At 36.5% G+C, this 72089-nt stretch overlaps 1 long non-coding RNA gene across 2 annotated transcripts; it reads left to right on the forward strand.

Annotated features, from left to right (window-relative positions):
• Positions 1-5894: 5894 nt before the first annotated feature.
• LOC131067624 (uncharacterized) lies at positions 5895-59968 on the forward strand. 2 transcript variants are annotated; one of them, XR_009111856.2, is made up of 4 exons: positions 5895-6334; positions 58746-58817; positions 58921-59010; positions 59136-59968. It is a non-coding gene; the product is annotated as an uncharacterized LOC131067624 (long non-coding RNA). The 2 variants fall into 2 exon arrangements; XR_009111855.2 differs by lacking the exon at positions 58746-58817 and having other exon boundaries at positions 5899-6334.
• Positions 59969-72089: the final 12121 nt, after the last annotated feature.

Below are 72089 nucleotides of genomic sequence, written 5' to 3' on the forward strand. Positions count from 1 at the left end.
TGTAAGATCTCATTTGTGACATTATGTAGGGATAGTGAAAAGGGATTGTAATAAGGTATATGTGAATATAAGCAGAGCTATACACACAAACATCATTTTAAGATTCAAGGAAGGTATGAGGAAGACAATCAAAGCTTAACTGGTACTGAATCCAGCATATGAAGATGCTATTTTGAGCAGTATATTATCATTGGATTTAACCATCCAATTGTAGTTAGTGTGACTCCAATTTTGTGATTGAGCAGTGAGCTCTAGGTAGTTGGTCTTTCTGCATGTGCAGACCCCATTTGTACACACATACTATCTGCATTAGTATCATCTGATTGTGGGTAAGGTTTCCCACCGTGGTTTTCCCCTTATAGGGTTTCCACATACAAATACCTATGTTATGTGGTGTGTATGTTATTTGTCTTTTTGTTTCATGCATTAAACTTTACCGGTATTGTTATTAACTATTAAACTATCTACCGGCATTAAGTTTGGTTTACCAGTATTATGCATTAAGTTTGGCTAAATTATATTTGGGTTGAAATTAATAGACTACTGATTCACCCTGCCACCCTCTCAGTTCCCTCTGGGTCCTAATAGATGATTGGGTAGGAAAAGGGACACTTAAAGGAGGAATAATGTTGTTGAAGGAATTTCCCCCTTATGTCACACTGATTGGTTGAGGAATAGTAGGAATACTCATGGAATACATAGGTAATGATGGAGGATTAAATGAAGAAGAGGGATATCCCCCATGACCTATGGTTGTAGGAATGACATTTTGAGTTGAAGTAGCCATGATGTTGGATGTGAAATTAGGAATACTAGTCATAGGTTGGTCAAAGGAATAGAGGAATTGGCTTGTATTGAAGGTTGTAAGTAACATAGGGTTTCAACACAACTCTTGATAGGCATGACATTAGAATCAACAATATGTGCAATGCCACACAATATATCAATTCCATTCTTATCAGTTTGAAGCATGCATTTAAGACCTTCAATTAATGGAAGAGCTTCACTATTAGGGTATTCTTGGGACATCCATTGTTGAAAGCTATCAAATCGATTGTCCAATGTAGAAAGTTGATCTAAAGAAACCCTAGTTAAATCTTCTTCTTCATCATGAGATCCGTCAATAGACACATGATTAGGATGGGAAGAATTAGCATGATCCTCATTAAAGAAGTCACACAAATTAGGCTCCATCTCCTCGATGATTAAACCTTAGGAAACCTTAATTATAATGCTTTGTCTAACAGGGATAAGATAGGTAGGATTGATAGTTGTAAAACTCATGCACTAGAGGAAAATTTTGAATTTTGAATTATGGAATAAAGCTTGCAAAAATTGAGTAATGCAAAATTTAAAAAAATAATGATTACACAATTTGAACTTTGTTGGAGGAAGGGAATGACATAGTTTCCAAAAATGAAAGGAAATTGGAATTTTAAAAATAAGGCAAAGGGAAGACCACTTAATTTTAAAATCAGAATTTTTAAAATCAGGGCAGACAATAATTAACCTCTTAATTTTAAAAAAAATCTTGAAAGTTGAAATGTTGAATTTTGAAGGTATTTCCGATTCTAGACGGTTCAAAAATCGATAAAATTAGTCAATCTTCCGGATTTAGGCTATTAAATACAGTCATAACAGTTTCCTGAAATTTCAGAAAAAAAGTCGAGGACTGTGGCAGGAACACACATAGTCTGACCAATTTTTTTTGAAATTTTTCAGGGATGGATATTACGATGATTTTAAAGCTAATCCCAAAAAATTTGTCAATTTTATGATCTCTAGATGGGCAAAATGAAGACATAAATGTGAAAATAGGACCCTATTAGGGTTTTGAAGAAAAAGAGGAATGGAAGTGCAATTTTGAAAAGGGTCAAACCTAATGGATAGAGACACCTTGGAAAATGTTTAAGAATCTGAATGTAAATGAAATTGATTTGAAATTCACACAAAATCCAATTAATTTTAAAAATTAGGGTTTGATGACCTAACCACTTAATTTTGAATTTTGAATTTTGGAAAAAAGGGGGGAAATTGAAAATTTGAATTGTAGAACTGAAAACAAATCTGAGAACAATCAGAAATCTAAAAATTAAATGGAAATCTTTTTTTTTTTTCACAAGTTCAAGATGATTTTTGAAAATTAGGGTTTGAACAAGTAACCTCTTAATTTTGTAAATTTTAATTGCAAATTGAACAAGACAATGAGGAAATTGAATTTAAAAATCAAAACAATTTTCAGATCTAAGACAACCACAAGAAATTTTTACAAATCACAAGTTCAATTTTAATTTTAAAAATTAGGGTTTTTTATGATTTAACTACTAAGTTTGCAGAAAATTTAAACTTGCAAATGAAAAATATGCCAATTTGTTCAAAGGAAAGCATGCAAGATGTCGGGTTCACCAAAATGTAATGGTGGGAAAATGATGAGTGATAGATCAGGAGGAAAACTAACCCTTTCCCTCAAAGAGAGATGAGATTTTCACTATTGATTATCCTTCAAGCACTTTTCGTCGTTACATTAGGAAGATAAGGGATGATTCACTAGATTCAATATTCACACAAAGATGATAGATTGAATTCTGAATGAATTAAGAATGTTAAGATGATCCCTTCTTCCTTTGTTTGATTTGGAAAGGAAATCGATTGAATTATGTAGTGCAAAAGTGACAAAGAATTGATTATAACTTGAGACCGGAATATGGGATGAAGCTATGCACATGGATTTGGTAGTAAAAATGTTGAGACGAAGTTGCCCTACAAATTTGACGAAAAGTTGTCCGAACCATGGTGGGAATGTACACGGTTCTCTGAAAAATCTGCGAAATGAAAAGGGTTTTTCTGCCTCTGCAAATGAAGCCTGAATCTGAAAGTATAGTTGCGCACCTACAACCTACACACATAAAAGAGAGGAAAATGTGTTGGGATTGGGGGTTTGTCTTTAGGTCAAACCCTAGTTTTGGGATTATCCAAGTAATGAAAGAGTGTACTTGCAAGTAGATGTAAATGAAAGACTGAATTGTAAATCACCTCAAGGGAGGTTGTAGTAGCAATATTGATAGAAATGCTTATATGGAATTGTATGTTGAAATCAATCTCCTCTTCAATGGTTGAATCCTTGACTTGAATGCAACACCTAGTCTTGAAGGGAGACTTGAGAATGCTCAATGTTGGAAAAGAATACTTGAATGCTCTTGATCGCTTATGACCTTATCAAAATTCCACCTATTGAACTTATGCAAATGAGAGAGAGAATGCCCCTTAAATACATGTTTGAAGGATTTGAATTTCATGACAGGCCAACATCGGGGAGATTTCCCGCTCACTACACAACCCACAATGCATGCTCTAGGAAGGTCATGCCCCAAAATGGGATAGGGACAGGGGTGCCATGCGCCTTTCCTACCCCTTTCTCTAGGGCAGAGTGCAGACAAAGTGATACGGAGGCCAAGGAAGAATCGCAAGCCGAGCACTCTTTGGTCTTCGATCAGGCTAGAAGATTTGAGTTCACATACGTGAGGACCCTAATGCAGTCATAAATTACTAGGGTTGCAATTTTATGACACTACAAGTCAACAATATTTTATCTTAATATTTTTTAAAGGAACACCATTTATAACTTGTTGCTAATTGAATTTTCCCCAATCCAAGGAATATGACAATAAATTCATAAAACACAACACAACTCTCTCTCTCTCTCTCTCTCTCTCTCTCTCTCTCTTACTATACCCACTCTATCTCTAGATATTTCTATCTCTCTATATATCTTTACCTCTCTATCTCTATCTCTTTATCTCAATATTTATTCTTCAATCTCCCCTTGTATCTCTAAACATGTTTCCCTCTCTCCCTCTCACTCTCCCTAGAGGTATCTCCCCTTGTATCTCTAGACATGTTTCCCTCTCACCCTCTCCCTCACCCTAGAGGTATCTGCCCTTGTATCTCTAGACATGTCTATTTCCTCTTCCATCTCACCCTTGTATCTCTCACTATTTCTTCTTCCATCTCACCCTCTATCTCTATCTCATTACCTTTTCTCTATTACATATCTGTCTAGGATATCTATATGTTTATCTCTTCTATCTCTATCTATCTCTCTTGTGTCCCTCTCTATCTGTCCCTCTCCTTCTCTACATATCTTTCTCTACATATCCTTCTCCATCTTCCCCTCTATCTAGATATCCTCTCTCTCTCTCTCTCTCTCTCTCTCTCTCTCTCTCTCTCTCTCTACCTATTGCAAACATAACATGAGCCTAGATTCATTATGGAGCATGATTATCTTCTTGATTTAACTATCACTTCCTCATTGATACCTTTGTTGTACAAACAAAATTATTTTCTAAATTGCCTCAATTGTCCTCATGTACTACAAAAATGTATGCAAATAATTGACCTCCTGTACTACAAAAATGCATGCAAATAATGGACCAAACTCTCTCTCTCTCTCTCTCTCTCTCTCTCTCTCTCTCTCTCTCTTCCTCTTCCTCTTTATATCTCTCTCCCTCTCTACCTATTGCAAACACAACATGAGCCTAGATTCATTATGGAGCATGATTATCTTCTTGATTTAACTATCACTTCCCCATTGATACCTTTGTTGAACAAACAAAATTATTTTCTAAATTGCCTCAATTGTCCTCATGTACTATAAAAATGTATGAAAATAATTGACCTCCTGTACTACAAAAATGCATGCAAATAACAGACCAAATTTTTTCCTAATTGACCTTCCATACCTATTTGGCGTACCCATTGCACACCAAGGTGCAATTGCTAGTTTATAGAGATAAGAACCTAATAAAAACCCAAAATGAAATCCAAATCATTGATGATAAAAAATCTTACATAATTAAAAAAAAAAACATTAATAAAAACACGAAATTTACAAGAATTTTTAAAAGACTAATGCATAACTTATGAATGTTTATTAATCTACCTCTTACGTCACCAAATACAATTGACACAATTAGATGTACAATAATTTGATACTATCAACTAATAAAAAAACAATCCTCACAAACCAAAAATATCTTTATATATATATATATATATAAAAGGGTCGACGCTATTCTAGCTCTAAAATAGACCTTTCGTACAACGTGATAGCGATGTGTTAGTCAATCACAACCGTTTATTGCAAAATCGACGGTGTAAAATGCACGACACGTGTTAGTCAATCCGTACTACCGTTTGGAAGCCAAAATAGACACAAAAGAGCATGTAGTAAAAAAGTTGACTAAAGAGAACCAATCTAGATATAGGGGAAGAGCACCAGTAGCCCTCATAGCTAACTTCGTGCACCCACAGATCCTAAACGGTACATCGGATTTTGATTTTTTTTTTTAGTTGTCTTCGTATGCGACTTAACTGCTTATAGCTATTGATCTAGCTTCTGGGTAGTAACGATGCACGCTATCGAATCAGTTATGCGCACAAAGGTCAAAAAGTGCACATTTCAAAGTGTCGCTTGATACCTAACTAAAGATGTTCCAGTAACCATCAACTCAAAATCACTAGTACTTGTTGACAAATGTCCCAATAGTGGTGCACAAATGATCCAATAGTGGTACACAAATGAGACAAATGTTCCAATAGTTGTGCACAAATGGGCCAATTAATTACAAAAAATGATCGGCTATTGGTACAAAACGAATTTATTAATGGTGTTTTCACTATGACAGCGATTGGGGGGTCAACACGACAATAAGGTGACGGTTATTGGAACTATGTTATCTATTGGTACTTTTCCCCTATATATATATAACAGCATGCGGATAAACATTATTTTGTAGTAAAAAAGTCACCGACAAAAGTGAACCAATGTACGATTCCACTTTGCTCTGCATTGAATATGCGCCATACACCTCACGCAAAGTCAATTCTTTTCCTGGCCTTTCACTTAACCCGAAAGGGGTAGTCACAATTATTGTGGACAGAATTAAAACACTAGAGCTTTCTTGCAATTATTGTGTCTCTGATCATTTACAATGGCCGCAAAAGGTAGCAATTTTGCTTTAATGTACCTCACATTATCATGGCCACACAGATCGTGGATCGAATCCCCGTAACCACGACACAGGCACCTGCAAGCCACGGCCTCTCTGACGTCTCAGGTTCGAATCCCCGGACTTACATGCAAATTTATCTGTAATGTCGTGGCTTTCGGTGATGGATGAAAGTTAGATCTTGCTGGCCTCCATCGTTCTGCTCAAGTAGAGATTTTTGACATTTAGGCACTGCAATTTCTTCACTAGGCTGTTTTGGACGAGGGTTTGTTCTGCCGTAAAATTTGACTTGGCCATTGAGGCTAGAAAAGCTCCTAAGCTGCCAGGTAGGTTTAGATCAGTTTATAGTTTCTTAAAACTTGGGAAACAAATATTCAATACATTAGATCTAATTATATTTTTAAGTTATTCTTTCATTTGAAATAGTTTTGGGAGTAGAAGTCTTATTGATTGTGAATGTGCATATATATTTTTATAATGAACGACAATTTAGATATTAATTCAATAAAAAAGGTCTTATAAATTAAATGCTAGGTTTAAATTTGATAGAGGTTTTTTATTTAATATCATTAATTACGATATGTCTTTTTATTAATTTATTAAAAAGCATTATATCAAATGTTGGGTTTAAATTTGATAGAGGTTTATCTTTTGCCATTAATTTCAACAAAGTCTTTTTCTATTGGGAGAGCTCCTAAGTTGTCAAGTAATTTTAAAGATGCCCACTTTAGATCAAGTCAAGTTTTAGTGAAAAGTTACTCAAGACACTAGATCTAATGATATTTATGTTACCTTTTCAATTTTAAATAGTTTTGGAAGCAAGTCTTATTAGTTGTGAATAGACGCAATATTAATTTTATATGAACGATATTTTAGATATGTCCTCATTAAAAGAATTCTTACAAGTTAAATGTTGGGTTTAAATTTGATAGACATATTTCTACCATTTATTACAACACGTCTTTTGAAGTTAGAAAGACTCTTAAGCTCTCATTGATTTTGATATGTCCTTTGTTGTTAGGAGACAACCTAAGTTGCGAAGTAATTTTAAAGATGCTCACTTTAGATCTAATGCAGAAGAATCCCCAGTTCATAGCAATCTTGCATCAACCAAAAACATTTTCTTTATGTTTTGTTTTTTGTTTGGAGTTTCATCTTTTCTTTTTGTGTGTCCCAGTTTTGACTCACCGGATCCTATGGAATTGTCTTCTACTTGAAGACTTGATCATCTTTCTTAGTTCCAGACTGCATCGCATTTGGATCATTTTTTGATAAGATATCGCTATCGGTTTCTTTGATAGTTTCCTATTATCGGTTGACAATTCTTGTTATCAGTTGCCTGGACCTATTTTGGTGATCTATTGCAACCCCTTCCCAAGCTTGCAAAGCCTTGGGTGTTGATTTCGATGTTCCTTAGCGTGTGGCCCACCATTTCCCACGATCTACGTTTCACCTTTTGGATTTTTCATAGGAATCTCTTGGTGGAGGCCGACCTTGTTATTTTACACATTAGGTCTTATTCTTCGGGTTTTGATCCTTTTTGGGCCGATTGGATCCTTTGGATCGATATATATAATTGTAATTGCACATTAGAATGCAATGTTGGCATTTATATAGAGTATGTTGACATGATGATATTATGTTGTCATTGATGTCAATATGTTGGAGAGTGAACCGACAATATGTTGAAATGTGAACCGATACAATGTGGTGAACTGATATATGTGCAAAGAAGTGCACAGGTATATTGAAGCTAAACAACTGGCAAAGAGAACTGGTATAGTGGTATAAACCGGTGTTCGAGCAATAGGTGAAGTGGTATGTTTGTCCAAGAGAACTGGTATGATGAAATGTGAACCGACATATGGAATGCTTTCTATGAAGGCTTAATATGGTATGACTACCGGTTGGTAATCTTAGCTTAAGGATTTTTGGTTGAAGTGTTCCAAGCCTGTGTGATTCAACCGATGACATCATGTGATGAGTTAGAATTGTAATGAAGATTAGATCATGGTGCCATGTCAGACTTGTGCGCGTGAAAGATCTTGCATGAAGGAGATTGATCCTATCTACCTCGGGAATGTGCGAAGTCCCTGTAAACGGTGGAGAACGCATGATGGGTTATCACTTCCATGAAGTGGTGAAGAACGCACAATGGAGAATGTCTCGAGATCTGTTCAAGACCATTGCATTCAAATGCAAAGTGTTCAATGGCCAGGATTGAACTGCCTGAATTGCTTAACCTAAATGTTTAGGGTTTAGGGTTTATGCTGCCAACCTACCTGTTTCCTATAAGGTTGATGTTGTGTTTCATGCTGAGGTTGTTGGCAAATGGTGTGTGTGTATCTAAGTGCAGAGATACGTGATTCTTGTTAGATCGGATAAGAGGTATGATATCTGCATAATGTGTGTGCATAAGGAAGGAACTTAAGCGGATCTGCATTAGGAATGAGGTGCTATTATCAGATCATTGTAATACTTATTGATCTTTAACCACTTCAACAGTTGGAAAATCCCTTAACCAGGTAGCTTTAACTAGCTTTTTGTAAATCCTTTAATAGGGTTTAACCCTTAACTGGGTATTTAGCCATCCCTTAACCGGGTGATCCCCAACAGGATCGGTTCCTAGCAAAACCTGTTGTAATAGTCTTTAACCAGACTAGGCTCCTAACAAATCGGACTTCTAAAGAGTTCAAAAGCAGCTTGTGGGTATTCATCCCCACCATGGTTTTTCCCAGTTGGGTTTCCACGTGAAAAAAATTTGTGTGTCATGTGTAATGTTTTTCATGTGATGGTTTAAATGATTTGTGTCTGAAGGTAAATCATACTGAGCTAGCTGTTATTATATTTCTGATGATAAGATTACCTATTCATGCATAAGGGTGAAATGGAAGTGTAGTATTAAGTTAAATGGAAAGATAAGTGATTAACTGGTTAATGCTTATCACAGTCATTCTTAGCTTTACCAGTTGCTCTCTGTTTCAGACCGGTGTTACTACATGTCAGACATTTGTAGTGTTTGCAGTCAAACCGATTAAGGAAATTTTTTTGTGACTGTATTGATTCACCCCCCCCTCTCAGTACCAGTTTGGTACTTATTGTTCATCATTAAGTTATCAATTGGTATCAGAGCGTCCTCCAGGTCATCTGTGTTGTAAGCTTAACTACTTGAGGGAAAGACCATATTGCAATGATGAAGAGGGAAGGTCCAAGGCTCAACAGAGATAACTTCAAAATATGGAAGGACAAAATGAAGATTTACATCAGAAGCATGGGTGCTCAACACTAGAGCTATGTTGAGAATACTTTTGTTATTCCTACCGGTACTCTCACCGATGATCAAAAGAGAGAAATACAGGAGAATGGGAAAGTCACAGAAGCCCTAATCAGTAGCTTATCTGACATTGAGTTTATTGATGTCCAGGATAAAGATAATCCCAAAGAAGTATGAGACACTCTTGAGAATATCTATGGCAGTGATGAGCATGTTACACAAGCTAAGGAAGAAAGCCTTAGAGGGAAGTTTGAAGACATGTGGATGGTTGAAGGTGAGACCATTCAACAGTATGGAATAAGAATCAAAACTATTGTTGGAGATATCAAGAGTGCAGGTGGTAAAATGGAAGATCCCACTATGGTAAGCAAAGTTTTGAGATCCTTATTACAAGTTTATACAATAAGGGTTGCTGCTATTCAGGAGCTGAGATCAATAGACAAGACTAAGGTGTCCCTAGACTCCATCATTGCAAAGTTGACAACCTATGAGCTAAATAGTTTTGATGGCAGTGTTCAAAAGACTGAATCAACTTTTAGAGCTTTTGTTGTACCATTCAGAAAAGGAAAAGAAGTAAGCACCAGTGGTGAACCAAGACAAAGCAGAGAAATGGATGATGAGGATATCTTGATGGAATTTGAAGCTCTTCTTGCCAAGAAACTTCCTAAAGGAACTGGTAAATATAGAGGTAAGCTCCCCTTGAAATGTTTTTCTTGTAATCGGATAGGACATATTGCTATAAACTATCCAAATGGTGACAACAAGGATAAACCGGAGAGGTTCAAGAAATTCAAAGGAGGAAACTGGAGAAACTGTTTTGTTGCAGTTGATGAAAGTGTCACAGATAAGGAATCAGAAGATGAAGAGAATCAAGATATTGTGTTTGTTGCAGTAAAGGAAGATGTATCAGACAAGAAGGCTCTTGTCTCCCGCTTTGATAATTCCAATGGGTGGATTATTGACAGTGCGTGTTCTCACCATATGACTGGTGACCGGAGCAAGTTTCTATCTTTGGAAGAATATGATGGTGGTGTGGTTTGCTTTGGTAATGATGCACCATGTATGGTCAGAGGAAGAGGGTCCATCTCTCTGAATGGAAAAAGCAGTGCTAACAATATGTATTGGGTAGAAGGTCTTAGACACAATCTACCGAGTGTTGCCCAGCTGAATGACAGTGGACTCACTCTGGAATTCAAAAATGGAGTGTGCAAAATCAAAGGAAAGAATGGTGATTTGATGGCCACCGGTATGCAGACCAAAGGTAACTTATTTGAGCTAAATGCAAATATAAGTACATGTCTTATGTCTAAGTTTGATGATAGTTGGATATGGCATAGGAGACTCTACCATGTAAACTTTGATAACATTGTGAAGGCTAGTAAGATCAAGGCAGTTAGAGGACTGCCGATGCTAAGAAAACCAGAAAATCCTTTGTGCAGAGAATGTCAACTGGGGAAAATGTCTTCCTCAACCTTCAAAGGTAAATCTTTCACAGCAAACAACTTACTTGATCTTGTGCATATTGATTTGTGTGGTCCTATGAAAACTAGGAGTGTGCAAGGAGATAGGTATTTTATGATTCTTACAGATGATTGCTCAAGAATGATGTGGGTCACATTCTTGAAGGACAAGTCTGAAGCCTTTGGAAAGTTCAAAGCTTTCAGAGCACTAGTAGAAAAGGAAAGTGGTAGAAGAATAAAATGCCTTAGAACTGATCAAGGAGGAGAGTTCGCTTCCGGTGAATTCAACAAATATTGTGAAGAGAATGACATCAAGAGACAACTGTCTGCCCCCAGACTCCATAGAACAATGAATTAGCAGAGAGAAACAACCAGACTATGGTTGAAGCAGCTAGAACTATGTTGATCCAAAGAAAAGTTGCTCACACCTTTTGGAGAGAAGCGGTGAGCACTGCAGTATACACAATGAGCCAGGTACTCATCAAGAAAGGAAAGGATAAGACTCCTTCCGAGTATTGGATTGGTAAGACACCAGTGGTAAGCTACTTTAGAATGTTTGGTAGAAAATTTTATATCAAGAGGAGTGAACATCAAAGCAAGTTCGATGCAAAATGTGATGAAGGAATATTCTTAGGATATTACACCAAGAACAAAGCTCTCAAATGTTTCAACAATAGGACTCAGAGAATTGTTGAAAACATCAATGTTAGAGTTGATGAAAACTCTAGAAAACCTGAGGAAACTGGCAGTAAGCAAGTAAGAGATGAACCGGTAGTAACCTTTAAGCGAACCGGTTGCAAATCAGCCCAGTACCAGTAATTGTGTTCCTACACCGGTGGATGTTGATGCTGATGAAGATGAGGATGAAGAAGAAAAGCAAGAAGAATCTATTAAGAACATACCTAAGTATGTCAAACTAAATCATGATCCAAAGCAGATCATAGGAGACAAAGATGCAAAAATTCTTACAAGAAGAAAGGTCAGAGAAAGCTCATGTATGATCTCTGAATTTGAGCCTAAATCATTGAAAGAGGCACAAAAAGATGAAGACTGGATCAAGGCAATGGAGGAGGAACTTGACCAGATAGAAAAGAATGGTACATGGTCTTTGGTACCTAGACCGAAGCATAAAAATGTCATTGGAACCAAATGGGTTTTCAGAAACAAGCTAAATGAGGATGGCACAGTGGTAAGAAACAAAGCCAGACTAGTGTGTAAAGGATACGACCAAGAAGAAGGAGAAGACTATGGAGAAACCTTTACTCCAGTAGCAAGATTGGAAGGAGTGCGTATGCTTCTTGCATATGCGGCCTTTAAAGGATTCAAGGTATAGCAAATGGATGTAAAATCTGCATTCCTAAATGAGATACTTGAAGAGGAGGTGTATATAGAGAAACCAAATGGGTTTGCACGATTAGAAGACAGTGAGATGGTGTGCAAGCTACATAAAGCCTTATATGGACTAAAGCAGGCACCTAGAGCATGGTATGAATGCTTGCACTCACATCTTGTGAAAATTGGATTTGAAAGAACAAGTGAAGATAGCAATATCTACTTGAAATCAGAAGGAGATCAGATTCTAATCTGTGAAGTATTTGTTGATGACATCATCTTTGGAGGAGATGACAAGATGAGTCATGATTTTGCAAATGAGATGAAAAAGGAGTTTGAGATGTCACTCACAGGAGAAATTAAGTTCTTCATTGGACTACAGATTCAACAAATGAAAGATGGAATCTTTATTACTCAATCCAAGTATGTGAAAGAGGTGTTGAAAACCTTTGGCATAGAAGACAGTAAACCGGTTGGTACACCAATGGTGACCGGTTGTAAGTTATCAAAAGAAGATGACTCAGCGGTGGTAAATGAGAAGGATTATCAATCAATGATTGGTAAGTTGCATTATGTAGTGCATAGTAGACCATATATTGCACATGCAATGGGTATTACCGCTAGGTTTCAACAAAGCCCAAGAGAATCCCACTTGGTAGAAGTCAAGCGGATTCTTAGATATCTAAAGAGAACTATTGACTATGGGTTATGGTATCCATACAATAATGATTTCAACCTGAAAGTGTTCACAGATGCTGATTGGGCTGGTAATGTAGATGACCGGAAAAGCACAACTGGTGGTGCATTCTTTCTCGGTGGTAGACTAGTTGCATGGATGAGTAAAAAGCAGAGTTGTATCTCTCAGTCTACAGCAGAAGCGGAGTATGTTGTAGCTTTCATGAACTGCACCCAAACTATTTGGATGAAGCATGTATTGAATGGCTTCAAAGTTCCTGTATCTGAACCGGTAAGCATATTTTGTGACAATACAAGTGCAATTAACATTTCCAAGAATCCGGTTTTGCATGCTAGAACCAAGCACTTTGAGCTCAAGTATCATTTCTTAAGGGAAAAGGTTCAGAACAAGGAGGTTGTACTAGAACATGTTTCCAGTAAGGAGCAATTAGTAGATATATTCACCAAGCCTCTACCAAAGGCTTCATTTACCTATTTAAGAGGTGAATTAGGGGTGTTGCCCCTTCAAGAGGTGAACTAAAAATATGTACTCCACATCAGTTAGGTATTGCAGTGTCCAAATTTTTCAGGATTGATTTGTTGAAGGATGCTACTCCTCAAGGGGAGCAGCATAGTGGAATAGGAAAGCTTGTGCCTCCACTTTGGCATTGTTGTCAATGGGGGAGAAGATGTGAAGTCAACAAGATATCCATAGCAATGGGGAGAAGATGTGATGCAGAAAGAGAGATCTTTGTATATTGCCATCAATGCCAAAGGGGGAGATTGTTGGCATTTGTGCAGAGTATGTTGACATGATGATATTATGTTGTCATTGATGTCAATATGTTGGAGAGTGAACCGACAATATGCTGAAATGTGAACTGGTACAATATGGTGAATCGGTATATGTGCAAAGAAGTGAACAGGTATATTGAAGCTAAACAATTGGCAAAGAGAACCGATATAGTGATATAAACCAATATTCGAGCAATAGGTGAAGTGGTATGTTTGTCCAAGAGAACTAGTATGATGAAATGTGAACTGGCATATGGAATGTTTTCTATGAAGGCTTAATATGGTATGACTACCGGTTGGTAGTCTTAGCTTAAGGATTTCTGGTTGAAGTGTTCCAAGCCTATGTGATTCAATAATTACATCGTGTGATGAGTTAGAATTGTAATGAAGATAAGATCATGGTGCCATGTCAGCCTTGTGCATGTGAAGGATCTTGCATGAAGGAGATTGATCCTATCTACCTCAGGAATGTGCGAAGTCCCTATAAACAGTGGAGAACGCATGATGGGTTATCGCTTCCATGAAGCAGTGAACAATGAATGATGGAGAATGTCTCAAGATCTGTTCAAGACCGTTGCATTCAAATGCAAAGTGTTCAATGGCTAGGATTGAATTGCTTGAATTGCTTAACCTAAATGTTTAGGGTTTATGGTTTATGTTGCCGACCTATCTGTTTCCTATAAGGTCGATATTGTGTTTCATGCTGAGGTTGTTGGCAAATGGTGTGTGTGTATCTAAGTGTAGAGATACGTGATTCTTGCCAGATCAGATAAGAGGTATGATATCTGCATAGTGTGTGTGCAGAAGGAAGGAACTTAAGCAGATCAGTATTAGGCATTAGGTGCTATTATCATATCGTTGTAATACCTATTGATCTTTAACCACTTCAATAGTTGGAAGATCCCTTAACCAGGTAGCTTTAACCAACTTGTTGTAAATCCTTTAACAAGGTGACTCAAACTCATTGAGTTCTTGAAATCCTCTAATAAGGTAACCTCTAATAGGGTCTAACCCTTAACTAGGTATTTATCCATCCCTTAACTGAGTGATCCCTAACAGGATTGGTTCCTAGCAGAACCTATTGTAATAGTCTTTAACCAGACTAGGCTCCTAACAGAGCGGACTTCTAAAGAGTTCAAAAGCAGCTTGTGGGTATTCATCCCTACCATGGTTTTTCCCAGTTGGGTTTCCATGTGAAAAAAATCTGTGTGTCATGTGTAGTGTTTTTCATGTGATGGTTTAAATGATATGTGTCTGAAGGTAAATCATGCTGAGCTAGCTGTTATTATATTTTTGATGATAAGATTACCTATTCATGCATAAGGGTGAAATGAAAGTGTAGTATTAAGTTAAGTGGAAAGATAAGTGATTAACCGGTTAATGCTTATCATAGTCATTCTTAGCTTTACCAATTGCTCTTTGTTTTAGACCGGTGTTACTGCCTGTCGGACATTTGCAGTGTTTGCAGTCAAACTGGTTAAGGAAAAGTTTTTGTGACTGTACTGATTCACCCCCCCCCCCTTAGTACCAGTTTGGTACTTATTGTTCATCATTAAGTTATCATGTAATCAATCGAACAATTAAGTAGCGAGACTGTGCATAGAAGATAGATCCTAAGATTCAAGGTCTCGGTTGTGATCTATTCTATATGTTCTACCAATCCTATGAGCCGGTTATGTTGTAACCTGGTTGTAATCAATTTTCATGAAATAAAACAATATGTTATGCATTGTCTCCATCATATCTTTGTGTTTCTGTTGTGTTACTCTTACTAACCAGCCTAGATTGATCTCTTTGAGGTCCCTCCTCATCGGTGATTGCTTCAAATGGTATCAGAGAAAAGTTTCATTTTGGAGGTTGGATGTCTTGAAATTTTAGTTGTAGGGTGGTGGATTGCGGATCCGACATGCAACTGCAGAGGATCGGTGTGAATGATGTCATGAAGAGGAGCTAGGAATGGGGGAGCATGTGGGAATGCAGACCCTGTTGTGATGGAGATGTTGCAAGGTCTAGCAACTTGGTTGGAAGTCATGGAGATAGCCCAGAGAAGAGGGTGACATATTGAAGATGTAAGTGAAGATGAAGGAGAAGAAGCCCCGACAAAACAAGCAAACCTACTCGCAGTTGATTCGAATGAGGAAAGGTTTTTGAGGGTTTTGAGTAGGGTGAATACTAAACCTCATTTGACCCCACTGAAATATGATGGGAAGTTAGATTCAGATGAATTGATGGATTGGATCTCGAAGATGGAGAAGTATTTTGAATTTGAAAGCACTACCAAAGAGAGGAAGGTGAAATATGCTTGTACTCAGTTGAAAGGTCATGCATCTCTTTGGTGGAAAAATTTGCAAGTTGATAGACAAAGAAGAGCTAAAGAGAAGATTAAGACATGGGATCAGATGATTACTAAGTTGAAGTCAAAGTTTATGCCCATTGATTATCAAGTAAATCTATTTCAAAAGTTGCAGAATTTGAGACATAAGGAATCTAGTGTAAAGGAATACACCGAAGCATTTTACAAGTTGAATATCAAATCCAAACATGTTGATGATGAAGTTGAACAAGTTGCAAGATATTTGAATGGATTGCAGATGTCTATACAAGATGAACTCAGTTTGGTCAAATTGGAGAGTGTTGAGGAGGCTTACCAGTATGCCCTAAGGCAGAAAAGAAGCTAAATAAAAGACATGAACTGAGGCAGAGAGGCAGAGGAGGAAGGTTTACCGAAGGAAGATTTCAAGGAGGAAGAGAATATACTAGAGGTAGAGGAACCTGAATAGATCAAAACAAGGATAAGGAAGTAAACAAAGAAGGTAACTCATATCGGAAGGATGATAGAAATTTCTACCGGAGGATAGAACTAGATGGTTACCAGAATGAGAACTTTGGAAGATAAGACAAGAGGACATTCAAAGGAAAATTATCTAAGTGTGATGGAGAAGGACATCATGCTTTTGAGTGTAAGAAGACAGAGAATACCAGAAGAGCATCAGTGGTGGAAGAAAACCCCACCGGATCAAACAACAAATCAGAAGATGGACAATTGTTGGTGATGAGGAGAGCTTTGTATCATATCGGAGGAGATGAAGAGCCCTTGCAAAGGAAGAATTTGTTCAAGACTAGATGTAAGGTATCTAATAAGTGTTGTAAAGTTGTTATTGATAGTGGTAGTTCAGATAATCTTGTTTCATAAGAGATGGTGAATAAGTTGAAATTGGAGAGATTGAAACACCCTAAATCTTATTAGATAGCATGGATTTAGGATGAAAATAAGTTGTTAGTAAGTGAACAATGTTTGGTGAAATAAAAAATTGGGAATTATCATGATGAAGTCTTGTGTGATATTATGCCTATGGATATTTGTCATCTTTTGTTGGGTATATCTTGGCAATTTGATAGATAGGTAGTACATGACGGGAGGAAGAATGCGCACACTACTGTGACCAATGGGATGAAGCAAACCTTGTTTCCCTTGGAGGAACCTTTGAAGAATGAAGTTTGTACGAATGCTAGATTCTTTTTGGTAGATGAAAGGAAATTCCTGGATGGATTGAGACATGAGAATGTGTGTTTTTCCTTAATTCCTAAGAAGACTGAGAAACTAGAACTAAAAGGAGAACAACCAGAGTGGAGAATGTGTACTGATTCTAGAGAAATAAATAAGATCACAATGAAATACTAGTTTCCTTTGCCTAGGATGGATGACATAATGGACTATTTGAGTGGAGAAAAATACTTTACAAAGATAGATTTGAAGAGTGGATATCATTAGATCATGATCAGAGAAGGAGATGATTGGAAGACATCATTTAAGATAAATGAAGGACTGTATGAATGGTTGGGGATGCCTTTTGGATTGACTAATGCACCAAGTACTTTAATGAGGCTAATGAATGAGGTATTGAAGAAATTCTTGGGTAAGTTTGTTATTGTGTATTTGGATGACATTTTGATTTTCAGTAAGATAAAAGAGGAGCATTTGTTGTAGTTAAGACAATTTTTTGCAGAGGTTGAGGGAAGAGAAGTTGCTGATAAATATCAAGAAGTGTACTTTCATGAAGGATGAGTTAGTCTATTTGGGATTTGTGATATCCGAGGATGGTTTGAAGATGGACCCTGAGAAAGTGAAAGCAATTGAACTAAGTGGCCTACATCGGAAAGCATTGAAGAGGTAAGATCATTTCATGGATTGGCTAGTTTTTACTAGAAGTTTATTAGAAATTTTAGTTCAATTTGTAACTCTATGACTGAGACCATGAGAGGATATCAGAAGGAATTCAGGTGGACCACCAGAGCAAACATAAGTTTTGAACTATTGAAGCAGAAAGTGATTGAGCAACATGTGTTGGCTTTATTGGATTTCAAGTGGATTGTGATGTGAGTTGAACATAAATAGGAGCAGTCTTGAGTTAGAAGGGAGAGTAGTATCTTATTTCAGTGAGAAATTGAATTATGTTTGGAGGAGATATTCAGTGTATGATCATGAGTTTTATGCCATAGTTCAATCCTTGAAGAAGTGGAGACATTACCTATTTCCTAAGGAGTTTGTGTTGTATATAGATTATCAAGCCTTGCAATATTTGAATAGTCAAAGTAAGTTGAATCAAAGACATATGAGATGGGTAGAATTTTTGCAGAGTTAAACCTTTGTGTTGAAGCATAGAAGTGGGAAATCTAACAAATTTGTTGATGCATTGAGTCAGAGAAGGAATTTGCCGATAGAGATGAGAGTGACAGTATTAGGATTTGAGGAATTGAAGACCTTCTATGATGATGATCTAGATTTTGCACAACCTTGGAGAGCATGTAGAGAACCAGATGTGGTAGATAGAAGCAAGTGGTTGGATTACTTCATTCAAGATGGGATTTTATTCAAAGGAGTTCAGTTGTGCATACCTAAGAGTTCTATGAGGGAGAATCAGATAAAAGAGAAACATAGTGGAGGATTAGCCAAAGATTTTGGTATTGACAAAATAGTAGCATTGGTGAGTGAGCATTACTTTTGGCCCCAAATTCATAAGGATGTTAAGAAATATGTACAAAGTTGTAGAGTTTGTTAAGTTGCAAAGGGTAGTAGTCAAAATGAGGGATTGTATAAAGGTTTGACAATACTAGCAAGACCTTGGGAAGATATAAGCATGGATTTCATACTTGGATTGCCTAAAAGACCAAGACATAATGGTTCTATATTTGTGGTAGTGGATAGATTCTCAAAGATGGATCATTTCATTCCTTGTAAGAAGATATCAGATGCATTACATGTAGCAGACCAATTTTTCAAGGAAGTAGTGAGATTGCATGGATTACCTAAGAGCATAGTTTTAGACAGAGACACTAATTTTGTTGGCTACTTTTGGAAAACACTTTGGAAGAAGATGAAGACAAATTTTAATTTGTGTTGTATACAGATCATCAAGCTTTGCGGTATTTGAACAGTTAGAGTAAGTTGAATCAGAGACATATGAGATGGGTAGAATTGTTGTTGAGTTACACCTTTGTGTTGAAGCATAGAAGTGAGAAATCTAACAAAGTTGGTGATGCATTGAGTAGGAGAAGGAATTTGCTGACAAAGATGAGAGTGATAGTATTAGGATTTGAAGATTTGAATACCTTGTATGATGATGACCCAGATTTTGCAAAACCTTGGAAAGCATGTAAAGAACCGGTTATGGTAGATAGAAGCTAGTGGTTGGATTACTTCATTCAAGATGGTATGTTATTCAAAGGAGTTCAGTTGTGCATACCTAAGAGTTCTATGAGGGAGAATCTGATAATGGAGAAACATAGTGGAGGTTTGGCTGGACATTTTGGCATTGACAAAATAATAGCATTGGTGAGTGAGCAATAGTTTTGGCCCCAGATTCATAAGGATGTTAAGAGATATGTGCAAAGTTGTAGATTTTGTCAAGTTGCAAAGGCTAGTAGTCAGAATGTGGGATTGTATAAACCTTTGACAGTACTAGTAAGACCTTGGGAGGATATAAGCATGAATTTTATACTGGGATTTCTTAAGACATCGAGAGGGAATGATTCTATTGTCAAGTTGCAAAGGGTAGTAGTCAGAATGTGGGATTGTATAAACCTTTGACAGTACTAGTAAGACCTTGGGAGGATATAAGCATGTATTTTATACTGGGATTTCTTAAGACACCGAGAGGGAATGATTCTACATTTGTAGCAGTGGATAGATTCTCGAAGATGGCTCATTTCATACCTTGTAAGAAGACATCAGATGCATTGCATATAGTAGACCCATTTTTTAAGGAAGTAGTGAGATTGCATGGATTGTCTAAGAGCATAGTTTCAGATAGAGACACTAAGTTTGTTGGCTATTTTTGGAGAACACTTTGGAAGAAGATAAAGATAGATTTGAAGTTTAGTTCTACTTTTCATCCACAGACTGATGGATAGACAAAAGTAGTTAACCAGAGTTTGGAAAAGTTGTTGAGATGTTTAGTGGGAGATAAAACCGAAAGTTGGGATTTGATCCTTGCACAAGAAGAGTTTGCCTACAATAATTTAATGAATAGAAGTACCAGAAGAACACCTTTTGAGATTGTTACTAGAGTGCATCCTAGAGGTAAATCAGAATTGAGAGACATTTGTAGTGAAGACCGGAGAAGTTCAAAAGCAGAAGACTTTACAGATCACATGGCAGCCTTGCATATTCAGGTTAAGCAATATTTGGAAGACATGAACAACAAGAATAAGGAGAAATCAGATGAGAAAAGGAGACATAAGGAATTTGAAGTTAGCGATGAAGTGATGGTTTATTTGAGAAAAGAGAGATTCTCGGTTGGAACTTATAAAAAATTGCAAATGAAGAAGTTTGGACCTTGTAGGATTTTGAGGAAGTTCAGTTCTGGAAATGCATATGAAGTGGAGTTACTAGATGGTCTGAGTATTTCACTTGTGTTTAACATTGCAGACCTTCCTGAGTATCATGAACCAAAATTTAGTAAGGACAGTATTGTAGACTTGGAGAAAAAGTTGCCCTGGAAGGAACCAAATTAGATTGAAGAAATTTTGGATAGTAGGATTTGGCGTAGTACTCGGAGCAGTCATTAAAAGGAGTATCTTGTGAAGTGGAAGGATAGACCAGTTGAAGATTCATCTTGGATTTCTCAAGCAGAGGTAGACTACCTTGGTTTTCCTACCCCAAATGTCTGATGCAGGAGCATCCCTAGTTCATAGCAATCTTGCATCAACCAAAAACATTTTCTTTCTGTTTTGTTTGTAGTTCCATCTTTTCTTTCTATGTGTCCCAGTTTTGGCTGACCGGATCTTGTGGAGTTGGATTCTACTTGAAGACTTGATCATCTTTCTTATATCCAGACCACATCACATTTGGATAATTTTTCGACAAGATATCGCTATCGGTTTCCTTGACAGTTTCCTATTACCGGTTGATAGTTCTTGTTACTAGTTGCTTGGACCTATTTTGGTGATCTACCGGAACCCCTTTCGAAGCATGTGGAGCCTTGGGCATTTATTCTAATGTTCCTTGGTGTGTGGCAGACCTTTTCCCGCGATCTACATTTCATCATTTGGATTTTCTAGAGGAATCCCTTGGCAGAGGCCGACCTTGTTATTTTACATGTTAAGTCATTTTTCGGGTTTTAATCCCTTTTAGGCTGACTGGATCCTTTGGATCGATATATATAATTGTAATTGTGCATTAGAATGTAATAAATCAAAAAATCAAGTAGCAAGACTATGCATAGAAGATAGATCCTAAGATTCAAGGTCCCTATTGTGACCTATTCTGTATGTTCTACCAAGCATGTGAGCTGATTATGTTGTGACCCAGTTGTTACAAGTTGGCTGTAATCAATTTTCATGAAATTAAACAATATGTTCTGCATTTACTCCATCATATCCTTGTGTTTCCGTTGTGTTACTTAAATTGTTGATTGGTCCGAATTGATCTCTTTGAGGTCCCTCCACACCGATGACTTCTTCAAGATCAATATTAAGTTTTAGCTAAACATTATTCAAATTACTAGACCTAATGATATTTTATGTTTACCTTGTTAGGATTCCCACAGATACTAAGAGGGGGGGTGAATCAATATCTAACCAGTATGTAGAATTTCTTAACTTAAAACAAGTAGAGTAAATTAAAAATGTGTACTGGTAAGCAATAAACAGAGATAAAAACAACCACATGAAAAAATTACCATAACACAAGGATTTAACAAGGAAACCCGGTGTGGGAAAAACCTCGGTGGGATTTGTGACCCACAATATTCACTTTTTGGCCAATAAGAGAATATTACTGCTACAAGAGGGGCTTGCACATGCAGGAAGGCCAAGTGCCTAGAGCACATTGCTTAAAATAGAAGTCTCACTAACTTACAAAAAGGATTATATACATCCAGTGTCTTGTACTATTTCAGAATAGCATCTATAATGCCAGATCCAGTACCGGTTTCTACTCTGCTTCTTACATAAACCCTTAACCTATATTTTGCATAATAGGTCTGCCTAATTACATTTCATCTCTCACTTCATCTACCTCTACATCTAAATATTCTACAATGATCTCTTATATATACGAGTCATTTTACAATAATAAACACAATATATTACAACTAAAATCTTGTCGGCCTCTGTGCCGGTATGCTTCCTTTCTTTGTCGATGCCGGTGGTCTGAGTGCCAGTGTAGATTCTGTTCTTGCTGGTGCTGGTGGAGTGTCTTGTTGGTGTCATAGGATTGTAAGGTTGCCATCAATGACAAAACCTTCAATCACCTACAATATCTCATTAGAGTGTGCATATGCCAACATACCTTTTCAATTTAAAATGGTTTTGGAAGCAAGTCTTATTAGTTGTGAATATATGTAATATTACTTGGAAGCAACTCCTATTAGTTATGAATATATGTAATATTACTTTTATATGAATGATAATTTAGATATTTATTCATTTAAAGAAGTCTTATAAGTTAAATGTTGGGTTTAAATTTGATAAAGGTGATTAATGTCAACATGTCCTTTAAGGTTGGGAAGGCTCCTAAGTTGTGCATACTCTTAAAGATGCCCACTTTAGATCAATGTTTAATTTTTATTGAAAAATTACTCAAAGCACTATATCTAATGATATTTTATGTTTAGCTTTTTGGTTTTAAATATTTTTGGGAAAAAAAGTTTTATTAGTTGTACATATGTGTAATATTATTTTTATATGAAAAATAATCTAGTTACATATTCATTAAAAAAATGTCTTACAAGTTAAATGTTGGGTTTCTATTTCATAGAGGTTTCTTATCGATATTTGTTTCATTAATTTTGACATGTCCTTTATGATTGGGAAAGCTCCTGTAGATGTCTAAAATTAATTAAATTGATATTTAATTAATTTAAGCCTTCCCACATAATTAATTTATTTAATTGTGTTGATCCCCTCCCTCTTAAGGTTAATTAAATTGAATTCAATTAATATTATCACTATAGTCCTATAATTAATTTATCAAAATTAATTATTCCTCATTCTTCTAAAGTTACCTTCATCATTTTATTTCTTTTAAACATGTATCAGTTAATTAATTTTAATTAATTAACCTAGTGATGTGATTTCTACAAATCACTTTCCCTAATCTCCACTTAACCTAATTAATTCCTCTATAACCATACTTAGCATTATCCTCCAATTTTATATTACTCTACTAATTCTCTCTCCTCATGTCACATCCTCCTAACTTCCCCACTTGCATTTTAATCCATCATTAGCCCACCTAATCACTTCTCTTAATCATTTCCATAATCCTAATCCTCAAGATTAAGATCAAGGCAACTCTTTGTCATAAATGGCTTTCCCCTCTCACCTTCCAAACTTTAAATGCACCTACTTTGGTCATGTCAAAGAATTTCAAATCCTTTGCACATTCACATGCCCTCTCTTCCTAAGGAATTTTTAATTCTGCTTCTCTTTTATTCTTCCTATGAAATTTTCTATTTGAGAATTTTTAATTCCCTTGTCCCTTCCCAATGAATTTTTAATTCATTATTTATTTCTCCAATGTGCCTAGGGATCTCTTCCCCATGCACCTTGAGGAGTGTGGAGACAAGAAATGTCTTTATGGAAAATATCTTGAACCCCACACCTTGTCCTTTCAACCCTTCCCATCACTTCACTTCAATCTCCACCCTCCATTTTAAATCAATCTTGGCCCTCGATTTTGGCCTCCTCCAATCTATAATTTGGAGTCTCTTCCCCTCATTTTCATATCCATCAAGCTAGTAATCTCATGTTGTCCATGTAAGCTTAGAAATCATCCATCATACCCTTATTATGCTGAAATTATCCCACACTTAGCCAATCTCATCCACCATCATCCCAATTTAGCAAAGACCCTTTATTGTTGTTGTAGTGGAGAGCATTCAACATCCCAATCCAAGAACCAATCCAAACAAGTGGAGCAAGGGCGCGTCTTCACTTCATTAAACGTTCAATCCAAAGGAGAAGGAAGGTATAATCACTTCATTTGCATGTTCACTGAGTTATTTGGTATTTTTATGTTTATTTTATGCATTTTAATGATCTAACACTTTTCCTCACCTCCATTTTGGCATGCTCGGTGGGACCCACATCCCTTTCTACTAATCATTTTTGTGTTTTTTAGAAGTTTTTTCAAAGGTTTGAGAGATCGAAACTTGAGATTGCACTTTGGCATCTCCAGAGGGTTGGTTCAATGTCTTCACATAACAAGAACAGTGTCTCAGTTTGAATTTGAACACTACTGATAATTATTTTCTGCAGATTCTCCAACCAACATTCCTATTTCTTTACAATTTCTTACTCTTTATGTATTTTCCTATTGAGTAATTAATAAAAAATACAAAAAAAATCACAATATAAGCTCAAAAATTACAAAAACAAAGTAGTTAAATAATTCATATTTTTGTAATATTCGGATTTTTAGCCGTAAAATTAAATTTTTATATTAATTAGGCAATCTTTTTGGGAATTAGCATTTTGGCATTTGAGAAAACAATGTCATTTGTGTTGTGGAATGTCTCTGTAGAACCATTTCCCCCGTTCTCTATTTGAAATTTCAATATAAAATTTTTTGGCTGACATTTCTTGCAAAACACCTTTTTTGGCATCTGCATAGACACTACCATCTATGCTAAAGCCTTCGACGTCTCTGCAAGTATAACCTCCCTCTCCTTTTTCAAATTTTTAAATTTTAAATTTTCTCATTTTCTATCCTCATTTTCTAGGTTAAGTCCCTGTGTCGGCATATAAATTGGATTGACATTATTGATTGTTCAATTGCAATGACATGGTCTCATAAGAAACTTGGGGCCTCATTTCAACAAACATGTCACTATGCAATGCAACTAATGGAATTGACAAATGCAATTCTAAAGGATGACAATGCAACCTATATTGTGGAGTTTTTTGAATTTTTGGAATAACGATGGTGTGCAATTAAATGCAATCTTAAGGAATGCAAATGTGGTCTTACTTTAGACTCTTGAATTTTTGGGGTTTTGATAATGATATGCAACTAAATGCAAATTTAGGATATTGTAAAGGGAAAATTTTGATTTAACAATATACAACTTAGGAGGAGAAATTGCCAAATTAATTTTCTCTTTGAGGGGGATTTCCTTTACATTCAAAAGAGGGGAGGAATCCACTAGATTCAATCACAAATCATATAAGAACTGAATACTAAGTAGATTGGTTGATTATGGTATATTTTTCCCTCTTTTGTAAGTTGAAATGTTGATTTAGGGTAAAGTGTTGAAATTGAAGACAAAACTAAGAAAATACCGAGCTGCAGGTTCAACATTTTGTCATCCACTTGGATCTGAGGAATATAAGTTGATTCGGATCTGCCCTATTGAAATGTCCCGAAAAAGTAGGGACCGTGGCATTGCCTCTTGGTCCAAATTTTTTCGTGCGTTAAAAAGGGTTGTTCTGTCTCTGTGTCTGAAGCTTATTTCCAGAAGTACAATTGGGCATTTTTTTCTTGCACACAGAAAGAAAGGGGGAAAAGGTTGGGAATAGGGGTTTGCCTAAGTCAAACCCTACTTGAAGAATCAACCTTGAATGAAATATTGAAAATGCTTGAAACAAATAATGAAAATGTATACCTTTAGACCTGCAATGAATGATGATGATGTTTTTCTTCTTGAATGCAATCACATATGTTATATGAAATGGCATGAACATGACAAAACCCTAACACACACACATGCTCACAAATGAATGATGTAAAGCTGCTCCACAATTGATGAATGAGGAATATGCAGCCTTGAAGATCTCTAGAGATGCTTCATGCTGGATGCTTCAATGCTTGGATGCTTGATTGCTTGACTATAGTCTCCTTGCCTTATAAGGGATAAGATTCCAAATCAGGCCCCAATTAGGGAGGACCATGGTGTGGTGCTATGGTCCTAATGAGGACCATGGTGTGGTGCCATGGTCCCAGTGAGGACCAAGGCACCACGCCCCGGTCCTACCCCAAATTGACTAGGGATAAGGGGTCCCAACAAGGTAAAATGTGAAAGTATAATGTTTATTACATGACAGAGGTACAAATGGGTCCAAATCAAGCGTGAGGATGAGAACACTAAGGTGAGGGCCCCAAATGTAGTCAAATTGCAAAGGGTGCAATTTTAGGATGCTACATTTATCCCCCACTTTAACGGGAGTATGAGCTTACACAAATACTCATGGTAAAGTGGAAGAAAGAGAGATGAAGAAGAGAGGAATGTAGAGAAAGATTACAAGGAGTATAAGATATCTCTAGTCTTGAGGAAGCAAGCCCCCAATATTAGGATCTCAACTCACTCAAACATATGCAAGGGCACACATAATAAGACAAAAAGAAAAAGTCAAACAAAGACAAAAGAATAAAGGGAAAAGACACAAAAAGGCACACAACAAAAACTAAAAGACAAAAAAGAAGACCTCAAGTCAATTAGCCGAAGAAACCTCAATATCAAAATGTCTCAATAACTAATACGATTCTTGAAAAATGCCATCTCACGAACACAAGCGATCACATAAAAGAGAAAAGCAAGAATCATCCATGAACTATCAATAGAAAAACTTCGAGCTCATGAGAGGAAGAAGAGAGAGCATGAATACATGCTAGATGTGTTTATCTAGGTGATCCATGAGAAGAATGATGAGAAAGGGGAGAACATAGACACCTCGCCCGTAGATGTTTGCATCTAGGTGATCTATGTTTGGGAGGAAAGTAGGAATAGTCTAGCCCTATTCCTCTAGTTCCACTCATCCTCATGCATGTGTGCAAGTGATATCCGGTTTCAAATGTATAACACCCCATTTAAGAGTTTGTTTCCTCTGATTTTGAGTGTGCTTCAACCTGTTTAAGATATGTAATGAAAATGGAAATGCCAAGGGAAAACTGTGATTGCAAATGTGTGTGCTAATTCCAAGGGGTGAATGTGTAAACTCGGGAACATCTCATTTAAGATTTTTGCTCTGGTTTTGAGAATGTGTAACCCCGATTGAAATAGATACATGCATGGATTCAAGGATATCTCATGTAAGAGTTTTTCTCTGGTTTTGGTGGTGTTCTTCCATGTCTAAGACATATATCAAATGTTGTGTTTGGTTTCTAGCATGAAGCATCTCATATAAGAGTTTTTCTCTGGTTTTGAGAATGAACACCCCATTTAAGACATGCAAGAATGATGTGCAAAAAGGGTATAATACAATATGGTACAAAGGGAGCAATATGGGTGCCCTCCCCTTAATATGTCCTCATAGCCCCATGTTGATGTCTTAAGGAATTTAGAAACAAGGATACCAACCTTCGACACCAAGGAGATATCCTTTATGCAACAATATCATAAATCCAAGCTAAAGAGGGAATACTCTTATAAGAAAGGATGAGATAGTTGAAAAAGAGATATCTTGCAACAAGTGTAAAGGATATCCTTAGAGGGGAAGAGATCTTTGCTCAAAAGACACCTACCTCCAAAGGAGCTGTCTTTAACATCTTGTACCAAAAGAAAGGAAGGAGAACAAGACTGCATACCTTCCCCCTATTGCTAAGTGAAAGAGATTCTTGATGAAGGATGCCACACTTTTGACCCAATGCAAGGGATAGGTTTATGATAGATATACATTGTCAAGTAAATAAGAGGTTGTAGATAAGGACTTACACCTCTTGTATAAGGGAGAATCCTTGATCAAACAACAACTTCATACAAGTAATGACACAAAATCATGAAACAAATACCACTCAACAAAGGAAAAGTGGATCCTTAGAAATGAGAGAGAGAGAGAGAGAGAGAGAGAGAGAGAGAGAGAGAGAGAGAGAGAGAGAGAGAGATCATTGCCCCCCAAGTGTAAGGACAATGAGAAGAATTACACAATCTTCTAAGGATAGATTAGGCACAAGAAAATGCACAATTTACTTACATGAATAAATATCCAATGCAAGAAAAGACATTAGTTTATGTAAAATGCAACTCAAAAGAAGAGGTAATCTTCAAAGAGAGAGAGAGAGAGAGAGATAGAGAGGAAGAAATATTTCATATTCCCCTAAGGAGGGATTAATCATAAGAGACACACCATATGAAAAATGCAACCCTTAAAGTTAATAATAATACATTACATAGAAAGGGAAAGATAGAAAAACTCATCCTTGCTGCCCAAGCAAGAGGACAAGAAGAAGAATTGCACATCTTCGCAAGAGAGGCTACTCATAAGAGACATGTCATTTCAAACAAGTAGTAGATCCTAACCAAGGAACAAACATGTGCATGAAGGATAATTCCATGCAAGAGAGGACATCAATTTATGAATAAGGCAATCCATAAAAGGAAATGGTGAAAAGATAAGAGGAGAATAATGCTGCACCCCAAGATGTTTGAAGTTGAAAAAGAACCACCTCTAATGACAGAAAGCACCCAATTAAGTTAACTACTTATGTCATAGGGTGAGGAGCAACATCAGGGTGAAAGGAGTGCTAAGGTACTACCTTCTTACCTAGAAAGAGAGAAAGATCTGTTGAAAGACATATACAAGCATGATCGTATTGTTCTTGAACAAATTCCTTAAATGCTTTACACTTTCTAAGAGAATGAGAACCACCATGATGAAAAAGACAATATTCAAATCCTTTTTATGTTTATTGCTAAACTTCACAAAAGGAAAAACAACATTCTTGTCATACTTCAATTTCCAAAAGATTCTAGTTGCTAATCTCTCTTCATAATCAATAGATGTAAGTTTATTCTTTTGAGATTGAGGACAAGTGTTATTATTAGAAGAAGAAGGATTGCCATCAATAATTCTAACTTTGCCACTATCGATAAGTTATTTTATTGAATTTTAAAATTCAAGACAATCATCAACATGGTGATCATAAGTTTGATGGAATGAGCAAAAATGAGTTTTTGAAGAAGAAGCTCTTTTGTGGGCACGAATGGCTTGTTGTCTTGCAAGATGATCTTTGAATTCTTGAATCCTAAGGGGGACGTCCATAGGAGATTTATTATTGTTTCCCAGGCCTTCTGTGGTGATTTGTGTAGGAGGGTTTATAGGGACTCAAATTCCTTGTTCAAACTTTCCAAGTCCTCGTCCTCTAAAACCTTATTTTGATATTATATTAAAGCCACTCCTATAGGCATGTTTTTATTGAGAAGACAGGGGAACATTGTAATAAATTTATTTAAAATTTGTAGTGTAAGGATGTTTAGAAGGAATGAAGGGATTAGTAGATGAAGAAGGAATATCTTGTGGATAAAGACTTTCCTTTCTTTCATCATGCATATCCTCTTTGGTAGATTGGGAAGGAAGATCCCTATCATCTAAGGCCTCATCTTTGCTTAATGTTATGTGAGGAGAGAGATCATGAATTAAAATCATAACATCATCTTCTTGACAATTTTTTTTATGTTTAAGATAGGCTCTAGGAGAATAAGGAGGATCTAGAGAGATGGGAACATCAACATTTTGATCTTACCCCCTTGTGTAAGGGTATGTGCATGAGAAGAAGATGGGGCCTTGTTTCTCTTCAATGCTTTCTCTTCATTAGATAGATCATTGATACTTGAGTATTATCTTGTTATTCATTCTCATTAGATACCCTAGGAGAGGTACAAGCATTGGGTTTCTCATTGTCATCTCTAGGATTAGGATCTACAAAAGCTTTTAAGTGATCTACATATGAAATGCATTTGCCCAAAAACATAACCATAACACAACATATATGATAAATGCAAGCTTTGAGATTGAATTGATGAAAAAGAAGCAACTTGGAAATCCTAAAAATGCAATGTCCAAGTGCTATGAATCAAAATAAGTAACATGAAGTGGCATAAGCCATTATCGAACACATGATTGTAATAAATGTATGTAAAAAGCAATGCAATCATATGTGAAATAGCAAATATTGCCATAAAAATCAAAATAAATTAGGATTTTATAGATAAAATCTCTTAATTTATTCAAATTTCATTGACTTTTAGATGAAATTTGAAAATGATAATTTGAATGAATTTTTTTTTTTTTTTTGAAAATTTACGTAATGTCCTAGGAAATTTAAATTTATAATTAGGACTTTTGAAAATAACTTCTTAATTTTAAATTTGGTCCAAGATTGCAATTTGGAATTTGTATTGAAATTAAATACTAAATGTGAACAGGGAAATTCAAAATTTAAACAACCCACAAACTCAATTTTAAAAAAATTAAAAATTAGGGTTTTTTGCAATTAATTGCTTAATTTTAAAATTTAATTATGAAATTTGACTTGTATATGAAAATTTGAATTTTAAAATTGAAAAAGTGCTCAGATATGAAATAAATAATCCAAAATTCACAAGCTCAATTTTGAAATAAAAAATTAGGGTTTTTATGAAATTAACCTCTAAACTTTTTAAATTTGCAAGGAAATCAAACTTGAAATGAAAACTTGAATTTTAAATTTACAAACACTCAAATCTGAAAACAAAAAATCAGAATTAATGATGTAAGGACATCGGGTTCACCAAAATGTAAAGGGGAAAATTTGATTTGGCAATTTGCAACTTAGGAGGAGAAATCACCAAATCAATTTTCCCTTTGAGGGGGATTTCCTTTACATTCAAAAGAGTTGAGGAATTTACTAGATTCAATCACAAATCAGATAAGGACTGAATACTAAGTGGATTGGTTGATTATGGTGTATTTTTTCCTCTTTGGTAAGTTGAAATGCTAAGTTAGGATAAAGTGTTGAAATTGAAGACAAAACTGAGAAAATAATGAGCTACAGGTTCAAGATTTTGTCGTGCACCTGGATCTGAGTAATAGAAGTTGATGCGGATCTACCCTGCAAAAATGCCCCCAAAAAGAAGGCACCATGGCACTGCCTCTTGGTCCTCCAAATTTTTTCACACGTCAAAAAGGGTTGTTTCGTCTTTGCGTCTGAAGTTAATTTCTAGAAGTACAGTTGCACACCTTTTTCTTGCACATAGAAAGAAAGGGGAAAAAGGTTTGGAATAGGGGTTTTCCTAAGTCAAACCCAGGTTGAGGAATCAACCTTGAATGAAATATTGTAAATGCTTGAAATAAATGTATGCCTTCAGATCTGCAATGGATGATGACGATGCTTTGCTTCTTGAATGTAATCACATATGTTATATGAAATGACATGAACATAACAAAACCCTAACACACACACACACATATACCTTTAGATCTGCAATGAATGATGATGACGCTTTGCTTCTTGAATGTAATCACATATGTTATATGAAATGACATGAACATGACACAACCCTAACACACACATGCTTGCTAATAAATGATGTAAAGTTGCTCCATAATTGATGAATGAGGAATATGCAGCCTTGAAGACCTCTAGAGATGCTTGATGATGAATACTTTAATGCTTGGATTCTTTATTTCTTGACTCTAGTCTCCTTGTTTTATCCCCTATTATTCTTGTATATCCAAATGAGAGGGGAAGACCTTATATACTTGCTTGTCGTCAAACATATTAATTTTCTGACATAGGCCGACATGGAGCAAGTTTTCATGCTCAAATTAGGGAGGACCATGGCATGGAGCCATGGTCTTAGTGAGGACCAAGGTGCCACGCCCTGGTCCTACCCCAAATTGGGCCAGGGCTAAGGCGTCCCAGTAAGATAAAATATGAAAGTATTGTTGGCTTGATGATGATGTTTTGATGTAATAGGTTAATCGATGACTTGTTTTATGTTTTCATTAATGGCAACTATGTTTTGATAGTCATCTAAGTCTTTTAGGCCAACTGGTGAAGCATAACTGGTAGAGGAGATAGTTTATCAGTGAACCGATAAATAGGACTTCAATCGATAAATAGGAACAAAGTTGTATTCAAGAAACCGGTATGATCGATCAATGAAGAGTTAGGTGATGTGGTTTTTCAGGAGTGTTGGAGATTGTATCAGGTAACTATGTTTCATACTGCAACAACAGATTCAACGGGATGAGCAAGTTATGTTGTACATAGTAGTCAATCATGAAGAACAACTAACCGGTAGAACAAAGTCACTAAGATCAGTAAACCGGTACACATTATGTTTAAGTGTTAAGTTGTTATGTCAGTGGCTGACATAAGTAAAGTGTGTAGTGTAAGATTGACCAGATTCATTGAAGCTAGGAAATTGTTCCAAGGTTGTTAGCTGACTAAGTGAAATGTTTATAAAAAGTGTGATGAGTTATGAGATGTAGCATGAGATCTTGAGAAAATATTGAGAGTTTGATTGTGCAATAATCAAAGAAGCTCTCTATTGATGTGTTGATGTATTGAGTGGAATTGAAGTAGATCTTATCAAGCACATAGGTGCTACATGTAGATCATTTTTACTGTTGTTTTCCTAGTAGTTGTAATAGTTAAGTCCCCTAACTGGGTAGGTCCTAACAGGCCTTAAATTGTAAATTCCCTAATAGTTAGCTCATTAACTTGAGTCTAAATCCTCTTGCGAGGTTTCTTCTAATAGGGGAAAGCTTTTAACAGGCCTGGGGTAAATCCCTTAACCGGGTGACTCCTAACAGGGTCTACTCCTAACAAGGCATATTTGTAAGACCTTAACTGGTCAAAGATTTTTATTTTGCAGATAGTGAATCTTGTGGGTATTAATTCCCACCGTGATTTTTCCCTTTTGGTTTTCCATGTATAAACCTTTGTGTTATGTGGAGCTTGATATATTGGGCATTAGCTTATGTGGTGATATTTCTTTTATTTTTATTAAGCTTTAAGTTATTTAATGTGGTGATCAGATTTGTGTTATTGTTTTTCCTTGCACTAATTCACCCCCCCTCTTAGTGCCTTATAAGTTTATCAAGTATGATGTTTATTGCATGGGAGAGGCACAAATAGGTCTAGATCAAGCAGGAGGATGAGAACACTAAGGTGAGGGCCCCAAATGAGGTCAAAATTGCAAAGGGTGCAATTTTAGGACGCTATAGATATGATAATGTAATCTATATTTTTGGTCTTTCAAAATTTGAAGTGACAATGATGAGAAACTAAATGCAATCTTAAAAGATGATTAATGTATCCTATCCGATAATGCAATTTGTGTTTTTGTAGTTTTTGAGATTTGGACAAATTTTGAAATGCAGCCCTAAAGATGCAACCTTGGGAAATTGAAATGAAGCCAAGACCTTAATTGAGAAAAGGACAAAGGACAAAATGCCAATAGGATGATGTCACACTTAATGCTTGGATACTAAGCTACGTTTGACAAATGATATTTGACAAAAGGACAAAAGTTGGATAAGGTCAAGACTCCATAACAATGACTTAGGGTTTAATCTAAAGTTTTGATTTTGCAAGTTTGAAAAACCTAATTTTGAGACTATTATGCAAAAGGACAATGATTATTGACAAGGACCTAGGGTATGAACCCAAGATATGATATTAATATGATCTCAAGATGTGTTATGACCTAAGGATATGAAACGAACCAAAGATATGATATGATCTAATGATATGAATTAAGGATATAAGTACAATTGTATGACAATGCCAACCTAAGACAAGACCTAGGGTTTGGACTATGCAATGATAAAACCTAATGCAATGAGGATATATGCAAAAATGTAACCTAATCCAAGACATAGTTTTGGTATGATAATGATAATGCAATCAAGACTTAGGGAAAATGACTATAAACCTAAGTGCAAGTGAAGATAAATGATGAAGGAATGGACCTAATATGAAAGGAGATGAAATTATACCTTAAGACCTAAGTTTGAACTATGTAAGAGCTAATCCTATGTGACATGAATTTTGAAACAAAGACATCCAATGTTTTGACAAGGAATATTTATGAAATCTTTGCAAATGTTGGATGAATACTTTAAAATGTCTTGGAACAAGTTTGACTTTGTTTTGGACACTTGTTTGAACCTTTTGAAAACTTTGTTTGAGGACCAAGATTGATTATGACTGCTTTGAAGGTTGTTTTGTTTGCCAATGTTTGTTTGATTTCTTGATTATATCCTTTGTTTACGATTCAATTTTAACAAGCACGAAAAATAGAATGTTTGTTTGACTTTCACATGAAAATAAAACATTCAAACACAATCCTAAGGCCGCCCAGGACAATACTTGTTGAATACCCTTACCCAAAAAACCACATTCAACCAAATAGGTAGAAGATTGGTAGCATTGGCTCCACTCTACAACACTCACTTCTTGGGCATACCAAGCTTTGAATTTCGAAAGACCCAAAGATCCCGATAAAATGACAATCTCAAATTGAGGCGTGCATGAGGGGTATATTCAACATGTGTGTATCACAATACTTGAGTCAATAGGTAGAATATTTTTGGAAAACTACAAAAATGGCTTCTTTAGTTCGAGACTCTCTTTCGGGCATCCATATATGCTCTCTCCCTTGGGAGACTTCCTTCTTGTAGAACATGTTGGATATTAGAGTTTGTAGAATGTGTTGTTGTCATTGATGTCAACTTATTCCTATTTTCTTGTGCAGAGAGTTGGTTTGGGTGATTTATTGTAGATATGTTGATGTGGATTAATGGGTTTTGAGACACTTATTTCTAGTTGATTCAGTATGAGTTTCAGTGTTTCAAAAGGTCATTTGATCAAGTTATGTGATCTGGTGTGATGGCAGATTTTTTTGTTGGTTCAGTATTACAGAGTTGTAATTTTTGGTTTGTATTGCTCCGAAATTGATTCATTATGTTGTGCGGATTTTGGAGCATTTAGGACATACATGTGTGTCCTTAGTTTGAGTGGCTTATGATTTGGAACTTCACAAGCATATATTTTAGTTTGTTGTTAGTGTTCTTGAGCTTCAATGATGAAATAATGATTATTCTTGTGATCTAAGTTGTTGCGGTTGTTGTGGAGGAATTCACATTGCTTGTTGGTGTTTATAGATCATGTGCTATGTATTGTGTTGGTCTGCATTGATTTTTTGTGCACATTATTGAATATTTTATTGGTCCAGTGGTATACTTCATTTTATACGACTTTGTAGCTGACCCAATGGTTGTTGCGTGTTGCAGATGATCATGGCGATATATTCGGTAGTGTTGCGTGTTTGAGGTTTTGATTTGGGTCCATGCTATATCCTTTCCGATGTTGTATTGGGGGTCCAAAAAGTGGCGATACGAAAAAAATAGCCTTCTCCACTCGCCTAAAAACGCTAAAAATCCACGTTGACTTTTTTGTTGGCTTGGATGTTAGTACATCTTGCCATGGCAAAAACCCAAGCAAATCAGATATCCGATATTAATGGGATATTATATTAAAAATATATATATTATATTATATATGATATAATATATATTATATATTATGTATAATATACTATATATTATATAATATATATATATATTATATTATATATTATATATAATATAATATAATATAATATAATATAATATAATATAATATAATATATAGTATATTATATATTATATATTAGATTATATAATATATATGATATATAATATTTAAAAATGCAAAAAATCCTAAAAAAATTGGATATCTGATTTCTGTGGTATTTTTATACCCACTGTGATAGCCCATGGGTCATTTTTCATCCATGGGCTATGCGATAGGAGAGAAATCTGATATTGGGTTATAACGGATATTGGATGTTGGATATAAAAATTGTGATTGTCTCATCTTAGGTATGATTTCATGTCATTTTGTTGTTTTTTTATCAATGTTTTTCGCATTTTTTATTTGTTTCTTGGTTTTTCATTGAAACTAGGTTTTTTTAATTGAGATACAATTTTCTTTCAAGTTTGTTGATTAAATTGAAAATTTTTAATTCGATTAGGTTAAATGAGGGATACCAATCAAAATCCTAAACAACCACAACTACCACAACCACCAAACCCTCATGTAGCAAACCCTCCATTACCAAACCCCCCTCAATTTAGGATTTAATTACTCAAAATTTGAACCAATTGAGGGGCATTGCAGATGTTTATAGTAGAATCCCTCGTCTATCCCCAATGTTAGATCCCCTCAAAGCCATAATAAGCAATGTACAAACTGTCATTGAGGAGCACAATGCCGCTCTTTTGTGGCAAGATTATATGAGGGCTAGATATGTGAATGGATTGACCTATGATTAGGTCAATGAGATTGAGATTTCAAAAGCTGATATTGCTGCATTGTTTGTCAATCCTCGCACTAGACATCCCATAGATGTGAAAAACCAAAACTTTCAATAAAATGGTGTACAAATGATGATATGATGAATAACTTTTGGGATCATTGGTTGATGGTTTTTGATAAACCACCCAACAACAATCTCAATGTCCCCTTTTATTTCATTAAAAAATTATATGTTGAGTTTGTTCTAGGCAAGCATGCCAACTACTTTGACATCAAGTCTTTCTAGGGTGTGGATTTAGGTATGGCTCAAGATAGACCTAGGGCAATTTGAGTAGTATAGTGCCCATATGTCCCCCCTCGTCCTATTGATCCCCCACCTCTAGTGCAACATCCAGATATCATTGTTGACGGAGTGTCACATACTATATTGGCTATTCACTCTTTGAGTAGCCTTTTGGTTTCTCAAGTTGGGGCACTATCTCATCCTTTTAGTGATGGTAGCTGTGGATCCGGTGGCATTGACACATCTTCTTCGACTCCACATATTTGTGTGCCGCATAGTTGTGCTATGTGTGAGCATCTATGCTTAGGGCTAGTTGGAGAGCCTATTGATCCTCCCACAGACACTGGAGATCATGAGGTGCATGAAATGCACGATACACCAGATGTGATGATGGGGATTGCAGGATACCCTAAAGAGTCCTCACATGCTAGCTCCTAGGCGAGGAGGTACCTTCATAATATACTGATGATGTAGTTGTAAGAGTTATATTTTCACAGTGCATTTTATTTTAAATGAATATTTATAATCTAGATAGTATAAAGTACTAATGTTTATATACATGGTCTATTTAACAATTGATGACAAAGGAGGATTTGACACAAGTCCATGATGGCACCTTGACAACCATTTCATTTGGCCTTGAAAACTATGTGATACATATATTATTGCACCTAGTCATTTACATTTTTATTGTACTTTACATGCTTGTCATTTATATTGGTATTAATTAAATTATATAGTAACTTGCATATTTATCTTATTTTACTCTTATAGGACAAGTAGCGTGAGTGCGGTGCTATGTGATTCAGGCTCTTCTAGTGCAGTTGGAGACAAGGGAAAGGTAATTGAATGTGCTGGTTTCCAAATGAGATTTACGCTATTTGATGTAGCAACCAAGTTTCTCTTTAAATTATTTATGGAGGAGCCAACTCTAATACTCAATAATCTCAAGGACCTGGACCAACTAACAAGGATCCTGACAAATCCTTCTACACTTTGGGCTCTGCAAAACTCGGGAGGGTAATCCCTTAGTGAATTTACAACCTTTGTACCAAAATTGTAACTAACACCACAACAAGGCATATAGTCTCATATAATAAGGCTCAACACAAAGGGAGAATGCTACAGGAATGGCTAATTCTACATTGATCCTCAACCAATTGGAGCATGAGATGACAATAAACATATATAAAAATAAAAAGACATTCGTTATTTATCAAGAAATATCAAGCCAAAGATGACTAAGACAAAATATTGATAGCAAGAGCAATATTTAGCCTAGACCAGTGCCTTATCCTATTGGGAAATTTGATTCATAGAGTGCATATTGATATATGATAGAATGTTACCCTAGTATAGAAATCTAAGATATTATTGCCTTACAATAAATCTCATTTGTAACCAAACCTAAAACTTCTTATCGAAATCCCCACACAAATCCTATCGATTTGTAATTCTATTGAAGCATTTAATTAATCTGCTAGATTAAGGAATGAATTATAAATTACACACACCACAACAGTGAGCTGAATGAAAATAAACCCTTGATTTATCTCATTCAAAATATGTCAGAATTGTACATTGGAGAAAAATAGATCCAAACTTTGTCCTTAAAAATCAATTACTAGCTCTACCACAAATAGTATACATTCCAAGGATTCCACAACTTCACAGAATTTAACATTGAAATTTCTATCTATTTGCTTTGTATAAGACTAACAAATTGCTCTTAACTTCACCTATGACTCTTTACTGGGACTCATCTGGAACCAAAAATTCTAGAAACTAAAAAAAGACCCATATACACGACCCTAAATTCCCTTTTATAAAATAAGGGAGCAAATAAGCTTTAGGCTTGAGAAAACACAAATCACAAGCTAATTGGACCACGTTTGATTCTTGTTACAACAATATTCCTTAGTTGCAAAATATTCTAATTGTCTCTTAAAATATTCTTTATGCTTGGCCTTCTTAGTATTTTCCAAAGATGATGCTGGTGTTGGCTCATGACATTCTGGATTCACTTCCCAAGGTAATAACTACTGCAAGATGCCAAAACTAGGAACTGAGTTGTTATTTCTAACAGTAACTAGCTAACTATCTATTTCTACCTTATTCTTCATTTAAGTACATTCTCACCCAATTATTATACTCCTCTTCTGATGGCCATTCAAAATTCATAACCTCATCTTCCTTTGTCCTATATGGAGTATATTTAATGGCTACTTGATTAGCTTCCCTCTCAAAAATATCAAAAAATTGTATGTATTGATGATCTTATCCATACTATCCTCAAGCATATTTATATCAAGGGTATCACATATTAACTCTACTTGAGAATTAATTACCCTCTCTACTTGCTCTTTCCATGACTACAATTGTTTAACATCTCCATTCTCATCCATTATCCTAGGCAACAATGTGTTTTGCAGTTCATTGAAACCCTTCATTAGATCTCTAATTTTGTTCTCTAGATTCTCTGGCAGTGTTTGAAATTCTTGTAATGACTTCACCAACAAATAGGTTGGTTAAAGTGCTTGAGGTCTATCAACATGAAACTTGGAAGTCAAGAACATCATTTTTAGTTCATTAGCTTTATGCACCCACTTACCAAATAATAGCACAACTACCTCTTGATCCCTGCTAATTTTTTTTAGGGTTTCAGACAATAAAGAATATAATAAATGAATACTATGCAACCCATTGCCAATATTCTCATTTAAAAGGCTCAAAATTGTATTCACTATCTCTTTTTTTTCTAAGACAACTCTTTCCTTAGTGTCTTTTATTTGGCGCTCCAATTCCTTTATTTTCTCAAGCATCTGAGCCCTGGATGGGTCAAATGAATATGTAGACCCCTCAATAATTGGTTCCAACGCGGAAACAGAGGATCGAATTCCAACTGCAAACTTAGAAGCTGACTCAGTGGGGGTGGCTGGAGGTGTTTTAGATGTTGAGGGAAAATCAAGAGGGGCTTCTAATTGCTTTTGCTGCAGTAGTTGAACTTTAGTTTCTGGTTTAGTATTCTTTTGTTGAACTTTGTTATACTTTGCAAATGTGTGTTCATATTTTCTTTGGTATTCCTCTCTATCTTCCTTTTCTCTCTTAGTTGTTTCTTGTGCCAAACTTGCCGCATTCAATGTTAGGTCAAGATTTTGGCCCTTCTTCTTAGCACATCTATTTTTATACTCTTCAATTTTAGTTGTCCAGACCAACTGTAAAAGTTCCTGGCTATGAACAATTGTCTCATCTTCCAGGAATTTGTCATATGCCTCCTTCCTTGTATCTTGGATGGCTTTTCCTTGTATGTCCAATGGAGCAAGATCCCAATCTAATAACCTTGGTGGAGATGGGATTCTAACCTGCAACTCTTCATTAGTAAGAATGATCACATTATCCTCCTCTAGTTCTTATGCAAGTTGTTCTTCAGGATTGTTGGTTTTCTACCTCTTAGATAGAGGAGGTGAAGGAGGAGGTGAAAGAATTATTTTAGGTGAAGATTCAACATCTATAATAATTACACCCTTAAGAGGCCCATGATGCGGTTCAAGAGGTTTTTATTGTTTCATTATCCCTTTCCCCTTCCGCTTTATCTCTTCTTCCTCTTCACTATCACTTTCATCCCTTACTCTTTTGTAAATAACCCTCCCTCTTGGAGGCATGTAAGTAGGTCTCTCCTCCTCTGGTGCCCCTTCAAGTGGTGATGTTGATTTTTGTACTTGGGGGCTTTGCTGTGGAGGCTTTAACAGTGGACTTTGTGTTGGCATTTTTGATGATTATGTTGTGATTGTCATTGATGGACACACACTTGCTATGAGATCACTTTGTGAATATATGTATTATGCTCAATTCAGTAATTCTTCCAAACTGGTATTATGGTGTAGTCTTTAGACTATTGATGTTATGCAGAAAGTGTTTACCGATCTCAAGCAGTATAAAGACCCAAGCGGCATGGAGAGATTAAGCAGTTTGAAGATCTCAAGTAGAGCGGAGCAAAGGAGCTAGAAGTGGCAGTTATCATTTTTCCAGTCTTCAATTTTCATCAACTAGAACTATGTGAACCGGTATTACTCTGAGTCACCAACCGGTAACCAGAAAAGTTGTACAAACTGGTAATACTTTGTGATGAGTTACCAACCGGTATATTTTTGTGATGAGTTACCATCCACCGACACTTTGACGGTGATTTTGTGTCGTATTACCAAATGTGTCTAGATATAATGAACCTAGGACCTTGCAATGTAATCCTATTGGACCGACATGAAATCAGATTCCTTTTAAGGACATCATGTCTAGGGTTTTGAGTGTGAGCGAAGAGAGTTTATGTGAGTATAGTTGTTAGGTTTTATGGTGGATGAAAAAGTTCTTGTATGTGTGATCTTAACTGAGAAGATCAAGTCTGTGTGTTGTAACAAAGTAAGGAGTTACTATAGACTGAAGTAATGCTGAAATGCATTAGCAATGAGCTACAATGGATCTAATCAAGCAGACTATGCCATTTGCTAGATCATTCACTTATTGATTACTCACATCTTTGACAAGTTAGAAACCCTTAACCGGGTAGGCCCAAAAAAGACTTTGTAAATCCTCTAACAAGGTGGTTCACATATGTGGATCTAAAATCCTCTCACAAGTTAGTTTTTAATTGGACTTATCTCCTAATAGAGATTGAGATTCCTAACAGGATCTATTATGGTAAAGAACATTGTATGACCTTAACCAGTCTGACCTTAATTGGTCTGGTTACTATTCTGTAGATAGTTACTTGTGAGTTTTATCTCACCGTGGTTTTTCCCATTTGGGTTTCCACATCAAAATATCTTGTGTTATGGTGATTGTGCTTCTGTGGGTGAATGCCTTATTTGCTATTTGGTTTGCATGTATGTTAACTAGTTTGTTTGCTAAACTATTTTACTAGTTTACTGTTAGACTGTTAAAGTGTTTAAGTACAGTATTTTTTGGTATACCAATTCACCCCCCCCTCTTAGTATTCATCAATTAGTATCAGAGCCAACCTTTCTATAAGTCTAACCACTTGGAAAGAGATATGGGGAAATACACTGTGAGGGAACTTACTCATCAGCTCACTCAGACTGAGCAAGCCTATGATGAACTTAAGGTCAAATATAAGGCCTCTTAGGCAAAAAGAAGAGAGCATGCTGAAAAACTGATGGAGCTAACTAAAAATAGTTCTTCTAATGAAGCAGACATGGAAGCCCTAATTCAAGAAGTAGAAAAGCTGAATGAATCCAATACCAACCTAAGAAAGGAGTTGGAAGGATTGACTATCCGAATGTGTCAAGAGCTTGAGAACCGAAAGAAAACTGAAGATCTGATAAAAGACAAAGATCATGAAATCTCCAAGCTGAATCAAGAGATCAGTGCACTTACCAATTGTCTTCATGAAAGAAAAATGGAAAAAGAAGAAGTGCAAGGTGAACGAAACATGGCTATTTATGAGAATGCAATATTGAAGGAATCCAATGCTGCTATTTCCAAACAACTCACTAAGTCAAAGGAAATACTTGCCAAATTCAATAAGAGCATTGTCAAGCTAGAACAAAAGCTTGAATCAGCTAAATTGGTAAAGAATACCAATGGACTTGGTTTCTCTGATTGTGAGGAAGGTGAGACCTTTGGAACAAAAGATGGAGCATCAAAGAAACAACCGACACCAAAGGATAAAGGTAAGAAAAAGTTCAAACCTATTTTCTTGAATTGTCTAAAGGAAGGACACACTGCTAATGTATGTAGAAGTATGGCTTATAATAATTTTCCTTATTTTCTAAATGATAAGCCTAGAATCAATAGATTCAATGGTAATTGTTATGCATGCAACAAGTTTGGGCATAGAGCATTTGAATGCAGGTCTGTCATACACAATACCGAAAGGTATCCTCAAAGGAGTCAAGGAGTTTTTCCTGAACCCTCTGGGAATTGGAACCCAAACCAGTTTAAGACCTATAATCATTAGTCAAGTAGCGGTGGTTATCAAGCGGCAATCAGATGGAGAGCAATCTATGTGATTTTTCATGGTCATGGTCACACTACTACAACATGCAGAAGGAAGAATGGAAACATGAATAATGGACCTTGGAGAGCACCTGGAATGGTTTGCTATAATTGCAACAAACCAGGTCATACAACAAGATTCTGCAAAACAAGAAAGAGTATATCGGATGATATACCGATCACTCCGAAAGGAAAGATTAACGTTGAAACTTGGAAGAAGAAGCCAAAAGAAGTGATTCAAGTAGAACCGGTTTCTGCACCTAGTGTGGAAGTCACTGAACTGGCAAACTAAGCATCATAAAAGCTTAGGGGGAGCAAATGGTGAAATATCTTGAACCCCCGGTTTACACCGGTCAAAGACCTCAACCGGCATGTGATACCTATCAGTTGGCAGAAGACCAGAAATGGTAAAAGCCAAATTAGGGTTTACGCCCTAATAGTGGAGCATTTATTATGGTCGGTGGAGAATCAATTTAAAATGAATTTTCAAATCATTTTTCACTTATCATATTTCAAGCGAAGAAGTTTTCAAGTGCAGAGCAAAGAAAAGCGATTTACATTGCGATTCAAAGAATTTATCAAAATCCCAAAGAAGAATCTGAAGCAAACATTTGTTGGAGAAGTGTAGAACACAAAGCGGTATTTCAGCAACCAAAGGAGTGTGTGGTGAAGTTCAAATTGTTAAGCCCTAAATTTTGATTTACGAAGGTATTTTTCAAAATTCTCTGTTTATCATGGCTTCCGCATCACATGCTAGCTCTAGTGCACCCATTGATTCTGTAGTCTTCATTCAATGGAAGGCAAAATACAATGCCCTATCTCAAATACCCACTGGTGTTATAGTGGAAGAAGGCATTTTAGATTTAATTGACTGTAAGATTGAAGACCTAGGATCTCTGATGATCCATTCCCAATTGAGTTCGTTCTGCGGGAAGGATAAGAAGATTAAACCGAAATTTAGCATTCTGGAAAATAAGAAACTTCACAATGCAGTCTATTTTCTTTAAGAATTTTTAGATGATCACATTCGCATTATTCTGAGCAAAGTACACAGTGATAAGATGTACTTAGAGTGGACGCATGATATCACACCCGAAGTGATTCATGCTATCACCGGTTTTTGCAACATCGGTGAAGTGCTAGCCCTAAGGAAGATCAACAAAATGGAAATGACCAAGCTCACCGGTTCTATGAGTGATTCATGGGGAATGACTGTCAATTCCATCAAGGATGATTTGGTCAAATATGCATGTATGGTGATAGGATACCGGATGTTCCATGCCAACAGAATCAACTCTATCTCTGCTGCAGCAGTAAATGCCGCTTACAGGAAGATCAAGGAAGATGCATCGTTTGATCTATGCACTTGTATGCAAAGACAACTTCTATTGAACCTCAAGTTGATCAAACAGGACAATGCCTTGAGATTTAAGTTTGGACAACTATTGGTTGGGTTGTTCTTCTACTTACAAGGATACTTTCCAGGAGTAGGTGATATTCGGTGGTCTGTTGACCAACCGGTGATAAAGCAAATCAAGGAAAGCCTACAAGCGGTTGGAAACAGCTATCCGGAAGTGCTGAACAAATATTTTGATGAGTTTAGATGCAAAATGAACCAAAGGGTAAGAATATCCAGTGATATAGTCCAAAAGTATGAGGAGGACATCTGCTTCACCATCAAAGTTCATAAGTGCATAATGGAGGCGGTTGAGCCCAGATAAGAAGTGGAACCAATGGGATATGAGGTAATGTATGATATGTTGGATGGGTATGCCTCTACCCTACTCTCCTTGCCTCTTGATCCAAAGGCAAAGAGAATCGACACCTATCTAGAAAGGGTTACACCAGTTAAAGAACCCTCGGTAAAGAAGGGAAAGGCAGCGCCTTCAACATCGGTATCGGTTATTGTAGCAAGTCCCAAAGTGACCAAGCGGTCACCAGTAAAAAAATAATACACCAGACTCAGACGACACTGTCTCTGAAGAATAGCCTAAAAAGACCAGGTAATCGAAGAAAAAGACAAAGAATGAACCGACAACATCTACACCAGTAAATATTAACATTTCGTCTTACAAACCTTTGACACATTGTCAAAGAACAATTAAGAATATTAAAGAAAAGTGCTTGGTGATTTGAAAGAGTGCGTTGATGATTTTAATAATGATGAAAAGGAAGAAGTTGAATAGGAAGTCATTAATAATTTATGTATTAATGACTGGTGGCCTTCAAAAATTAAGTCTGAGACACCCGATTCTTTATATAATTCTTTAGATAACAAATGGTGCATTGCCATAGAGAAAGAACAGGAAATAAGAGAGGAAGTATTTGCACAATACTTCACTGATGTGCCTAAAACAGAACTGTATGAAGTGGTGGAAAGATATAAGGGCCTCTTCTTCATGAGAAGAAGACTCCTGTTGCTGGAAGGAAAAGTTTCCAAAGTGGTCAAATATACCCACTCCCTTGCTCAATCAGCCTTAAGATTACATCAAGTGGCTGAAGCCAACAAAAAAGCTGAGCAAGAACCAAAAAGCAATCAACCGGACAAAGTTTATGACAGTAAAGGAGAATCGGTCACTACTCAATTGGACCCAATTGATGTTGATGCCTTGAATGGTGACAATGTTACTCCGGATGCACCAGCAGAAATAGAAGGTCAGAAGAAACAGGAGGAAGACAAGAGAAAATAGGTAGAGGAAGAGAAGAATTAATAGGAGGAAGAAAATACAAAATAGGTAGAACAGGAAAAGAAGCAAAAGGAAGAAGAAAAGAAAGAGGAAGACAAGAGAAAACAGGCAGAGGAAGAGAAGAAGAAACAGGAGGAAGAAAATACAAAACAAGCAGAAGTGGAAAAGAAGCAAAAGGAAGAAGAGAAGAGAAAAGAGGAAGAAAAGAGAAAAGAGGAAGAAAAGAGAAAAGAAGAGGAGAATAAGAAACAAGAAGAAGAGAAGAAGAAGAAGGAAGCGGAACAGGAAGAGGAGAAGAAAAAGGAAGAGGAGAAGAGAAAGGAAGAGGAAAAGAGAAAGGAAGAGTAGAAGAAGAAGAAGGATGAAGATGAAGAGAAGCAGAAAGAAGAGGACAAAAAGAAGGTAGAAGAAGACAAAGCTAAAGAGAAAGAGGAAACAAAAAAGAGCACTCAGATGGAGACTCCAAAGGCAACTGGTAGTCACGCCAAACCGGCTGACATTACTAGTCCCATTGACCTCTAGTCTGCAAATGAATCGGAGCTGCTACAGAGCATTAAGTTTGCTCAAGAGCGATTGGATGCTCTAAGGAGGAAAAAGGAGGAAGATGTTATCCAAACTGTGGTGGAAACACTCACCAGTTTGATACATGGTATGAACCTCCCCAATACCGATTCCTCACTTGCCCAATTAAAGCTTTATGTACAATGGTAGAAGACCAAGTCCAAATTCTAGAAGAAGTTACAGAAGCAAATGCCGAGAAGGAGCATGAAAAGGCTCTGAACATTGATTTGGTGAAGAAGTTGAATAAGCTTCAGTCAGAAATTCAGAAGGCACAAAATAACATCAAAGATGCAATGGATGAGGGAAATCTACTTCTCAACAAGATATGTCAACCTCATCTATTCTGTGATGATGTGCTCACTCAGAAAGACAAACTGCAATCTGATATGCAGACATTCATTAGCACCTTCAAGATGCCATATGATTCCTTCTCCACATATGGACAAACTGCTCACTGATTTCAACTCTAGTATGCAAGAATTGAGGCAGAGATAAGAAACCAGACACGTAATTTGCAGGAACTTCAACTAGTCCTACTGCCAAGACTGCAAATTCTCTAGAAATGCTACCTCAATCTAGATGCCCTAACAGTCACTCAAGAGATGAGTACCATGGATACCATGGAGGAGTAGGTTTATCAGATGCAAATGGAGAATGAGGTTCCTACCTCATTGCTTGAATCATGGTCTTTATCCATGAAGACATTGATGCAGGATTTTAAATCAGCTTTTGACAAATTTCACTCTTTATTGTCATAAACTCTTATTTTGTTAATGCTCATGGAACAAGGGTTATTCAGCTATACTTTGTTATTGTTGGCAAAGGGGGAGTAGTATTTGTATTTAAAATTTTGATGGGGAATAGTATTCTATATTTAAATTTTGATGCATGTTGTGTATACTTTCATGTCTATCTCTGTAAGGAAGTAGTATACATTGTATTGTCTGCAAAAGGGATAGTGTATATGCTTAGGGGGAGTAATTTTGATTATGGCATGATTTTGTTGTAAAACACTTACATGTCAAAATTTCTCCTAATTGTTGCCATCAATGCCAAAGGGGGATATTGTTGGCATTTTTTATGATTATGTTGTGATTGTCATTGATGGGGACACACTTGCTATGAGATCACTTTGTGAATATATGTATTATGCTCAAATCGATAATTGTTCCAAACCAGTATTATCGTGTAGTCTTTAGACTATTGATGTTATGCAGAAAGTATTTACTGATCTCAAGCGGTATAAAGACCCAAGTGGCATGGAGAGATCAAGCAGTTTGAAGATCTTAAGCAGAGCAGAGAAAAGGAGCCAGAAGTGACAGCTATCATTTTTCTAGTCTTCAATTTTTTTCAATCGGAATTTTGTGAACCGGTATTACTCTGAGTCACCAACCAGTAACCAAAAAAGTTGTACAAACTGGTAATACTCTATGATGAGTTACCAACCGGTATATTTTTGTGATGAGCTACCATCCACGAACACTTTGATGGTGATTTTGTGCCATGTTACCAAATGTGTCTAGATATAATGAACCTAGGAACTTGAAATGTAATCCTATTGGACCGACATGAAATTAGATTCCTTTTAAGGACATCATGTCTAGGGTTTTGAGTGTGAGTGAAGAGAGTGTATGTGAGTAGAGCTACTAGGTTTTATGGTGGATGAAAAAGTTCTTGTATGTGCGATCTTAACTAAGAAGATCAAGTCTGTGTGCTGTAATAGAGTAAGGAGTTACTGTAGACTGAAGTAATGCTGAAATGCATTAGCAATCAGCTACAATGGATCTAATCAAGCAGACTATGCCATTTGCAAGACCATTCACTTGTTGATTACTCACATCTTTGATAAGTTAGAAACCCTTAACTGGGTAGGCCCAAAAAAGCCTTTGTAAATCCTCTAACAAGGTGGTTCACATCTATGGATTTGAAATCCTCTCACAAGGTATTCTTTAATCGGACTTATCTCCTAACAGAGATTGAGATTCCTAACAAGATCTGTTCTGGTAAAGAACATTGTATGACCTTAACCGATCTGACCTTAACCGGTCTGGTTACTATTCTGCAGATAGTTACTTGCGAGTTTTATCTCATCGAGGTTTTTTCCATTTGGGTTTCCACATCAAAATATCTTGTGTTATGGTGATTGTGCTTCTGTGGGTGAATGCCTTATTGATAACTCAATGATGAACCACTAGTACCAAACTGGTACTGAGAGGGGGGGGGTGAATTAGTACAGACATAAATACAATCCAAAAACTAGTTTGACAGCAAACACTCACAATGACTGATAAACAAAGATACTGGTAAAACAGAGTGCAACCGGTAGCATCCAGAATAACTCAATCAGTCATGAACCGGTCACTTACTAAGCTTTTCACTTAGCTCGATACCACATTATCATAATATTCTCATGCATGAACTAGTACACCTAACCACCAAATCTTCACAATAGTGAGTTCAATATGTTTTATAGACAGGCATAAAACATAGAAACTTCATGTACATAACAGATAAAACAAAGCATCACAAGACAAAAGCATTTCACATGACACACATATTTTTCATGTGGAAACCCAACTGGGAAAAACCACGGTGGGGATGAATACCCACAAGCTACTTTTTGAACTCTTTAGAAGTCCGCTTTGTTAAGAGCCTTGTCCGATTAAGAACATTACAATAGGTTCTGGTAGGAAACGATCCTGTTAGGTATCACCCGGTTAAGGGATACCCGGTTAAGGGTTAAACCTAGTAGGGTCACCTTGTTAGAGGATTTTAAGAACTCAATAGCTGAAAGGATCTCCTAAGCTTCTCTAGCTTCTCGGAACTCTGTAGCTTCAAGTTACTCGGTTAAGGGATTTACAGCAAGCCAGTTAAGACCACCTGATTTAAGGGATTTTGAATCAAGCCAGTTAAGGCTACCCTGTTAGGGGATTTTGCAACTGTTGAAGTGGTTAGAGATCAACAGGTATTACAATGATCTGTTAATAGTACTGAATACTAATACAGATCCGTTTAGGCTCCTCTTTTTCTTCTGCACATACACTTTGCAGGTATCTCTTTTCTCCTATGGTCTGGTAAGAATCTTGTATCACTTTCATTGGATACACACTCACAACATTTTGCCAACAACTTTAGACAAAAAACTAACATTGACCTTATAGGGAACATATAGGTCGGTAGCAAAAACCCTAAACCCTAAGCCTGTTAGGTTGAGCAATTCAAACGGTTCGATCCTGACCATTGAAATATACTGCATTGAATGCACCAGTCTTGAGTCGATCTCAAGACATTCTCCATCATCCATTATCCACCATTTTCATGGTGGCTGATAACCCATCACGCGTTATCACTATTTGACAGACTTCGCACATTCCTGAGGTAGATAGAATAGTCTTCTTCATGAAAGATCCTTCACGCACATAGAGCTTACATGGCAACACGATATGTCCTCCATTATACTACTAACTCATCACACAAAGATCACCGATTGAGTCACATAGACTTGAGACACTCCAACCGGAAACCCCGAAGTGGAAGCTGCCTTACCAACCGGTAGTCATACAGTGCTTCCATATGTTGGTTCCCATAACTGCATGCCGGTTCACTTTGAACAAATGTACCGCTTCACTTTGGCATATACCAGTTCACACATATGCCGGTATCTCTTTTCTTCACTTATCTCATGTGTCGATTCACATTATGTCTCATATTGACATCAATGACAACATACAATATCATTATGTCTTCATGCCAGTTTACATAAGGCTCATGCCGGTTCTCATAATGCCAACAATATCCCCAAGGCTCATGTCGGTTCTCATAGTGCCAACAATCTCCCCCTTTGGCATTAATGGCAATATACAAAAGATATCTTCTCTGCTTCACATCTTCTCCCCATTTGCTGCAGATGTCTTTTCGCTTCACTTCTTCTCGCTATTTGTTGCAGATATCTTTGCACTTCACTTCTTCTCCCCCTTTGATAACAATTGCAAAGTGGAGGTACAATCACCACTGTTTCCTTATGTTGCTCCCCTTGAGGAGTAGCATCCTTAAACACACCAATCAACCAAAGATTTGTCTATCCAGTACCTAATTGATGTGGAACAACCACTTTTAGTTCACCTCCTGAAGGGGCAATACCCCTAATTCACCTCTCAAATGCACAAATGTTGTCTTTGGGAGAGGCTTAGTGAATATGTCTGCTAACTGCTCCTTACTAGACACATGCTCCAGTGCAATCTCTTTATTCTGAACCTTTTCCCTCAAGAAATGATACTTAAGCTCAAAATGCTTGGTTCTAGAATGTAAAATCGGATTCTTTGATATATTGATAGCACTTGTGTTATCATAGAATATACTTACCAGTTTAGGTACAGGGATCTTGAAGCCTTCCAGTACATGCTTCATCCAGATTGTTTGAGTACAGTTCATGAAAGCTGCAACATACTCTACTTCCGCTGTAGACTGAGAGATGCAACTCTGCTTTTTACTCATCCATGAGACCAGTCTACCACCGAGAAAGAATGCACCACCGGTTGTGCTCTTCTGGTCATCCACATTACTGGCCCAATCAACATCTGTGAATACTTTCAGATTGAAATTATTGTTGTATGGGTACCACAATCCATAGTCAATTGTTCCCTTCAGATACCTAAGAATCCACTTGATTGCACTCAACTGAGATTCTCTTGGACTCTTCTGGAACCTTGTAGTGATGCCAACTGGATGTGCAATATCCAGTCTGCTATGCACTACATAGTGCAACTTACCAATCATTGATTGGTATTCCTTCTCATCAACCAGTGTGGAATCATCTTCCTTTATCAATTTGCAACCGGTCACCATCGGTGTACCAACCGGTTTGCTATCTTCCATGCCAAAAGTCTTCAACACCTCTTTGACATATTTGGACTGAGCGATGAAGATTCCATCTTTCATCTGCTGGATCTACAGTCCATTGAAGAACTTAATATCCCCTATGAGTGACATTTCAAACTCTTTCTTCATCTCATCAGCAAACTCATGACTCATCTTGTCATCTCCACCAAAGATGATGTCATCAACAAAGACTTCATAGATCAAGATCTGATCTTCTTCAGACTTCAAGTAGATATTACTATCTTAACTTGTTCTCTCAAATCCAATCTTCACAAGATGGGAATGTAGGCGCTCATACCATGCCCTAGGTGCTTTCTTTAGACCATATAATGCTTTGTGTAGCCTACATACCATGTCACTCTCTTCAGATAGGGTAAACCCATCTAGTTGCTCAATATATACCTCCTCTTCAAGTACACCATTTAGGAATGTAGATTTTACATCCATTTGATACACCTTGAATCTCTTAAAAGCTGCATATGCAAGAAGCATATGAACTCCTTCCAATCTGGCTACAGGAGCAAAGGTTTCCCCATAGTCTTCACCTTCTTCTTGAGCATATCCTTTGCATACCAGTCTGGCTTTATTCCTAATCATTGTGCCATCCTCATTCAACTTATTTCTAAACAACCATTTGGTGCCAATGACATTCTTATGCTCTAGTCTAGGTACCAAGGACCATGTACCATTTTTCTCTATCTAGTCAAGTTCTTCTTCCATTGCCTTGATCCAATCTTCATCATTATGAGCCTCTTTGAATGATTTAGGCTCATATTCAGAGATCATGCATAAGTTTTCTCTGATCTTTCTTCTAGTAAGGATTCCTGCATCCTTATCACCTATGATCTACTTGGGATCATGATTCAACTTGACATACCAAGGAATGGTCTTAATTAGTTCTTCTTGCTTTTCTTCATCAATGTCAACATTCACTGGTTTAGGAACACTGTTACTGGTGCTTGCTTGACTGACAACCGGTTCCCAGAAGGTTGCAACCGGTTCATTTTCAACTTGCTCACTGCCGGTTTTCTCAGTCTTCTCAGAGGATTCATCAACTCTTACATTGATGCTTTCCATAATTCTCTGAGTCCTATTGTCGTAGCACTTGAAAGCTTTACTCTTGGTGGAATATCCTAGAAATATTCCTTCATCACATTTAGCTTCAAATTTGCCCTGATGTTCACTCCTCTTGATGTAACATTTGCTACCAAAGACCTTAAAATAATTTACCACAGGGGTCTTACCGATCTAATACTCATAAGGAGTTTTGTCCTTGCCCTTTTTGATGAGTACCCGGTTCATAGTGTAAACTGCAGTGCTTGCCGCTTCTCTCCAAAAGGTGTGAGCAACCTTTCCTTGGATCAACATAGTTCTAGCTGCTTCAACCACAGTCCGATTATTTCTCTCTGCTAGGCCATTCTGCTATGGAGTCCGAGGGGCAGACAGCTATCTCTTGATGCCAAATTCTTCATAGTACTTGTTGAATTCATTGGAAGTGAATTCCCCTCCTTGATCAGTTCTGAGACACTTGATCCTTTTACCGCTTTCCTTTTCCACTAATGCTCTGAAAGCTTTAAATTTCCCAAAAGCTTCATACTTGTCTTTCAAGAATGTGACCCACATCATTCTTGAGCAGTCATCAGTGAGAATCATGAAGTACCTATCACCCTGCACACTTCTAGTTTTCATAGGACCACATAAATCAGTATGCACAAGATCAAGCAAGTTGTCAGCAGTGAAAGATTTACCTTTAAAAGTTGAGGAAGACATTTTCCCCAATTGACATTCTCTACACAAGGTATTATCCGGTTTGCTCAGCACCGGCAACCCTCTAACTGCCTTGATCTTACTAGCCTTCACAATGTTGTCAAAGTTCACATGGTAGAATCTCCTATGCCATATCCAACTATCATCAAGCTTAGCCATAAGACATGTACTTATATTAGCATTTAGATGAAATAGGTTACCTTTAGTTTGCATGCCAGTGGCTACCAATTTACCATCTTTACCTTTGATTCTGCAAACTCCATTCTTGAATTGCAGAGCGAGTCCACTGTCATTTAACTGGGAAACACTTAGAAGGTTGTGTCTGAGACCATCAAACCAATACACATTGTCAGTACTACTCTTTCCATTCAAGGAGATGGACCCTCTGCCTTTGACCATGCATGGTGCATCATTGCCAAAGCGAACCACACCACCATCATACTCTTCTAATGATAGAAACTTGCTCCGGTCACCAGTCATATGGTGAGAGCAGCCACTATCAATTATCCACTCATTGGAATCATCAAACTAGGAGACAAGAGCCTTCTTGTCTGTCACATCTTCCTTTACAACAATGAACATAATGTCTTCATTTTCTTCATCTTCAGATTCCTCATCTGTGACACCTTCATCAACTGCCACAAAACAATTTCTCCAGTTTCCTCCTTTGAATTTCTTGAACCTTTCCGGTTTGTCCTTGTTGTCACTATTAGGACAGTTCATAGTAATATGTCCTATCCGGTTGTCGGAGAAACATTTCAAAGGTAGTTTACCTTTGTATTTACCAGTTCCTTTTGGGAATCTCCTGACCAGAAGAGCTTCAAATTCCATCAGAAACTCTTCATCCTTCATCTCTCTATTCTGACTAGGTTCCCCATTAGTGCTAGCCTCTTTTCCTTTTTTGGATGGCATAGAAGAAGCTTTAAAAGCTGATTCTGACTTTTGAATACTACCATCAAAGCTATTTAGCTCATAGGCTGTCAACTTGGCTATGATGGAGTCCAAGGATGCCTTAGACTTGTCTATTGATCTCATCTCCTTAATAGCAGCAACCCTTATTGCATAGACCGGCAACAGGGATCTCAGGACTTTACTTACCATAGTGGAATCTTCTATTTTGCCACCTGCACTCTTAATTTCTCTAACAACTATTTTGATTCTTATTCCATACTACTGAATGGTCTCTCCTTCAACCATTCTCATGTCTTCAAACTTTCCTCTCAAGCTCTCTTCCTTAGCCTGTTTTACATGTTCATCACCACCATAGATATTTTCAAGAGCATCCCATACTTCTTTGGGATTTGCCTTGTCCTGAACATCAATAAACTCAATGTCAGATAGACTACTGATGAGGGCTTCCATGACTTGCTCGTTTTCTTCTATCTCTCTCTTTTGGTCATCGGTGAGAGTACCAATAGAAACAACATATACATTTTCAACATAACTCCAGTGTTGAACACCCAAAATTTTAATGAATATCTTCATCTTGTCTTTCCATATACCAAAGTTTTCCCTGTTGAACTTTGGACCTTCCCTCTTCATCATTTGGCTAGGATCTTTTCCTCAAGCGGTTAAGCTTACAACATAGAGGACCTGGAGTGCTCTGATACCAATTGATAACTCAATGATGAACCACTAGTACCAAACCGGTACTGAGAGGGGGGGGGGTGAATCAGTACAGAAACAAATATAGTCCAAAAATCAGTTTGACAACAAACACTCACAATGACTGATAAACAAAGATACTGGTAAAACAGAGTGCAACCAGTAGCATCCAGAATAACTCAATCAGTCATGAACCGGTCACTTACTAAGCTTTTCACTTAGCTCAATACCACATTATCATAATATTCTCATGCATGAACTAATACACCTAACCACCAAATCTTCACAATAGTGAGTTCAATATGTTTTCTAGACAGGCATAAAACATAGAAACTTCATGTGCATAACAGATAAAACAAAGCATCACAAAACAAAAGCATTTCACATGACACACATATTTTTCACGTGGAAACCCAACTGGGAAAAACCACGGTGGGGATGAATACCCACAAGCTACTTTTTGAACTCTTTAGAAGTCCGCTTTGTTAGGAGCCTTGTCTGGTTAAGAACATTACAATAGGTTCTGGTAGGAACCAATCCTGTTAGGGATCACCCAGTTAAGGGTTAAACCCGGTAGGGTCACCTTGTAAGAGGATTTTAAGAACTCAATAGCTGAAAGGATCTCCTAAGCTTCTCTAGCTTCTTAGAACTCAGTAGCTTCGAGTTACCTAGTTAAGGGATTTACAGCAAGCTGGTTAAGACCACCCGATTTAAGGGATTTTGAATCAAGCCAGTTAAGGCTACCCTGTTAGGGGATTTTGCAACTGTTGAAGTGGTTAGAGATCAACAGGTATTACAATGATCTGTTAAAAGTACTTAATACTAATACAGATCCATTTAGGCTCCTCTTTTTCTTCTGCACATACACTTTGCAGGTATCTCTTTTCTCCTATGGTCTAGCAAGAATCTTGTATCACTTTCGTTGGATACACACTCACAACTTTTTGCCAACAACTTTAGACAGAAACCTAACATCGACCTTATAGGGAACATACAGGTCGGTAGCAAAAACCCTAAACCCTAAACCTGTTAGGTTGAGCAATTCAAACAGTTCGATCCTGACCATTGAAACATACTGCATTGAATGCACTAGTCTTGAGTCGATCTCAAGACATTCTCCATCGTCCATTATCCACCATTTTCATGGTGGCTGATAACCCATCATGCGTTATCACTATTTGATAGACTTCGCACATTCCTGAGGTAGATAGGAATAGTCTTCTTCATGAAAGATCCTTCACGCACATAGAGCTTACATGGCAACATGACATGTCCTCCATTATACTACTAACTCATCACACAAAGATCACCGATTGAGTCACATAGACTTGAGACACTCCAACCGGAAACCCCAAAGTGGAAGCTGCCTTACCAACCGGTAGTCATACAGTGCTTCCATGTGTCGGTTCCCATAATTGCATGCCGATTCACTTTGAACAAATGTGTCGCTTCACTTTGGCATATACCGGTTCACACATATGCCGGTATCTCTTTTCTTCACTTATCTCATGTGCCGGTTCACACTATGTCTCATATTGACATCAATGACAACATACAATATCATTATGTCTTCATGCCAGTTTACATAAGGCTCATGCTGGTTCTCATAATGCCAACACTTATTTGCTATTTGGTTTGCATGTGTGTTAACCGATTTGTTTGCTAAACTGTTTTACCGGTTTACTGCTAGACTGTTAAAGTGTTTAAGTACAATATTTTTTGGTATACTAATTCACCCCCCCCTCTTAATATTCATCATTTTGTTGGGTTGCTAATTTTGGAGGTTCTTCTCTTATTTCTTGGTTGCTTGTTATCTCCAATTGCTCTACCTTGTGCATCAGGTCATACATGACTTCATCAAAAAATTTTATCAAATAATCAATCTTCTTACAAAATAGATTTAATTCTTTGAACGGATCATACTTTGGATCTAATTTGTGGACTTTATAAAGCAACTTCTTATGAGTCATCCATCTTTCTTTTTCTGACCTCCTGTTTAACCAAATCAAATTCAAAACTGATCAAGTCTTCTAGAAAATTGAATTGATAAGGCAGTTGGGTTCCTTTGATTCTTTTTCTAAACATTGCATAAAAACCCTCTAGGTTACTATGCCTCTTTGTGTTGAATCTCAAGCAATAAGGAGAAAAAACCTTTTCAAAATGGACCCATCCTCCTTTATTAATTATAAAATATGGGACTATAGTGTAATTAGGGAAAAAGGTGCCTTTACCTCTCTTTGTCAACTCATCTTCATGTATCCAGCCCAATTGCCACATGACTTATGCAAATCCTAGTCTAAGTGGAACATTGAAAAGCAATACATGTGGTTGTTCCTGAAAGCCATACACTCTTATAACTGTGCTCACATAATAAGGAATGAGATCCCCCCATTTATGCTCAAGTTTCAATTTTGGCCTTCTTTCCTTTGGCCTCAAAAAATAATACTACTCTACTATAATCCTTGGTGGATTTACTATCAACCGAGTCCTAAGCTTGGATGCGAAGTAGTTGTCAAATATTACATAGCTTGCATCCTTTCTGTCCCATGACATATCGATGCTCGAAACTTGTACTGGAATATTTTCTTCATCCACCACCCTTCTCAACACCATTTCTTTTGCAAATAAATAAACACTTTTGTACAAGATCATGTACATAAGCATGAAATACTAGTAGAATGAGGTACTAGTGTCGCCCTTTTTAATCTGTAGCAACCCCTCATGTATCTTGTCTGCAAGATATAGAGCAAAGTCATAAATAACTATAAAATTGGGGTGTTGAATTTGAATCCCCATGTGTATATATGCTTTTGGGATTACTATGCTTGGGTGGAAACCTAAAATCTAACACAATGTGAAAAATGTGGCTCTGAAATGATGTGCAAATGCATCAATTGGAAAAGGATCTTCAACACTTGGGCCAATATATTACTGAGTGTCTTCCACCTTAGCCAAATGAGATGGGAGAAATATTTCTCTGACTATATATCTTGTCTTCTCATATTTTTCTTCAGTTCCTTTAAATCTATGGGTTCCAAGGATGTAGAAGGTTCACATAAGCCAAAAACTTTTTAAAACTCTTCCCTCTGGATGATTGATAGAACTTCTCCTTTGCTTCCCCTCACAACCCTTGAGATTGGGTCATAGTTATCTACCATTGCTTTCAATAAGTCCACATCCATGAGTGTAGTAGGTATAGCTAACTTCCCCAGATCATATTGTCATGCCTGTAAATATGGGGCTAGTAAATTCCTTTGACCGAACCACATCATGAACATGCTTAGCCTTGACATAGGCACCCTTGCATCTAATATCTTACATGTTTTGTCGACTAAACCCTCACCCAAGGTTTGTCCATGTGCAAACCTTTTCCCCTCGTATTCATCATTTGTTGATGGCTTCAATTGGTCCAAGAAGTCATCATAGAGATTCCTCCTTTGATATTCAATATTACCAAAGTGTGGTCTTTTGGGTGCCATTATGAAAACCTAGGGTTCTTGATTTAAGTTTTGTAGGAAACTAAGGCTTTTGAAAAATCTTGCAACTACTACAATATAACTAGGATTTTAAAATTCTACTTCAAATTCCCCACCCTAGTTCATATCAAAACACTTCACCTACAAATTGAAAGCAATCCCTATGCTCAAAAATTTGAAATTCACCAGAGAAGGCTACAACTTTACAGTTTTTTACACCGCAAACCCTAATTTTGTGCTTTGAAAACTTGCAAAAATTTGCTTTATCTCTTGAAACACTCTCCACTCTTGTTTGAATGCCTCGGGTAATTGGAAATGGGCAGAAATTTGAACAATCTTCATTATTCAATCTGACATTGACATCTGTGCTGGCATATGACCCCACCTTCGTCTAATAAGAAAAATCCGCATCAATCTACCTTACAACTCATCCCTATGGCCCCACCTTGAGCTTTGACCTCTCAACGTGGACACGTGAAATCATCCTGCGATGTCGCAGTGGTTAACACCCTTGCACCTTCTGATCGTAGGGACCATCTGATCAAGACAATATTTAATCTATCTGCCTTGCTGACCATTTAGCTTAGGCCACGAACACTCGAGCACCATTTGATCATCTATTAAAACATCTCCATCTTTTTTCAACACATGCAAAAAGATACACCCTTTAGTTGGCCGAGATTTAACTTACTTCTGCTGACCTTTGACAAAATAATATTTTAAAAACCTTTTTAGCATTTGTTTTGGCCACCCATTTTGTGACACATGGAAGCTCCGAGACAGATGGCAGCTCTTCATACTATCACAATTAATAGGATGGTCAACAAAATTCTTTGTGGCATTGCGGGGATACTTAGCAAAGAACACAAGGCACTCGGTAGGAAAATTCAAAGGGGGCCTGACCTAGGGACGCAAACAACACCTTCAAGATGTCCCTTTTTAAAAAGATTTCGACCACGGGATGCTTAAGTCGCGAACCAAGACTTAGGAAAAATTAAAGATTAAAAGGGACCGAGGTACATAATAAATAATCTAGGGACATAACATGCCCCCGCCAATGAATCAATGACCCAAAGTCATTTAAAAAACCCAAAAAGGTAATGACCAAATAAAACATGCTCAGGGCTTACAAACAAAAGCTTAACAAATGAAAGAGAACCGTAAACCATAAGCCATAAAAGGTACAACAAAGACCCAAATCAGCTAGAGATAAACAAGCTTTACAAGGTGACAAATTTTCTTCAAGACATATTTTGAAGTCCCATCATAATACAAACATGATTGAATTAAGAGTTAAAATAACTTATAATGATTATACATTTCTACGTAGATTAATAGTTTCACATACTTTTTGTCTATGTATAGAAAGTTGTTGGCTTCACATCCTTATTGACTGCATCCATTATACCTAAAGAAGAAGAATAAGAGATGCATCAGGTAAATGTGTTTATTTTATTTTGTGTTTAGTAGATATAATTTGTTCCTATCAGTGACAATTATATGCTAACTTGATCAATGTTATGTTTGTGAACATATGTAGGTTGTGTTTGAAAATATTGATGACATGCCTCCTCTAGTGAAGACATATGTCAAGACTCCTCCAAAGATGAAGAGGAAACGTGGAGATGAGGTAAACAAGAATTAAATTTTAGAGTTCAATTATAGTTCAATGTATATTGATTTTTATGTTAACTTTTTGAATGTGAATTATATAATATAACTAATCTTAAATGTGGTTTGATTTTTCTTGTGTAGGCTCCTTCAGAGAGGAAAAGTGTGGTGAAGAGGATCGATTTTGATCATCCATCATTAGTTTAGGATGTTATAGATAATTTTGGGATACTTGCATGTCTAGTTGGCATGTATATTTTGTATATGGACATACATTTACATATATTGACATATATTTTGTTTGAGTTGGCGTTTATGTCATTTTTGTATATAGACATACACTTGTAATTATTAGACATTTTGATATATATAGAAGTTGAGATTTGACATAACTTGTTTCTCATGTGATGCAGGAACATCCCCGGTTCATAGCAATATTGCATCAACCAAAAACATTTTCCTTTTGTTTGCAGTTTTAGCTTTTCTTTCTGTCTATCCTGATTTTGGCTCACCGGATCCCATGGAGTTGGATTCTACTTGAAGACTTGATCATCTTTCTTATTTCCAGACTCCATCGCATTTGGATCATTTTTCGGCAATATATCGCTATCAGTTTCCTTGATAGTTTCTTGTTACCAGGGTGAGAGTTCTTGCTAATGGTTGCCTAGACCTATTTTGATGATCTATTGAAACCACTTCCGAAGCTGGCCAAGCCTTGGGCATTGATTCCAATGTTCCTTGGCATGTGGCCAACCTTTTCCTGCGATATACATTTCATCCTTTAGATTTTTCGAAGGAATCTCTTGGTGGAGGCCGACCTTGTTTATGTTACACGTTAGGTCTTTTTCTTCGGGTTTTGATCCCTTTTTGGGCCTATTGGATCCTTTGGATCGATATATATAATTGTAATTGCACATTAGAATGTAATCAATAGAAAAACCAAGTAGTGAGACTGTGCATAGAAGATAGATCCTAAGATTCAAGGTCCCAGTTGTGACCTATTTTGTATGTTCTACCAATCCTGTGAGCCGGTTGTGTTATAACCTGGTTGTTACCAATTGGTTGTAATCAATTTTCATAAAATTAAAAAATCTCATCTGCATTGCCTCCATCATATCTTTGTGTTTCCGTTGTGTTGCTCTTGTTGACCGATCCAAATTGATCTCTTTGAGGTCCCTCCTCATCGATGACTGCTTCAAGTGGTATCAGAGTGAAGTTTCATTCTAGAGGTTGCATGTCTTGAAATTTTTGTTGTAGGGTGGTGGATTGTGGATCCAACCTACAGCTACAGAGGATCAATGTAAACGATGGTGCGAAGAGGAGCTAGGAAGGGTGGAATGCATGGGAATGAAGACCCTGCTATGATGGAGATGTTGCAAGGTATAGTGGTCCAATTGGAATCCATGGAGATAGCCCAGAGAAGAGGCTGACATATTGAAGATGTCAGTGAAGATTAAGGAGAAGAAGCCCCAAAAGAACAAGAAAACCCACTGACGGTTGATCCGGATGAGAAAAGGTTTTTGAGGGTTTTGAGTAGGGAGAATACAAAACCTCATTTTAGCACACCGGAATATGATGGGAAGTTACATTATGAAGAATTAATGGATTGGATGTCATAGATGGAGAAGTATTTTGATTTTGAAAGCATTGCAGAAGAGAGGAAGGTGAAATATGCCTGTACCCGGTTGAAAGGTCATGCATCTCTTTGGTGGGAACATTTACAAGTTGATAGGTAGAGAAGAGGTAAACAGAAGATTAAGATATGATATCAGATGATTGTTAAGTTGAAGTCAAAGTTTATGCCAGCTGATTATCAAGTGAATTTGTTTCAGAAGTTGCACAATTTGAGATAGAAGAAATCTAGTGTGAAGGAAGTCACCGAAGCATTTTACAAGTTGAACATCAAATCCGAACATGTTGATGATGAAGTTGAAAAAGTATCAGGATATTTGAATGGATTTTAGATGTCTATACGAGATGAACTCGGTTTGATCAAATTAGAGAGTGTTGAAGAGGCTTACCAGTATGCCCTAAAGGTAGAAGAGAAGTTAAACAAAAGACAAGAGAAGAGGCAGAGAGGCAGAGGTGGAAGGTTTACCAAAGGAATATTTCTAGGAGGATGAGGATATATCAGAGGTAGAGGAACCTGTGTAGATCAAAATAAAGACAAGGAAGTGAACAAATAAGGTAATTCATACCGAAAGGATGATAGAAATTTTTATCGGAGGTGAGAACCAAATGGTTGCCAAAATGAGAATTTTGAGAGACAAGAAAAGAGAACATTTAGAGGAACCTGCTTTAAGTATGGAGGAGAAGGACATTGTGCATTCGAGTGTAAGAAGAGAGAGAATACCAAAAGAGCAGCAGTGGTGGAAGAAGACCCCACCAGATCAAACAATAAATTGGAAGATGGAGAACTGTTGGTGATGAGGAGAGCTTTGTGTATAGCGGAGGAGATGAAGAACCCTTGTAGATGAAGAATATATTCAAGACCAAATGTAAGGTATTTGTTAAGTGTTGTAAAGTTGTTATTGATAGTGGTAGTTCAAATAATCTTGTTTCAGAAGAAATGGTGAATAAGTTGAAATTGGAGAGATTCAAACACCCTAAGCCTTATCAGGTAGCATGGATTCATGATGAACATAAGTTGTTAGTAAGTGAACAATGTTTGGTGAAATTAAAAATTGGGAATTATCATGATGAATTCTTGTGTGATATTATGCCTATGGATATTTATCATCTCACTAGTACATTTGGGCCTAATTTCTGATGAACAATTGTAGGTAGTTCAATGACACCACATCGGACTTCCGAAAAATTTAACTGTCAAAAAATCATCGTTGGTCTTTCCGATGATGCCATTGGCGTCGAAATTCTGACAACGTTATGGACTCTTTTGACGACAGCTATATTTTCTCCCTCGGCCAAAAAATTACACAAATTACCATCAAAATTCTGATGGATGCTATGTTTTCTCCTCGACGACTGTCTGACAAGGAAGTGACGTTGGATATACAACATCCTTGTCGGATGTTTCTTTAGTTGTCGTTGGAATTCCGACGGTATCTGACGATGTGAATCAGACGGCTTTGCCATCAGTGACGAAAGCATTGAACTAGTTCTACTTTTAAATATTGCATAAAATATTTTTTATTTATTTGATTCAGTGTTTGCAAAAAAAGATTATCAATGATGTTTACTTTCTCCAAGAATTGTCTAGGATCTTTCTATCAGATAATATGTAACATCCAATGACTATATCTTTTCTTTACAAATGTTTATTTTATTTAATTATCATTTGAGTGTGAATTATAATTTATATCTGTGCGGAAGCAGAAGATACAAGTTGAAGACTTGTGTGCAAGTAAATTTCGTAAAAGAAAACAAGAAAGCATTATCTTGAATGACATGGAAACAAGGTCATCAACTGCCTAGAAGAGAGCAATTAGAGAAAACCAGAAAAAAGTGTTAAAGGGGGATAAATACATAGAGTATGCAATACAAACAAATAATATTTGGTGTGTGATGTGATGTCTCTAATTTATGTCCAAAGTAACTAACTGGTTTTGGAGTTCTTGGGAAACCTATTGGGCCACGCTTGGAGTAAATCAAAGTGTTCATGCAAGGACCACATTTTTTCTATTATGAGAATGATGCTTTTGCACTGAAGGATATTTGGAAGGAAATATCCAAAAACTTCTATAGTGTGATACCAGAGTTGGCGGACTCGAAGTACTTTTCAGCTTCCAGAAGACCAAGAGGTTATGTACACAATCTCCCATTAGAAGGGCGATTTCAAGCATTACCTCTCCCCCCCATAACTATTCAGGAAGAAATTCCTCAGACAAAGGACTATTGGCCTCCATGGGATCAAAGAAAAAAATTGAAGCATAGACTCTAGATGATGTGGTGGTGTCCTTCGTGAAGAACTCTGCACTATAATTGAAAATTAACGAGGGAAACTTTAAGATAGTGAATAGAAATACATTCTTGAAAAGTGGGAAGAATTGATCTTGGTTTGGGTGGGGCCAGGTCAGGTGGCTCCTCTAGAGGTTGACGAGATAGAAATCATATTAGGATTTGAAAAAGATCACACTCGTGGAACTTCGTGTGCAACTGATCGATTGCACTATTTGGGTAATGCATTCCAAATAGATATAGTTGCATACCATTTATCTGTATGCAACCTGGTACTCATGATTGGGACCCAAGATATTAGTTACTTCCTTGTGCCCTGGTTCTCATGATTGGGACCCAAAATATGACCCCTCATTTCTTGCCTCATGTGTGAGAAAAAATTCAAACACTTTATGTATGATTAGGTATAAAAGGAAGCCTATCCTGTCATTTGAAGGGATCTACCTACAATTCAAGTGATCTCTTAATTATAAAATCAATTCAATTCCAAGTGAACAAGCAATCAAGCATTCATTAAGCATTGAAGGAGAATTCAAGTTAAATCACAACATTCATGATCAACAGTCTACATGACATCCTAAAACCTTATGTGAGGATTCAAGAAAGATTCATCAAGATAACATGTTCAATTTTAAGCATTTTTAGATTAGATTTAAAGAGATCATTTTAAAGAGGGAGGAAGAGATCTTTTCCTAAATATGTCTACCTCCAAAAATAAAGGACATATTTAATAAAGATATCATCTTTTAAATTAAGAAATGGGCAAGAGATTAAGAATACAAACCTTCCATATTGAACACTTCAAGGTATATTAAAACCTATTTGACCTAGGAAAGCTCCCATCAACAAACCTATTTTCATCATTTTGTGTGTAGGAAATTGATTCAGGAGTTACGTGTAAAGAATTTGGCAAATTAAATGATGACAATCAAACTCAAATTTTGATGGCATTAAAAGAAGAAGAGTAGGCCAGTTCCATACACCTTCCTTTACTATTTTAAAATATCATCGACCAAAATATTGTGCAGCAGTAGTATGGAGTGCATTTCATCTATTTTATGCTCATAGATTTCATCATACCACTTTCTTTTTAAAGGTGACTGATCGATTGCACTGTTTGGGTAATGCATTCCAAATAGATACAGTTGCATACCATTTATCTATCTTGAAAGCCTTTTATCCTAATGGCATTAAATTAAAGTTCTTTCTCTATTTTCTTGTGAGCTCTGGAGCAGAGGTTGCTTTGCATCGACCTGGGATACATTTAACTTGTCTTGTATCTGCGGAAATATGTATCCTAGGTCGATACAATGCAACCTTTGCTCCACCAATACCAGATAGAAAAGAAAGTACTTTAATTTAAAGTCATCAAGATAAAATGCTTTCAAGACATATATTAAGTATAAAAGGAAGCCTACCTTTTCATTTGAAGGGGTTTACCTACAATTCAAGTGATCTCTTAATTATAAAATCAATTCAATTCCAAGTGAACAAGCAATCAAGCATTCATCAAGCATTGAAGGAGAATTCAAGTTAAAGCACACCATTCTGCATGACATCCTAAAAAATTGTGTGAGGATTCAAGAAAGATTCATCAAGGTATCATGTTCAATTTTAATCATTTTTAGATTAGATCTATCCTTTCCCTCAAAAGCAAAACATTATACTTCAAGGTTAATTCACAACCCGAGGTTTGGCCTAGGAAAGCCCCAATCAACAAACCTATTTTTCATCATTTTGTGTGTAAGAAATTGATTCAGAAGTTACATGTGAAGAATTTGGAAAAGTAAATGATGACAATCAAACTCAAATTTTGATGGCATGAAAAGCATAAGAATATGCCATTTCACACCTCCTAGTCCCAAGAAATTTTGACAACCTTTTGATAGTAGATTTTTGTGTAGCATCCTAATCCAAAAAGAATTCATTTTGTCTACATCTGAGAGGTGGAGGATCTGGTTGATCCGCACCTCCAAGTACCAACAATTCTACTTGAACACTCTATCACGAGAGAAGAGATATGAATTCTAGGTCTACTAAGGAGATGCTTACTACTAGTCATATGATAAGAGAAAATAGCAGAAATGTGAATACTACTAGCTAAAAAGTTGTGTAATATTGGGTGATTCATGTTACATCATGGATTTCATTGTCTATCAAGTTGTGTTATGCTAGGTGATCCATGATATAAAAGATTAACAAACAAAACCATTTGTTCGCAAGGCAATCCAAAAACTCTACTACAAAATGGTTGTTATAGTGACACAAAACACAAACAACAATAATAACTGACACTTGAAAATGTGTAAAAAACAACAATGGTCACATTAGCATTAATCCATGCTATTCCAAGTAACGAATCTCAAAAAAACAATAATCATGTCCTAGGGGGTGCTATGTACCACAACACTTCTAGTTTGAGGATATAACATAAATGAATTAACACGAGAAAAAAGGAGAGATAATATGCCTCCCCTTAAGATGTCAACATACCTCTAGGTTGATATCTTAAGGTAGATAGTGATCAAGGCTAATAAGAACCTTCAACACTAGGAAGATACCCTTAATAAACATACATGCATTCCAAGCTAGGAAGAAACATCCTTGTACATGCCTCATTGCTATAAGAAAAGAAGAGATAGTTGTAAAAGAGATATTATGGAAACATTAAACATAATTTAAATGAAGGCAACCAAAAGAATGCAGAGAGATAAAAAAGATTCTATAGATCAACTATTTTACATACCTCAAATACAAAATTGTAGGGTGGAACAATAAAAAATGGCAAATCAAGGAAAGAATGAAAGATCCACACCAAATTCTTATACAATGCAGTCCAGTTGAAGGATTTTCATTCAACACAAGATAGTGAAGGGGTCATTATGATGATTTATTTGAAGGTTCATAAGTTAAAGGTAGTCACTAACATATAAAGAGTGAATAAATTGAAAAGCCCTATGAATTGCCAATGTAGCATGAGGATGTATGATGTTAACAATAACAAAATGATATTATGATGGTGGTGAAACTAAAAAAAGTTTTGATCATATTTTTATTGAGCATGAAAGCAACCACCTTGAGCTCATAAATGATAGGCATCATGTTGTAGAGTATCAACCCTTGTTTAACAAGGGTGTCACATTTTTGAGGCTCGATTAGTGCAAGGAGACATTTTGTGTATATGAAGTGGTTTCAATTAGCCATTTTGTGTATAAGTAGAGAGGAGAGGTCAATGTCTTTGTTTATTTGCCTACAAAAAAATGAAAGAGGTCCTAATTAAGGAACACACACATCCAAGCAAGGAGAGAATTTGGATTCAGGACAATTCTATGCAAGAAAGGATATCAAGTTATAAAAGATAAAAATCAACAAAGGTAAAGTGGATCCTTAAAAAGGAGGAACAATTGGCAACTATTATTCTTGCTCCACAATGTAGAAACAAGAAGAACTAGTCTATTACATTGCCTCCCAAGTATGATTGCACATGAAATCGTAGTACCATGAATGACAATGAGCCCCTAATAGGTAATTAAGCTGCCAATGTCATCTAGAAAGATAAAAACATAATAGGTTATAAATGCCATTTAGAAGAGATATGATGAGTGTATAACTCATTGTCACCTATTATTTAAATGTTACTATAACTACAATAAGTTGTTGAATTTTAATCTCCAAATCATGACATTCATTAGTGGAATAGTTGATGATTCTTGAAAAAAGGATTGTCCTAATTTTGTTTATGGTTTTTTCTTCAAATTTTCAAGGGGAGAGTAATAAAGTTGGCTTTAAGAAACTCATACAAAATTATCTCTTGTTGTGATATTAAAAGTAGTTGGAAAAGTCATAGATATATTAGACAATGGGGGAGGGGATGTCAACAAAGGAGGAGGATAGAAACCTTAATCTTCTTTAGAAAAATGTCATGTATATTTCTCATGAACCTCCACACTTCATTGTACACATCCTAAATCATGTCCATTGCATCCATGTGTATAATTAAATGTGGTATTTAAATCATGTCTAGAGGAGTGTGTTCATTCATATTTTCAAAGATTAAAGATCCTCAACCATCATCAAGACATGTGTTGGAAGAAGAGGTTGGAATAGATTTAGAAGAAGTTTGAATAATTGACACATACAACTCCCTTGAGACTTCATATTTGGATATGTAAATATTCAAATCTCAATTCAAGATGCAAGTTATATTCAAGGTTATCTTTTCTTTCAAATATGTGTTATATCTTTAATATGATAAATTTGATTATAGTCTTGTATGTTGCAGATGAGAGGAGCATTTATCGATTTCAATGTCCTTCTCACAAATGCCGATTGAATACATATATAAGCAAGGAGGATCAAGCAATACCTTGATCGGTCATGTCTATTAGACATGACCAATGAATATATTACTTGATCACACCTTTTGAATTATTGTGTATTTACCAATCGGTGTATATGACTTAACAAACCACCTGATGCTTAATCGATGCATCTATCATATGCAATACAACTGATACTAATTGTTATGTATTAGTTAAGCATGATAACAATCAATGTTCACAATTAATATATTAACTGATATTAATCGGAGTGCATTGGTTAAGCCCGATAACAATCGGTGTTCATAGTTAATATGTTAACTGATATTAATCGAAGTGCATTGGTTTTAATGTAAACCGATACCAATCGGTATTCTATTCTATGAGATTTACAACTGATTATTATCAGTAGTTAAGCATTGATCAAATTTTGCAAGTATGGTTGAATATATACAAATTTAAGAATGATCATCAAATGAAGGAACAATAGCTTTAAGTCTTCATCATAGTTTATCGGTAGGTTAGATGATTGCATGAGAGACTACATTTATCTCTCATTCAATCATTTATCTTACCGAGGCTATCATGCATTAACAGGATAGAGGGACCTTATATCAAATTAAGGAAGGCATGAGAGTGATATATGTATTAGTGTAATTATTATACTTTTTGAATATTTATCCTTAGTATAATATTGGAAATAGTATCTTATACTAATTAGGGAGTCGTAATTAGGATATTATTTTCCCATTTTTAATTGTTGATCTCATTATTTAAAACACAAATAATTTTCATCATTTCTTTTCTTTATGTGGAATATATATCTAATGTAATTATTTATATTTTTAATAAGAAAATAGATTAATTGTAGTAATCATGTGGTTTTTTAATTTTATCTCTTGTCTAAGAGAAAGTATTGAAGATCATAACTCTAGCATGGCTTTATTTTGGATGAGTAACAAAATTCCTCTATTATTTATCCTATGATAGATGTTCATACCTTGTTCAAAAACTTCCAATTTCTATGAGGCAGTCTATCAAACAATCGGCGTGCCATTTCAAAGTTCCCATTTTTGCACAGGTTGAGGGATGTTGACAGAGCTTTACACCTGCGCCCACGCCAACGGATAATTAGAAGCTTTGCTTGGGATCACCATTTCAAGGCTCTTTATCTTTCTTTTCTCGGGATCACCATTCATTTCTAGCAGGACTCGAGCATTGATTTCGAATAGATATGATCTCTATTCACCAGATTCTCCAGTTGTAGATCTGGATGCAAAGTCATTTTCATATCCCCCAGATGCTGATTGAGTGTATCCATATCCAATGGTGGAGAGGCAAGAAGATCTGCCAGAAGTAGACCGAGTTGAATATTAAAATGTTGTTGATCCTATAGTTATCCACCCAGTAGAATCATCAGCATCCGAACGGTTGATCAGATTGTTATAGCTGGGTAGCAAACCACCTTCGCTTATGATTAAACTCTGCTATAACTTTGATCTTCTTCAACCTGCCTCTACCCATCCCGTACCTCTGCCCCCATCCCTCTCTCCCCTGTGGGTCCTCTTCGAGGCCCGAATGACCCAGAAAAAACTGGTCATGGCATTACATGGACACAACCTCGAAACAGTTGTTAGGGTTTGACAGAGGTGGAACTTTGGGCAGGAGTATGCTGTTGGGGTGGGAACATGAGAATGGGAAGAGGCTGTGAAAATGTTTTGAAATGCCTTGGTCTTTTTTTTTTAAGTAATGCCCGCTGTTGTCAGAATTTCGACGAACGCGGGCACTTTTTGTAAAAAACACAAATGTCGTTGCCAATTCCTTCTCTGTCAAAAACATATATTGAATTATCATCAAATTTCCGATGAATGCAGGCAATTTTTCAAAAAAAAAATAAATTTGTTCACAATATACCTTCTCCGTCAGAAACCTTCATCAAAATTTTAGGGAAAATGTATTAGTGTCTTTTGTTGGGTAGACCCTGGTAGTTTGATAGACAGACAATGCATGATGGGAGGAAAAATACATACATTATTGTGGCCAATGGGATGAAGAAAACCTTATTACCCTTGGAGGAAACTTTGAAGGATGAAGTATATATGAATGCTAGAATCTGTTTGGTAGATGGAAGGAAATTCCTGGATAGATTCAAACACGAGAATATGTGTTTTGCCTTAATTCCTAAGAAGACCAAGAAACTGGAACTGGAAGGAGAACACCTAGAAGAGATAAAATATTTGGTGACAGAATATGAAGACATCATTTCAGATAATGTACCCGATGGATTGCCACCTGTGAGAAGTATTAGTCATTACATGGACTTGGTTCCTAGAGCTAGCTTGCCTAACAAAGATGCACACCAATCGACACTGATAGAGAATTAAGAGCTGAATAGACAAGTGTAGGAGTTGTTGAAGAAATGTTTGATCAGGGAAAGTTTGAGCCCTTGTGTGGTACCAGTAGTATTAGCACCTAAGAAGAATGTGGAGTGGAGAATGTGTACTGATTCCAGAGCAATAAACAAGATCACAGTGAAATACCTGTTTCCTTTGCCTAGGATGGATGACATAATGAATTGTTTGAATGGATAAAAATACTTTACAGAGATATATTTGTAGAATGGATATCATTAGATCAGGATTAGAGAAAGTGATGAGTGGAAGACAACATTTAAGACAAATGAAGGACTGTATGAATGGTTTGTGATGTCTTTTGGATTGACTAATACACTAAGTAATTTCATGAGGATGATGAATGAGGTATTGAAGAATTGCTTGGGTAAGTTTGTTATTGTGTATTTGGATGACAATCTGATTTTCAGTAAGACAAAAGTGGAACATTTGTTGCAGTTGAGACAAGTTTTGTAGAGATTGAGAGAAGAGAAGATGTTGATAAATATCAAGAAGTGTACTTTCATGAAGGATGAGTTAGTCTATTTGGGATTTGTGATATCTGAGGATGGTTTGAAGATGGACAGGTTGAGAAAGTGAAAGCAATTGTTGAGTGGCCTACACCAAAAAGCATTGGAGAGGTAAGATCATTTCATGGATTGGCTAGCTTTTACCAGATGTTTATCTGAAATTTCAATTTAGTTTGTAACCCTATGACTGAGACCATGGGAGGAGATCGGAAGGAATTCCATTGGACCATCAAAGAAAACAAAAGTTTTAGACTGTTGAAGTAGAAAGTGACTAAGCATCCTATTTTTTCTTTACCGGATTTCAATAAAGTATTTGAAGTAGATTGTTTTGTAAGTGGAGCAATAATAGGAGCCGTCTCGAGTCAGGAAGGGAGACCAGTAGCCTATTTCAGTGAAAAAATTGAATGATGCCTGGAGAAGATATTTAGTGCATGATCAAGAGTTTTATGCCATAGTGCAAGCCTTGAAGAAGTCGAGCCATTACTTGTTGCCTAAGGAGTTTGTGTTGTATACAAATCATCAAGCTGTGTAGTATTTGAATAGTCAGAGTAAGTTGAATCAGAGACATATGAGATAGGTAGAATTCTTGTAGACTCATACCTTTGTGTTGAAGCATAGAAGTGGGAAATATAACAAATTTGTTGATGCATTGAGTAGGAGAAGGAATTTGATGACAAAGATGAGACTGATAGTATTAGTATTTGAAGATTTGAAGACTTTGTATGATGATGACCCGGATTTTGTAGAACCTTGGAAAGCATGTAGAGAATTGGTTATGGTAGATAGAAGAAAGTGGTTGGATTACTTCATTCATGATGGGATGTTATTCTGAGGAGTTTAGTTATGCATACCTAAGAGTTCTATGAGGGAGAATCTGATAAAGGAGAAACATAGTGGAGGACTAGGTGGACATTTTGGAATTGACAAAATAGTAGCATTGGTGAGTGAGTAGTACTTTTGGCTCTAGATTCATAAGGATGTTAAGAGATATGTGCAAGGTTATAGAGTTGATCAAGTTGGAAAGGGTAGTAGTCTAATGAGGGATTGTATAAACCTTTGACAGTACCGATAAGACTTTGGGAGGATATAAGAATTGATTTTGTACTTGGACTACCTAAGACACTGAGAGGGAATGATTCTATTCTTGTGGTAGTGGATAGATTCTCGAAGATGGCTCATTTCATGTAGAAGAGCTATTTTTAGAGGAAGTGGTGAGATTGCATGGATTGCCTAAGAGCATAGTTTCAGATAGAGACACTAAGTTTGTTGGCTATTTTTAGAGAACACTTTGGAAGAAGATGAAGACAAATTTGAAGTTGAGTTCTACTTTTCATCCACAAAATGATGGACAGACAAAAGTGGTTAACCGGAGTTTGGGAAATTTGTTGAGATGTTTAGTGGGAGATAAAACCAAAAGTTGAGATTTGATTGTTGCACAAGCAAAGTTTGCCTACAATAATTTAGTGAATAGGAGTACTGAAAGAACACCTTTTGAGATTATTACTAGAGCACATCCTAGAGGTATATCAGACTTGAGAGGCATTAGCAGTGAAGGCCGGATAAGTTCAGAAGAAGAAGACTTTGTAGACTATATGATGACATTGCATATTCAGGTTAAGCAACATTTGGAAGACATGAATAACAAGTATAAGAAGAAGGCAGATGGGAAGAGGAGCAACATGTTGGAAATTATAACAAGTTGTAGATGAAGAAGTTTGGACCTCGCAAGATTTTGAGGAAGTTCAGTTCTGGAAATGCATATGAAGTAGAGTTATCGAATAGTCTAAATATTTCACTTGTGTTTAACATTGAAAATATTCAAGAGTATCATGAACCAAAATTCAGTGAGGATAGTATTGCAAACTTGGAGAAACAGTTGTCCTAGAAGGAACCAGATCAAATTGAAGAGATTTTGGATAGTAGGATTAGGTGTAGTACCCG

This window comes from Cryptomeria japonica, chromosome 5, assembly GCF_030272615.1.
Source record: "Cryptomeria japonica chromosome 5, Sugi_1.0, whole genome shotgun sequence".
Classification (NCBI taxonomy): Eukaryota; Viridiplantae; Streptophyta; class Pinopsida; order Cupressales; family Cupressaceae; genus Cryptomeria; species Cryptomeria japonica.